Genomic DNA, 69,654 nt, shown 5'->3' on the forward strand with positions numbered 1-69,654 from the left:
TCCTGGATCTGAGTGACTGAGACTCGACCCTGGGACCAGGCCACGGACACCGGCTCGTGGGAGGGACCTGCGCTCCAGGACCCCGGTCACACGCGTCTGAGTTGCCGGGTTGTCCCTGAAAGGGGCCACCCGGGGGTGTTGCCAGAGCTGTGTGTGTGAGAAGTAACCTGCTGCCAGGGACAGGGAAGGCTTGATGTCTGTGCACAGAGAGTGGATATAAACCAGTGTCACTCTCAGTGCATCCACCCAGGGCGGCGGGAAGGCCTGGGTCCCCCTGGGCGAGGGAGAGGCCGTCCGTGGCCAGTGCCCGCCTGGGCCTCCGAGCAGGACAGAGTAGAGCCGAGGCCGCTGGCGTGTGGTGCCCAGGAGGCTGGATGTGAGGGCAGCGGAGAGGACGGTGGAGCCGTGACCCGGTGGGGGGATCCAGAGAGCCCTGCCCCCGACGCCTCCCAGCCACCCTCCCTCCTGGGCGCCAGGGTTTCTGGTCCACCTCCGATGCCAGGCCAGCGCCTTTGGATCTGCTGTCCAGTGCCCCTGGAGGACTGCCCCTTGGGTGGCAAGTCTGTGCTCAGGGCGCCGGCTCCGTGGCTCATGGGAGGCCCAGGCAGGTGGCCGGTGGGCCATGGGACTTGGCCACGTGCACTCCGGCCCTAACCAACAACCCCTCCCTCCCAGCCCACCGGAGTGGGGCCCGCGGAGCCGTCCTGCCACCAGCCCCACGCCTGCAGGCTGAGCCGCCTGCCGTGAGGAGGATGCCCACCTCCCAGAAGTGGCCGCACAGGGCCCTGAGTCACGTCTGGGGGAGCCCTGCTCACTCATGCCAAGGGGTCTCCCGTGCGACCCTCCCTGCCACGCCTTCCCTCCTGAATGGCCGACTTGGTCCTCGAGACCTTCCGACGTGGCCTTTTTGCTCCCCTCCCCCACCGGCCTCCCCAGGCGCCCACCAGGGCCGCGCCCATCAGGGCCACGCCCTCCACCCTGCAGCTGGCGTGGCTGCCGCAGCACTGCTCCCTGTGTCCTCACAGGGCTCTTACCCTGTCCCTCTGTCCCACCTTCTCGGGGGATGCAGAGCTGGCCTCTATCAGGACCAGAGGTGCCCCCTCCCCCCGAGGGGCATAAATCAATAATCAATATGGAGATGATCAATCATGTAGTAAGAGCTGCCGCTGAAGCCTCGGCTCAGAGACGAGCCCGGGGTGTGCAGACCAGGGCGGGGCTGGCGGCCATCCTCGGGGCAGAACACGCGCACCTGCTGCCCTGGACGCAGGCCAACCTTGGCCGGTCAGCCTGTGTGCAGCTGCTGGTGACACCAATGCCTGAGGCCCGCCAGTCCCCCCTCCCCACCTGGCAACACCGTGGGTCTCGGGGCGGGTGGCAGGACTACAGGGGCAACCTGGGTGCCCGTAGGGCAGATGCGGCCCTACTGCAGCCACCACGTCTGCGTGTGGCCGTTCGCGTGGCTGGCCGCGCCCCTGCCCAGGGCCCCAGGAGCTGAGAGCGAGCCGCTCCTGCCAACGTCCCCAGCCTGGCAGAGGACAGGCCTCCCAAAGCGGCGAACACTGCTGCCGCCACCCCAGCCCCCCAGGAGGCCCAGCACGACGCGCCAGCCCCTGGACAGCTGCCTTTGCAGCCGCGATTCATGCCCTGTGACCCCACCCACCAGAGGCCGCTCCTGGGCCCCAAGGCTCTCCTCGACTGTCTGCGTCTTAAAGAGCCCAGTGGGCCAGCAGGACGAGAGACAGAGTGGGTGCCCCCCCCAGTCCTGGTCCAGCCCCTTCCTGCAGACCCAGCTGAGGCAACGCCACAGACCCGGAGGGGCTCCCAGGGGTGGCTTGTTCAGAGGTGGCTCAAGGGGCTTCTTGGAGAAGTCGGGGAGGGCGTCGGTGGAGGTGCCCTTAACTGACCACCAACGCTCCCTGCAGACAGCAGTGCTGGCCGGACCCGCGGGTGAGCGCTTTCCAGGTCCCCAGCAGATGACGCCACACCAGCGCTCAGGAGGGACTGTAAGCGTCCCCGGCTGGACCACTCAGGAGAGGGCTGCCAAGTCCCCCGAGTCCTCCGGGCTGACTGAGGCTGTCACAGCGACCCTGTGAGGCCACCAGGTCTGCACCCTGGTAGTCAGACAGGAGCCCACAGCTCCAGGGGGCTCTCTGTGAAGGGCATGTACACGCACGCACACACACGTGTGCTCCTCCTGCGCTCACACGTACAACTCAGGCACCCACACGCTCACACACGCACACTCATCCCCACACTCACACCTCCACGCAGCCACGTGATCCAAACACAATGCACACACACACGTAAGCACACACACACGCATGCACTCACGCGTGCACGCTTTCACACACACACACCAGCACATGCTCACTATCATGTGCTCTCACACTCATCTTTATACACGTGCTCTCACACTACACACACGCATGCACACTCACTCACACAGGCACCCACCCACCCAACTCAACATAGCACAGTCCCACCCTTGCATGTGCACTCACAATGCACACACACGTGACAGGCTGTGTGACATGCACACACTCACACATGTGCACAAACCAACTTGAACACAGAACGCACTCAGCACACGGGCACACTCACGCACACTCCCACACACACACGCAGGAAGCACACTCGCACATACACACGCACCGCGCGTGCACGCACTTACATAGCACAAAGGAAGGGGTGACACACAGCGTTAGACCTCAGACGATGGGCTGTGGCTGCGACCTCCTGCCCTGCATCCTTTTGGAGGCATCGTCCGCGTGGGGCGCTCCCAGATGCGGTCGTGCCGTGGATTTTTATTCCTGGAAAACATTACCTGCGAACGGAAGGTGTCACAACCCTGTCTCCAAGTGGACTCAGGAGGCTGAACCAATATTGAAACACACGATGTTTAATATTTAAGGTTGAATCTCTTTGGTCTGAATGATGAGCTGCTCTCTCTGGTCTGTCAGGGGCACCGGGGCAGGAAGGATGGGGGACGCCCTCTGGAGGGGCCGGAAAGGGCAGCCTTGTGGCTCCCCGGCCTCTCCCAGCCCCGGGCACCATGGTGGGCCTGCCCCCCTATAGGGAGAGATATGCTTGCAGATGCTGTGAACCAGCCTCCCAAAGTGCCAACAAGGACAACACTGTACTTCGTCGACGGTTCTGCGCCTGCAGCATGTGCCCAGCACAGCCCCAGGGTGCTGGTCCTGTCAGCCGCAGGAGCGGGCAAGCAGGCTGGTCGGCGGTGGAGACAGGAGCCACCCAGCGGTCATCGGTTGCCCGTCTGGTCGACATGTGAGGATATATGGGGCTCGGGGCAGGTACCGGCCACCTTGGTCTGTTACAACATCACTGTTAGGTTTACAGGAATTCCAGGAAGTGGGGCTCCTGTGCTCAGACACTGGGCGTCTTGCCTGGGACACGGGACAGCCCCCCAACCCAGGTGGGTGTGAGGAAGGATCTGCTCCTGCTGGAGTCCCCGCCCAAGACACAGACGCTGACAAGTCCTGGTGACGAGGCTGCACAGGGCAAGGAGAGCTCGGCGCTCGGACGGCTGGAAAACACTCTATCCTGTGTGTGCGTAACGTGTTGTGTGCATGTCTGTGCGCAGTAGACGCGTGTGCACGGGTGGCATGTGTGACGTATGCTGTGTGCAGTGCACATGCGTGCACTCTTGTGCATGTGTGGTGTACTGTGCACGTGTGGGGAGTGTGCACATGTGCATGCACGTGGCACGTTCACTCATGTGGTACATGCACCGACACATGTGCACGTGTGTGTGGGTGCACATGTGTTACAGACCCCAGGGGATGGAGGGAGGGAGCAAAGACTGCAGAGGCCCACATACACATCCCTTTGGGTGTTTCAGCTTCTCCACGGGGACCCGTGGACCCCTTCCCATGGGACACGCCACTTGCTGTCACAGAAGGATATTTGTCACCGGAATCTGTCCTCTGAGTCATGGCTTTGTGCCCAGATGTTCATGGAAATGCCAGACCCTCTCTTTTTGTGGCAGGGGACTTTATTGTTCCCAAACGTTCACGGTGTGGGCGGGACCCAGCCCTGACAGCGCCTGGCTTTGGAAGTCGAGTCTACGTTAAAGGGTGTGTGGGCATTTCCAAAGGCACAGGCCCCTCAGAGACCCCACTGGCCCGTGGAAAGCCTAGGGTCACCGACAGTCCCGCTGCCCTTGTGCTCCCAGAGTACGGCTGCTGCCCCAGCGTCTGTGATGCTCTGAGGCCTGTGGGGCGGGGGTGAAGGTGGAGCCGGCACTGGGCAGAGGTGCTGACTCGAGTCCCCCTGAGACTGGAGGGGCCTGGGGCAGCTGCTCAGAGCGCTCTGGACTGACAGGCAGGCTGCCTGCTGGTCCCGAGGAACAAACCTAAACAGAAAACACACATTAAACACTAGGAAATATCGGGGGCGCCACCCGCCGCGGCCAGGCCTAGCAAGGCAGGTGGCGGGGCAGATGGGATACACGCCGGGCGCTGAGGGTGGGCTTCTGCCCTGGGCTGCCGGGGACTGGGCACTACGGGATGAAAGCAGGTGACTGTGGACGTGGACCTCCCGGCTGCCCTTGGGGCTCGTGGAGGCCGACGTAGCCCAAAGCGTCTTCCCGCTCAGGTCCTCCAACGAAGGGGTCAGTGGCGGTGCCGCCAAGGCTGGGTCAGGCGGTGACCCCCTGCCCGCCTCACGTGGCCGAGGGCCTGGCTCTGCTCTGAAGCACGTCCGGGCCGTGTGGGCGAAGGTGACAGAGCCCCGCCTGCTACACGGTTGTCTCGTTCCTCCAGGGCCCCGTGCGGATGTTACCCGTGCTGTCAGAGCCAAAGGGCGCAGCGTCCCGTGCATCACCCTTAACCAGCCCGTTCTGGCTGGGGCCGCCAAAGGGCAGGGACTGTGTCCTCCGGAGCATCTCCAAGTGGGCCGGGCCGTGGGCTGCCTCCCCGCCGGGCCGTGGGGGACAGCCACAGAGCACGGGGCTGGCGTCGCCGCCCTCGGGCTGGCTGACCAAGGGGAAGGGGTCACCCTGGGCACAGCAGGCCAGCGAGTGTGGCCCCACTGGGCCCTCGAGCGAGCTGGCGGGGCTGTCCGTGCGCGAGCTGTGGGGGCTGCCGTCCAGGCTGGACGGGATGTGGTAGGCGTACTCCCGCTCGGCCGCGGCTGCCCGGTGCCGGCTGAAGTAGTGAGGCTTAGTTCTGCCCTGGAGGCACCTGTGCCGGTGCGGGTCATGCCCGAAGGCGTCCTCCTCGTGCACGTGGACGTGGGCTGCGTCCTCCATCAACTGCTCGCACTGCATCTTGGCACAGCAGGGTGTGGCTGGTGACAGGCAGCTGACGTGGCTTTGGGTGGCCTGCAGGTCGGTCATCTTGCAGTGGCCGGCTGGCGGGTGGCCGAAGCCCAGCGTCTTGCCGGGACGCGGTGAGTCCTGCAGGCAGGCTGCGTGGCTCAGCACATCCCCGTTGGCGTCGAGCGCGGGGCGGGCGCCGAGCTTCGCGGCGTGGGGGTCCCCACGGGAGGGGCAGCAGGACCACCAGCAGTGCCACACATCTTCCCGCTTGGCGCAGTGGTGGATGAGCACGAAGAGCCCCAGGGTCACGCAGAAGGCGCCGTACAGGCAACTGAAGATCGTGTGCAGAAAGTGGCCCTGGGACACGGCCAGCGCCCCGAAGGTCCACGTGGCCACGAACAGGAACAGCGTGAAGGCAGCGGCCCGCAGCTGGGCCTTGAACGAGTGCTCGTTCTGCAGCAGCGAGGTGAGCAGGGCATCGCGGGCGGGCGGCGTGGCCCGCGGGGCCCCGGGGCTCTGGCCGGCCTCTGACCCTGCCAGCCGCTGCCACTCCTCTGCACGCTCCCTGAGCTCGTACCTGCGCTCTGGGTGGCGCCGCAGCTGGACGTAGGTGCCGAGGAAGTACACGCAGGTGACCAGGGAGATGAAGGTCGCGGGCCCGTAGAAGGCGCCCAGGCTGGGCTCCCAGGCCATCCAGCAGCTGTGGGAGGAAAGCAAGTCAGCGAGGGGGTCGCACCAGGCAGGGCAGTGGGTGGGACCAGGGGTCACCGCTTCCCTGAGCTCGCGGGAGGGCCATCGTGAGAGGAGACACACGAAATCGGGACGGGGCCGCCCCTCCTGCCGCCACCAGACAGCGTGGTGAGAGTTTGGGGGCGCCGGCGGTGGTGGTGGTGTGCAGGCGGCCGCCAGGCCTGGGCTCCGAGCCTCGGGCCGCCTCTCTGGCACTGCTGCTTTTCTCGGGCAGCTGCCTTTCCTCCCAGCTTCATCCGGGCCTGGTGGGGCCGCAGTGCCGGGCCCAGGAAGGGGTGAGCCCCGGGGGAACAGGGCCTGCGTGTCCTGCGGGGCTTTGCCCTGGGGGGGCAGCTGGGGGAGGAGTGTGAGGGTGGGGGCATGGCTCCAGCGCCGAGGGTCGGCTGGGGGCTGTGCTGCGACCTGGGGCTGGCGCTGGCTCCTGTGAGCGACGGGGCCAGACCGGCCTCCCCAGGAGGGCAGGGGGGGCGGCTTCGGGGAGAGCCCAGTGGGGACCCTGCAGCCCCGGAGCCTGAGAAGCCCACAGTAGCCACTGCCGGGTGCAGCCGACCGGTGGCCTCACGGCGGGAGTGGCCTGGCCAGGGCCAGCGAGGCCGAGGGCCCCAGCCCACCTGCCGGCCGCGGGGGACGCTGGAGGCGGCAGAGCTAGGGCGGGGGCGCCGAGAGCGAGGGGGGCCGGTGGGCGGGGCGCCGACGGGGCGGGGTCTGTCTCAGCTCCTACGCTCGGCCGGGTCCACGCTCTGCCGTCCTGGGCGTGGCGGCCCTGTTGCCGCGGGCGCCCCCCTCCACCCCTCCTTCCAACCCACGGTGCCGGGGGGACGGGAGTGGGGGACGGGGGGTGGGGGATGGGAGGCGGGGAAGCCCGCGTGTGGGGAGGACGGCGCTCCTGGGCAGGGCCGCGGCGCCGGGTACTCACTACGCGGCGTCCTCGTCCTCCATCCCGTAGTTCCCGATGTTCGTGGCGGCCGTGATGCCGCAGATGATGAAAGGGGCCCCTCCGCTGATGAGGTAGAACCTGCGAGAAGGGGCCGCTCACTGCGCTCCCAGTCCCCCTGCAGCCCCAGGGCAGCCCCCCTTCGCCTTCCTCGGGCGTCCTGGCCGAGCAACTGTCCACCCTGGTGGCGGAGCCGCTTCCAGCGCCCTACCCGACCTGGCCTCCCCTGCGCCCCCTCCCCCACGAACCCTGCACCCCACATTCCCCACCCCCTGCATTGCTCCCCACGTTCCCCCACCCCCTGGGTCGCCCCACGTCTCCTCCATGTGTCCCTCCCCCCCCCGCTGCTACACCTGTGCAGAGGTGACCCTGGCTGGGCCCAGCACGTGCGTCTGGGGACATGTGGTGCCCTGGTTCACGCGGCAGAAATAACGGGGAGAACGTGAAGCCCCTGAGTGGAGGGGGGACCACAGTGGACAGGGTGGAGGGGGCTGCATGCTCCATGGGGGACAGTACGGGGCTGTGGTGGACACTACAGTCAGCCGCCTGGCCCCCTTCAGGCGGAGCTGCTCATCCCGCCGGCGCTGGGGCCTCTCGGCCCGAGCCCAGGTAATGCCTGTTCCAGCAGGTGGCTGGCGTCAGCGACTAGCCGACTAGGCGTGCGCGCTCAGGCCAGTTGGCCTGATAACCTCGGGGTGAGAAACTCACAGGGGCCGTTCCTCGTGCCTTTGTGTACTGCCTGGCAGCCCAGTTTCTCAGCTGCTTGGGGCCAAGTTCTGGCGTTTGACCCCTCCCTGGGAGGACAGGGGTTCGTCTGGAAGGGAGTTGCCTGCCCCCCCCCCCGCCCCCCGTGAGCTGACTATCCAGAGGGCACGTCCTCCAGAACGGAGGAGAAAGAAAGACACATTCTAACAAAAATAAAACATTCGTTGTCCGCTGACCTGCAGTTAAAGAAACGCCAAATAAACTCCTTCAGGATGATAGGGTGCTGTACCAGACAGAAGCTTGGAGGAGTGAAGGTCATCAGAAATACTGAACATCTGGGTAAATATAAGAGGTTTTGTTTCCTCCTAATTTCTTTAAAATATATATTGGTGTTTAAAGAAAGAACTTTAACACTGCCTTGAGGAGTTTACAGTATAGGTAGGGGCACTATCTATAGTGTCTGTAGCATGAAGAGGGTGGGAGGAGAGATGGTCCCATGCAGTTGCCAAGTTTTTAATGTATTTTACATGAAATAGTGTAAGTGTCAAACTACAAAGACTGTGGAAAGGCTGTGGATTTTAATCCCTAAAGCAACCATGAACAGCTAATAGGCAAAAAGTTAACAGATGCATTAAAATGAAATGTTACAAAATATTAAAATACTCAAAGAAGAAAATAAAAAAGGAAAAGGGAGGACAGAAAAAAAAAGAGAAAAAAGAAGCAAAACCAGAAAACAAATAATGAAATGGAGACCAAATCAAAACTCCCATTAAAGTTTAATGGAATAAACATTCTAAGTCAAAGCCAGAGGTAATCAGAATAGATTAACAACAGCAAAAAAGCAAGACCTGGTTGTGTACTGTCTACAATAGGAGGAAACATTTTAAGTAAAAAGACACAGAGAGGTTGAAAATGAATGGATGGAAATAGCTATCCACACTAACTGAGTCCAAGAAGGCCGGCGTGACTGCATTAATACCAGACAAAATAAACTTTTAAGAGAAGAGAGAAAGGGAGGCATTTCATAATGATGTCAACGTGAGTTCACAGGAAGACGTTCAACTGTAAATGTGTGGGAGCCAAAGGGAAGATTCAAAACATGTGAGGCAAACATGGGCAAAGTTAAAGGGAGAAACAGACAATTCCAAAGTCATAGCTGATGTTCTGAACTCCCCTCTCTTAGCAATCGATAGAACAAGTAGGCAACAAATTAGTAAAGAAATAGAAGACCTGAACAAGAACATTAATCTTTTCCCTAATTGCTCTTTCTAGAACATCACACCCAGTAATTGCATAGCACTCATTCTTTTCAAGTGCACGCCATTTACCATCGCAGATGATGTGATGCTCCCTCCATGAAACAAGTGCTGATAAGTGTAAAAGTATCGAAATCATACAGAGCTTATTCTCTGATCCAAGTGAGATTAAATTAGAAACTAATAGCAATAAACTAACTAGGAAAACCACAAATATCTGAAAAATGAAGTGACATACTTCTAAATAATTCGTGGATCAAAGAAGAAATCATAAGGGAATTTAGAAAATATTTTAATCAAAATGAGAAAAAATGCAGTATAATATTTCTGGGATGCAGGGCTTAAAGGGACTCTCAGCCGTGAGTATTTCTATGAGGAAAAAAAGAAAGGTCTAAAGTTCAGTGACTGAAGATTCCACCTCAACAGGGCAGAAAAACAAAAGAGCAAAGTAGACTCAAAGTAACCAGGAGGAAGAAGATGACAAAAACAGGGACAGAAATAAATGAAAAAAAAAAACAAAAAATAGTGAAAATTATCATGCCAAAATTGATTTCCGGAAAAAAAAAAAGTCAACAGAACGATACACTCATAGCTGGATTGATCGGGATAAGGAGAGAGAGCACAAATTGGCAGCATCAGGAAAGAGGGGCCAGCATCGTCCACCCACAGGCACTGAGAAGATGCGCATATGCTGTAAACAACTGCACGCCAGCTATTAGCAACTGAGATGAAATGGATAAATTCCTGGAGAAAAATACAAGCTACCAAAACTGAAAGGAGAAGCATTGGAAAATCTGGATACTCTCTTTCCAGTGAAAACACTGACTTCAGTATCCACAAACATGTCGCAGAGAAACGCCAGGCTCTGCGAGTGTCCCCAGTGAATCAGAACACACATCTGAGGAAGAGAGGACACCAATCTGATATGGGCTCTTCCAGAAAATAAAGGAGCACGGAACACCTCCTGACTCAGTTTATGAGGCCAGCATGAGCTGATACCCAGCTCAGATGGAGACATTTAAAAAAGAGTTGATTACACACAGCAACCCTCACGAGCACAGACACAAACATCTCCAACAGTGTGTCAGCAAATGAAATCTAGGACTTTATGAAAAGGACAAAGCATCGTGATCAAGTAAGAATGATCACAGAAATGCGAATTAGCCTGTTATTCATAAACATCGATCAATGCAGTTCATCATATAAACTCAAGGAGAAGCCATGTGATTGCTTAATAGGTGTAGCAAAAACATTTTAGACAATTTAAGATGCATTCATCGTCAAAAAATCTCAGCAAACTAGGAATCGATGAATCTCCTCAACCTGCTGGGAGGCGTCTATGAAAACTGGTAGCCGGGGTTATCCTTGACGGTGAGATGGTGGAGGTTCCCAAGATCGGGAACAGACAAGGTGCCCCTCCCCCAGCCCCTGTGAACCCTGTCCTGGGCACCCCGGCACCCTGATGAGGCAGCAAAGAAGTAAAGGCACCAGTGAGAATGAAGGAAGTACAGTTCTGTTTGCAGGTGACCTGACTTGTTACCTGAAAGATGCTGTGGCGTCTCCAAGACAACTGCTGGGACTAACGAGAGCATTTAGACGGTTACGAGCTTATCACACAAAAAATCAGTTATACTCTGTACACGAGCAGGAAACCATTGGAAGATAAAAATGCTGTTTACAATGACATCAAACCGGAATCCCAGCAGATTCTTTCTTTTAAGTGGATAATTTATTCTAAAATTTATATGGAAATGTAAAGGGTCTGGACTATCGCAGGCCATCCTGAAAATAACACGGACTGCAGGATAGACTACGAAGCCCCAGCATCAGGACCGTGTGGTCCTGGAGGGAAGCCTGACAGTGGACGGGGACACTTGGCTCTGTCCCATCCAGGCTGGCTAGGGGTCTCCCCATGGAGAGAACAGCTGAGCACGGCCCCTCCACCAGGGCCTCCCTTCCTGGGGTGAGGCTGGGGGCTCCCCACTTGAAGAGAATCCGCCAGAGCTCTTTCTGGGAGGCGGGGCCTGCGCAGCAGCACTTGCAGCCTGATGACGGCCAGTGACAGGTGACTGGGCCCCTCCAAGCACCTCCGTGGGCCAGACCCCCATCGCTGCCTGCAGTCCCTCCAGGCTCACTCCTGCCTGGGCCTCCCCTGTCTGTCTCTGCCGGGCCCCCGGGCCCCCCCGCCGCTCCATCCGTCCTGCGGCTCCAGGCTCACCTCCCCTGTGCCTGCCACGCCGTCTGCTTTGTTCCCTGCACGCCCGGGTCACCTGCATGTTCCCCATGAAGGCGTGGGCCTCACCACCCCATTCCCCTCAAGCTGCTGCCAGCACAGCACGTTGCTCTGAAGAGTGGTGCCGAGTCTCTGTTCTCGTAGGATGTCCACTATTTGCAGGTGAGAGCGGGCACGGTGGGGCAGGCCCCTGCACTCGTCCAAGCGCCTCCGGGCATGAGCTCTGAGTGCCTTCCCTGGGGCTCCGGGAGTGAGCACGCGGCCCGCGCGGCCAGCCCAGAGCGGAAGGGAAAGGGAAGCGACGTGCCCAGAAACTGGCCAGATTCGCAGGATGCTGTCACAGGCCAGTGCGGCCCGAGGCCTGAGTGAGGGCAGCCTGAGGGCCAGAGCCTGGGGGTGCTGCCGCCTCCGTGGGGGGCCGAGGGAAAGGAGCTGCGCCCGCACACCCTGCAGGCGCAGTGAGCCGGCCTCCGGGATTCCAGCTCCGCGTGAGGCGGGGCAGCGGCCGGGCCAGATAAAACTGCAGGGACGATGGCGCGACTGCCTCAGTGGGCTGGGGAAACCTTCCCAGGGGAGCGAGTGCTTGGGGACCCAGCCCGAGGGTCCTGCTCCAGCCACGCAGCAAAGGGGTGTGGCCTGCGGGCCTCCACGCCCCCGTGTTGCAGCCGCTCTGCTCCCACCGCTGGCGGGGCTGCTCGGAGAGAAACCCGGGGTTGGCTCAGGAGACACCTTGAGCACACGGTGAGGTGCATCGGCAGGCGGGCCCACGGGATGTGACACGCATGGAAGGGACCCCTGCTCAAGCCTGCACTGCTGCCCGCGGCCCCATGGCTCAGGGAGCCCCCGAGAAGCCCTGCAGCGGGGGGCCCAGGGTGGTCTCTTCTCTGGTGTCTGGGTGGATGGAGAAACCGGCGACATGGCTAAGCCACAGCCAGCTGGGGGACCGCTTGCCCAGAGACCCCGCTGCGGGTCTCAGCCCGGGGCGATTCAGTGCTGCCGCCGCCTCTCTCTTCCCTGGAGGCCGAGAGGCAGCCGGGGCCCTGGAGCCAGTAGGTTGGCTCTGCCCCGCCCGCGGTGGACAGTCGGGGCCCACGCAGCTGACACCACCCTCCCCCCCACGGCGAGGCTGCAGCGGGAGCCAGCCTGTGGCCTGGCCCTGGAGTCCTGCGGGGTGAGCGGTCCCGGCCTCTCTGCTGCCTCCGGCCAGGCTCCCTCCAGCCCCCGGGCGCCTCTTCCTCTGCAGGGAGCTTCGCCCAGCCTTTGCCTGGGCTGTTCAGGCTCCAAGTCTACACATGCCCGGGGGGGGGGGGGGGGGGGGCGGGGGGGGGGCATGCCGAGCACAGGTCGCGGGGCGCCATGCAGGCTCGGTCAGCAGAGGGCGCTGGAGGCCGCCTCCGGCCCCTTGGCCAGGGCGGCTGTTCTCGCTGCGGCCGGTGGGCGCTCCGCGGTGGGGATGCTCCGCGGTGGGGATGCTCCGCCCCCACCTGCCCCGGCTCCCCCGCCCCCGCATGGACCTTCCTGCAGCCTCCACTCCCCACCCCAACCAGCCAACTCCAGTACAGCCGCAGCCTCTCCGTGAGGTCGTGACCCCAGCGCTGGAGGGGCCTAGAGCCGAGGGTGCAGCCACCACCAGAAGCCGGCAAAAGCACGTGAAACGGGTTCGACCTTGGAGCGTCCGGAAGGGCCAGCCCTGTCCACACGTGGATTTAGCCCAGGGGGGCTGGTTTAGACGTCTGACCCCAGGACTGTGTGATGATAAATCTGGGTAGTTTTAAGCCCCTGAATTTGCGGTGATGTTTTCCAACAGGAGCAGGAAACGAACCTGGTCCCCCAGCTTACACCACCCAGAAATTCCCGTCCCGGGCGGAAGTCAGGAGTGTAAGTGGCAGTGGAATCACAGAGCTGAGTGTACGAGGCATCTGTAGAGAAGGACGGGTTTGTTAACCGGACGCAGCGTTCATGCCCCAGACTCCTGCTTCAGAAGGTGCTTTCCAGCTGGTAGGAGTCGGGACAGCCGTTTGTAACGCCAGCAGCCCCAGGTGATACAGGGGGTGTGCGCTGTCCTACGGCAAAGGACAGACGGATGGACAGGCGCACGGCCCAGAGGAAGGATGGGAGGAGGCTGGGTGCTCAGCAGGAGACGGCGGATGGGACCCCCAAGAGGTCTCCCCCAGGGAAAGGGGCAAGGGCTGAGGGGTTTGGTGGGGTCACACCCCCCCTCCGGCGCCACCAGGAGCAGCGTGACTACAGGAGAGCTGGTCATTTGTCCACGTCACACGGCCACATGGTGACACAGTTACAGAGACGGGTCTGAAAAACACGCTGTGCGGTGAAAAACCAGATAAAAATATGAAATGAGCGATTCCATGTGGATACGGCTCAAAGTCAGTGCAGACAAAACTGGTGTTTAGGGGTGGTAAGACTATTAAAAAAGGCAATAAAAGTCATGAATGAGGACAGAGGGGGGCTGGGTGTGGGCACGGCTGAGGTCTCTGCAGGGGAGGCTCCTGTTTCTTCCCCTGAAGGGCACACGGAAATTCCATAAACCTGTGCTGATACTTTAGACTTATTTGGGGTGTAAATGTTCTATTTCTCAAAAAAAAAAAAAAGTTAAAAAAAAAGAAAAGAAAGAGAAAGGACCAGCCCTCTCTCTGAGCCTGGGGTGCCACAGAGCCTGGAGAGTGTGGGGTCCGGCAGCTCTGACCCCACCACCCGCCTGCCTGGGCACCTGACTGTTCCCCGTCCTGTCCTCTGAGCTGGGCCTGGGCCCTGCCCTGCACACTCGCCTGGCTGGAGCCCGCGTCCCGTCAGAATAAACCAGCTCCCGGGACAGAGACGCTGGACAGCTGGCGCAGGGCCCAGATGGAGGGCGCTGTCCCTGCCGAAGCCGCTCGGGTCCTGGGCGGGCAGCTCTGGGGCTGGGTGAGGAGCCCCTGCGTGTGCCTGTCCCCAGCTCCGGGCAGGCCCAGCTGCCCTCGAGGGTGCGGTGTCAGTGACGGGCACACAGTGAGCTGAGGCCACTGGGGTTTCTGGCTCCCGCAGCGCAGGCCCCATCCACTTGAGCTTCAGTATTTTAAATGGGCTTTTGTTTACGAGTCCCCTCTTTCCGCTTTTCGGCTAGTAATCCGCAAGCCTCCAGGGCTGCAGGGAAACCTGACTTTGAAATCCCCGCGGCCTCCCCAGTGCCCTTCCTGTGTCAGCTGAGCTGAGCGGAGGACCCTCTTTCCAGGTCAAGGGGGAGCAACGCTTCCCCGAGAGTCCAAAGGGCCACAAGAGAGGATGGAGGCTAGCAGAGGCCAGTTTCTCCCTCTGCGGCTCGGCCACCAGAAGAGACCAGTGGGTGAAGGAGCCCCCAGAAAGGACCTGGGAGAAGCCGCGTCAGGCTGTGATGAGGGTCCTGACCGCGCGGTGAGGGCCATGAGTCCCCCTCGCCCCGCTGGACAGTCGGTCCACTGTCCGGGGCCAGACGTGCTGAAGGCACCCTCCCCCAGGACAGCCTGAGGAACCACCGTCAGCCGACAGACCCTGGCTGGTCCGCGCCCTCGTGGAGCCTGGGTCTTTATGGACGAGACGCGCTGACATGAAGAGCGGATGTGAACGACTCTCATGGGGGTCACTGCTGCCAGGCCTCCCTGTGTCCTTGAGCCAGGGAGATGCAGTCGGCGGGGGGGTGGAAGCTGGAGTGAGGATGACCTGTGAACCTGCCCAGGCACCGCCCTTCAGACCCGGTGTCCATCATCTCCTGGTGCAGTTAGCGTTCCTTGTGTTGCTCAGGACTTCTGAAACGCGAGAGATCAGGTTGATGATTTCAGCTCAGGGGAGAGAGACGTCCACATCCATTGCCCAGGTGTGTGGCTTTTAGAGCCAGCGATGTGCCTCTGAGATGCAGACCCTCACGTCCAGCTTGCACTGACCGCGGTGGAGGAAGATGATAACCCTTGAGGATTTGAGGCCTGGAGCAAAGCTGGTGGCTGAAGGCCTCAGGGCCACACGGTGAGGGACGCCGGTCCGAGCCCTGACTATGCCATGCAGACGCTCCAAGACCATCTCCTGTTCAGCGTGTGCCCTGCGTTTAACATGTAGCCAGGGCACTTTACGATGACCAGCATGAAACCACACCCCAGCTGCCATGCTTCTCTCAGTGATGCGCCGGCACGTGGGGCCGCGTGGTTGCTTTCACCTAGAAGGAGCCCTGTGTTCCTGGGCCAGGTCTGTGAGCCAGGACGTGATCCCAGGTGTGGCCTCACGGGGCCCCGGGGGTCAGGCTTGGAGGGTCCTGCTCGGTTCACCGACGGCCCCGGAGCCCTCTGCCCCCGTGGCCGTGCCGGGGGGTTATGTGGTTCCGGCTGGCCCAGCGCTTGCCGAGCATGTCCCAAGCCCCTGGCCGTCTTTAATCACTGCTGCGAGAAGGGGTTCCTGGCAGAGGGAGCCCCAGGGAACTATCCCTCCACCAGGCAGGGCCGTCCAGGGTCGGGGCCGACTGCACGTGGGCTAATGGACGACCTGCAGGCGCCTGTCATCCAGGGTGTAGGCACCTCAGCACCAGCGCCAGCTGCAGTTTCCAGATGAGAAAACCACCAACTGACCTTAAGTAAGAGGAAACCACCTAGGCGCACTTTAGCAGAAAGGGCAGAACAGATTGCAAAGTTAGCGTGAATTACATGCAGCTGAATTGGGAACGAGCCCCTGAGCTTCGGTGAAACCGCAGCAAGAAGCGCGTTTGATTGTGAGGTCGACTCGCTCTGGCCGACGGCTGTGGACTGAGTGTCCCCCGTTCCCATTGAAATCCTAAACCCAAGTGGTGGGATTAGGAGGGGCCTTGGTCGTGTGAGTGGAGCCCTCACAGATGGGATTAGAGCCGTATGAGAGACCCCAGAGAGCTCCCAGCCCCTTCTGCCGTGTCGGGTCGCAGCGAGAAGACGGACATCTAGGAACCAGGAAGCTGGTCCTCACGAGACACCGAAGCTGCTGGTGCCTTTGTGCTGGACGGCTGGCCTCCAGACCGTGGGAAACAAGTGTCTGTCGTTTAAGCTGCCGGCCTGTGGAGTTTTGTTTTCGCCACCCAAATGGACTGAGGCTAGGGGAGCGGGAGAGGTGGAGAGGTCTCTCCACCCAGAGACCCTGGCGGAGGGGCCTTGGCCGCCCAGCCCATCCACAGAGGCTGCGGACGGTGCCCTGCACAGCTGTTCCAGTGGCTCCCCCGGTGCTGGCTGAACGGCCCACGAGTGGCTGGGCTTGGAGACCCACGATCACCAGGTTACACGCGGCTCCTTCCGTGGGGATGACACAGGCAGGGAAGGTAGAGACGTGGACAGAGAAGGGCCTGAACAAGGCTAAAGAGACACACAGGCGTGAAGTTTGGGAGCCAAGCCCTCCTCGTGGTGGTGGCCTCTCAGCAGTGGCCGAGCCATGGCCCCCTGGCCCTCAGTGTGGACACCTGCCTCATTTTCTCTGTTTGTGTCTCTCAGCCAGGCTCTCCCTCCCCAGCTTTCTCCCCCTCCTCCCCGCTGACACTCGGAAGTGCTGACCAGCAGGCCGGCTCTGCTCCCTGAGGCTGGCGGCTGGGGACCTGGGTCTCGGTGGTTCCCCATATCACTGACTGATGAGCGTGTTCCATGTGCCAATGGACACTTGTGCCAATGGCAGGTCTGGAGGTCACCAGCTGTGGCGCTCGGGCTGCAGGGGCGCCTGTGCAGCCGGTCCCCAGGGCAGATCTGAAGGTGCCCGCAGCCGGCTTCCCTGGGCAGCGCCCTGCGTGCCTTCTGCTCCTGGAGGACGCTCCCGTGCGAAGAGTCCTCCACTGGCTGCTTGCTTGGAGCTTCAGCACCTGCTCAGCCGCACGCTGCAACTCACACCCCGACCAGCTGAGCCCGCGTGGCAGACCCAGCCCTGGACTCGCTCTTCTGCCTGTTCCTGCCGCTTGGTTTTGCTTTCAGCCCACCCAGTGGAATTCCCCGGTGCCAGTGCCCCAGCGCGCCCCGGGCCCCAGCAAGGTCCACACCTCTGGGTCGAGCACCTCGGCTGTGCCTCGCGTGCCTGGCGTGGCTCCGTGGCCCCTCTGTGAGTACAGCAAGCCCCCTTCGAGGCCTCGTCTGCGTTTCTTCCCGGAGCTGGGCTTTATCGCCCCTCACCCAGCGCCTACATTCCTAGAAACCCCTCCCCAGCGTGCTAGCCTGTGCAGGCTCTCCCAGACTCAGCGTGAAGGGCCTCCTCCCACTGCGGCCCCGTGTGGGCTCCTCTGTGGAGCCACAGCAAGCAGCCGCCGCCTCCATGCCGAGCAGTGGAGGGGGGGACCCCGGGAGTGCCGCGATGATAGCTGAGCCTCTGGTCCTCACGTCAGAACAGCGTTTTGATCAGACTGCTTTCCTCCAGCGCCCAGCTCAGATTAGCCCTGAGGTTATGCATTCAAGGCCAAATTAAAAAATATTTACTGAGTCACTATCATTTACCTGCATGTGGTTTCGACATTTAATGAGGAGGAGCTGTGAGCCTGGTTCAGAGGAGACAAAGGGGCAGAGGCAGTCCTTTCCCTCAGTCCAGGGGGAGGACGCAGCAAAGCCCCTGTTAGATGTACTGGGATGGCTGCCAACAGCATTCTGTGGGATCCAGGGATACGGTCCTGCAGGAGCAAAGGGAGTGGCAGGCGTGGGGAGGGGCCGTCACCACATGGTGGAAGCAGGCGTCCTAGCAGGGGCTGCTGGGGGAAGGCGGGGGCTCAGGCTGGGGACCGGCATTAGTGGCGTCGGGGCCCTGCGTGCTTCCACGTTAGGAGGGGACTCTGGAGGGATGGGGGTTGGACGGAAGGGCACTGAGGGTGGGAGGCCTGGGGGACGGAGAGCAGTCTGAAGGGAGTACAGTGGCTGAGGGGGGCCAGGGTGACAGAGGAGAGGAGCCTGGGAACACAGGGGCTCCTCCTGACGTGGGGAGGGGACGAGAACAACGTGGAGCAGCGCCCAGCTTCCTGACACTGGCGTGGGGGTGATGGTGCCAGTGCCTTACTGAGCTGCCTGCTGTGTGTGGTGGTGCTGGGCATGCGCTCAGGTCCACGTGGACACACCAGGGTGCTGGGCATGGGCTCGGGTCCACGTGGACACCCCAGGGCGCTGGGTGTGGGCTTGGGTCCACGTGGACACCCCAGGGCGCTGGGCATGGGCTCGGGTCCACGTGGACACCCCAGGGCGCTGGGCGTGGGCTCGGGTCCACGTGGACACCCCAGGGCGCTGGGCATAGGCTCGGGTCCACGTGGACACACCAGGGCGCTGGGCGTGGGCTCGGGTCCACGTGGACACCCCAGGGCACTGGGTGTGGGCTCAGGTCCATGTGGACATACCAGGGCGCTGGACGTGGGCTCGGGTCCACGTGTACACACCAGGGTGCTCGGCGTGCGCTTGGGTCCACGTGGACACACCAGGGCGCTGGGTGTGTGCTCGGGTCCATGTGGACACACAGGAGTGTGGGTGTGGTTTTGTGTCCCTCGTGGACACACTATTAGTTGTGTTGGGACCTCTGAGAAACAGCATTGGCACCTTGGGGACCGAAGGCTGCACCAGGGCTGCATGGACACTGGGCGGTGGTGGCTGCAGTGGGGAGCTCTGCCTTGAGTCCCTCCAGGCATCTTGGTGTGAGGGGACCCTGTCATGGGTGCGCAGAGCTGTGTCCTGGATCAGGGGGCCTGGTGGTGGAGGCTGGGCTGGGTGGGCCCTTGGGAGCTGGACCGGGCTCCTGGCCGGGTCCATGCTCCAGTCCTGCCCCCTCACTGGGCAGCTCCCCTGTGGGGCGTATGGTCCTCTCTCACCTCCTGCTGTTCTTTCCCACCTCCGCTCTCCCCCTAGCCCTTCACAATGCTTCCTGCGCTGCCCATGTGCTGGTTCCGCAAGGCCTACCCCCCACCCCCACCCCAAGAAAACCAGAAGGTCCTGGTGCTGACATCCTGGGCCCAGCTGAGGCTCTGAGTCTGGCCCATCCCCAGACTCCCAACCCCAAAGCTGAGGGGTAGCACCTCCTTGTCTAAATGTACACCCTTTTGTTCCAAGTGGTGACACCCCAGCAAGAAGCCCTGAGGCAGGACTGACGGGCCAGGGACCCAATTCACTCTCAGCTCGCAGCCATGAGAGACCCGTAAAGGCCTTGACTCTGCTCGGTGGCCCTTGGGCCTGGCCCGGGGCCTGAATCGAGGTGCTCCCCTAGAGCCCACACTCCACACCCATTCCATTCCTCACATAGAGAAAGCAGACAGCTAACCTGGCCGTGCAGCCCCCCAGCAGAACCTGCAAAGTAACCTGCCTCCACCCCAGGCCCTCCCCAGCTCCTGACCCTGACCTCAGAGCTTTCCAAACACCGGAAGGAATGAAATAGTATGTTTCCCATCATTGGAGTCAAGTTCTCTCCCCTCAGCCACGTGGCCCTTCAGTCAATCTGGAATTCCCTCACTCAGCTGTCTCTAAGACTTTCAGCACAATTCTAGAGAGATTCACCCCACCCCCTGAAAACCGAATGATCTGTGGAAAATAAACAACACATTCATAAATAACCAGTGGGTAGAAGAGAAAATCACAAGGACAATCAGAGAAGACCTTGAGACGCATGAATAAACCCCACAACACACCACAACCTCTGGGATCAGCAAAAGCTGACGAGCTTTTGCCCAGAGGGAAATTCATAGCCATAAGTTCTAGAGTCAAAACAGAAAGATCTCAGATCGGGAATCTGACTTTATACTGTAAGGAAGTGGGACAAAGAAGAGCAAACTGAATTCAAATCAGCAGAAGGAAGGGAATAATAGACACTAGAGCAGAGATAAATACAATAGAGGCGATCACTAATGAGCTGCTGATGCATGAACCGGGACAACCCTCGAATCTCTTTATGCCTCAGTTTCCTTATTTTGTAAAATAGAAACAGTCATGTTCCCTCCAATGTGTGTGAAAGTACTGCATAAACTATGAGGTATTATTAAACTTCCTTTACGCCGACACATTTTCTGTTCTAAACAAACTGTGAATAATCGTAAAACACGTGCCTGCCCTTTGGCGTAGAGCGCGACAGAGTATGTGCTCAATAAACGTTGCCTATTTCAAAAAAGAAAAATTACAAAATAGAGAAAATGGATGAGATCAAAGTTGGTTCTTCAAAAAGATTGACAAAATTGGCTAACTATTAGCTAGACTAAGAGAAAAAGAGAGAGGACTAACACAGTCCTGGAAGTCCTAGCCAGAGCGATTAGGCAAGAAAAGAAAGAAAAGCACTCACATTGGAAACCTTTAAGAAGTAATACTCCCTCCATGCAGATGACATGAGGTAGATAAGACCCCAAAGGGTCCACGGAAAGTTGCTGGAGCTAGTAAGCAATTTCAGCCAAGTTGCAGGACACAAGATCAACACAAGGAATCAGTTGTATTTCTGTACGTACGCAGTGAACAGCCTGAATATAAAGCTAAGGAAACAATCCCATTTACAATAGCATAAAAAAATACTTAGGGAAAAATTCAACCACGGAGCACACGATATGTGCACTGAAAACTGTAAAACATTCCCGGGAGGAATTAAAGAAGAATGGAAAGACGTCCTGCGTGCAGATTGGATGCTGCGACTAACGTTAAAATGGCAACACATCTTAACGTGCTCTCCAGATTCAAGGCAATCTCTATCCGAAGTCCAGTGGCCGTTTTTGCAGAAATGGAGAAAACTGTTTTAATATTTGTGTGGGATTTCACAACTGTTTTCTTTTTATTTCTCAGTGGAAAACTGCAGAGCTGGGCTGGGAGGACACAGGGTCTCTGGCCACTGCCCGTGCCGCCCAGCCCTCCCCAAGGGTCCAGCAAGACATGGTGCGCTCTGTTCTGACAGCTTACGCAGCACGCCCTGGCGGCACGTGGCCTTTTGGGGCGCTTCCCTCTCAGGGAGTCCCAGGAGCTAGCTTCCTGTTGCTGTTGGTAAAGCCCAGGCGACTTTCCAGTCTTGGGAGTGGGGTCAAGGATGCAGGAAAAGGACGCCTGTTGCGGGGCCGGTTGGAAGATCCCCACTGATGAGGGTGCTTCCGGTTGAGGAGGCTGAGGGCAGAGGCTGCAGGGCCTGGAGCGTGGAGGGCAGAATGTGAGCCCTGGGGGCCTGGGACGAAAGTCTCTGGTCCCTGACGGCTCCCCCCAGCCTTTGGGGTCCCCACGATCAGCCTCTGGTCTCTCTGGAGAAGGCCCAGGCCCATCACATTCGCCGCCAGCCCCCGGCCAGGCCGGGCCGAGAGAGCAGACTGTGCTGGTGATGGGGGGAGCCGGAAGCAGACGCCCCCGCCCTCCGACATCTGCACCCGTGGCGGGTGTGCGTGCCGGGACGGGGTGGCGACGGGCAGGCCGGTAACCGAGGGAGCTACTGGGGTCACAGCGCTACGTGGACGCCCCAGTGTCAAGGCCCTTCGTACTAAAGGAAATGGACGCTGGGGCGGGGGTGTGGCAGTGGCGTCCGGCCAGCACCAGGAGCGGCCAAATGCCCCCAGCGACCTGCGGGTGTGACAGCGCGGCTGGGGCAGTCCCCACCCCAGGCCCCAGGTCACGGAGCCCCGCGGTGCTGGGCGCCCAGCCGGGTCACGTGCATTTTGAAGCTGTCAGAGAAAAACAGAGCGAGCTCCACAGCTCCACCCCAGTCTTCAAGCAACCAGGCAGCGCTTCAATCAATTTCAGACCCGCAAATACATTTTGAGAGTGATTTTTAAACCCAGGGGACCTGGGGCCTCCCTGGCAGGAGACGAGATGACGAAATCCTGCTTCCCTGGCCCAAGTCACTGTGAAAGCGCCACTGCCCCTGGTTGCCACATGGCAACGCGTCTGCTCCACCTGAAAATCAAATAGTGTCGGAAGCCTGGGGGCGGGGACGGGGTGGTGTTGCGGGGGGTCGCTATCCGCTTAAATAACACAGGGCGCTTTTTAATCTGCCTCAGAATGGCCGCTCTGCCGGGCTGTGGGCTTACTGAGCGCTGGTCCACGTCCCTCCAAGTGCAAAGCCAGACAGAGCTCGGTCCGAGGGGCCGGGTGTCCCTGGTGCCCCCCGCATGGGCCGCAACCTCACAGCGGCAGCAGCTGCCTTTCCCAGGGACCACCTGGTTGGGATCGTCTCAGGAATCCCAGGCAAAAGGCTCCCAAACGCCAAGGGTCCCCCTACCCGCCCCCAGCCCCAGTGTCCAGGGCGACCTCTGGCCGAGCTGCACATCACCACCAGCGGGCACCCTGGGGAAGCTCGGTGGGCAGCCAAGGCTTATGCTCTCCGAGCTCAGGTGACGTCCTGGAGACGGTGGCAGCCGGATGGCTTTGGGCAGCTGGTGCCCAGGCTCAGGGCCACGTAGGCCGATCTGAGCCTGGCTCTTGCCGACGGCTGATTTGGGTTCAGTCTTGGCTCAGAAAATTGAAGGTCAGAGCCCAGCAAAACCCTGATTGCCACAGATGGCTGCCCAGTGCTGGGGCAGGTGCGTCCTTGCCTAAAGGAGCCGAGATCGCTCCTTGGCGTGAAGTGAGATGCACTCCTGCTGTGGCCCCGGCAGGCTGGTGCCACAGCGTCTCCCTGGCTCAGATGCTGGCAGGGGGTCTGGGGCTCCCATCGGCCCCAGGCCTGCTCCGACCACGTCCACCTCGAGCCTGCGCGGCCCAAGGAGGCATCGGGGACAAGTGGCTGGCGGGGGCCTCCGAACCTGTGGCCGAGCCTCGCGGTCACCTTGAGACCAGGCCCCCCCTTAGCTCTCTGAGACCCGTGAATAGACCAAAGCCCAGACCAGGCTACGGACCCGCCACGGAGCCATCCCTCCCCACGCCCACCCAGCATGGTGCCGGGGTTCTCCCCGCGGGAACTCAGCGGTACCAGAGGGCAGTCACCCCGCACCAGAGCCCCACCCTGCCCCTGGCCACCTGAGCCACTGGCTCATCCTCAGGCCCCAAGAGCCCCAGAGGGAGGTCCAGGGCCGGGGTCTCCTGGGCCTGGTGGGGGGGCGGCCAGGTGCACTCAGTACCTGAGCAGGGGCTGCCTGGGGTGCGGCGGCTGGTCTGCCCCCGGGCACAGCGGGGCCTTCTTGGTCACCTGCTTGTAGATGTTCCTGGCGGCCACTCCGATCCACAGCATGGTGGAGAGTGTGGAGTAGTGCAGCACGATGCCCACCTGGGGGGAGAGAGCTAGTGAGCCAACCACCCCCGGCCCTGCCTCCGCCAGCGCACGTTCCCCCGAGTCCGAGCCCCTCCCCCTTGCATCCTCAGGAGGTGGTGACAGGAAGTGGGACTGGCAGGGGGCACTGGGGTCCTCGGGGCAGATGCCACACTTCACAGGGGCTGGAGCTCAAGGGAGTCGCGTGGGCTGCCAGGACCCTTGAACGGTCAGCGTGGCCGTCCTGCAGAGAGGTGTGTGAACGACACCCTGGGCACGGTCCTAGTGGCGAGCACAGCCTCCCGCACGTGGGCCGGGTGCACACGTCTGTGTGGTTGGCATGGCTCAGCCCCACCGGCGCCCACCAAAGGAAGGGGGGCGACGGCGCAGCGGGGTCTCCCGGGATTCCGGTGTTTGCGGCTCGCGGGTGAGATACAGCGCTTGGGGTCAGAGGCTGAAGTTCACCCCCTGCCAGTCGGAGTCGCTCATTACTGTGGCAATAATCTGCCTCAGCTGATTACGTATTCCACACCCCGTCATCTCCATCCGATTCTGTAAAATGAGTTGCCTTTGAAGTAATAACCTGACATTTCGCAATGACAAGTAAAACATGGCTGTAATTGTAAGGATGCCAACGTTTAAGGAACACAGCGATTCTGGGAATAAAGGTAACGTCGCACCATCATAATGATTTATCAACTCCAGGGTTCAGCCTTTACTTATGAGAAGGCTCCGTAATAATGGGTGAGAACGCCGTGGGGTGGTGGGAAACTCCCCGGGCTGTGTTTACGGTTTCAGGTGGCTCCCTGCAGGGGGGAGAGCCCAGCCTTTCCCTCCGCCTGGCTTGGGCCTCGTAGTGGGGCCGTGTGCGCCTGGGGCCTTGAGCTCACGGCCTCACCCCAGCCTGGCCGAGAGGAGGAGGCATGAGGACCTGAGGGGCTAGAACTCCCCGCACCAGAAACAGGAGGAAAGGGGACCACGTGGGCCTGGCCCTCGACTGCAGGACAGCAGAGTGGCTCTCATCACGTGTGAGTAGAAACAGTCAGAGACACGTCCTTAGAAGGAACGCCACCCTCGGCCTCTGGAGCTGGTCCCAGGCCGGGAAGAGGACCCGAAACCCAGAGTGGGGGCAGGGAGGCAGCAGAGCCAGGTCTGCCCTTCACCCGTCTGCCCCGAGCATCGCCCGGACTGTGAAAGTTTGTGGGTGATGAGAAGGTGTAAACGGCAGGACTCCGTCTGCCAGACACCAGCTTCAGGCTGGACGCGTGGAGCGGTCGCAGGGTCGTTACCCTGGCGTCCAGACGGCCCCTCTGCCATGCGGGCCGCCGCCCATGCTTCCGGACCCAGGGCTGGTGCGGATGCACAGGGATTAGCGGGGCCCGCGGCGGCCGCCCGTGCCCATGATGTCAGGGAGCCCTTCAGTGAGGCTCGCAGCCATGGTTTCGTCGCCATAACAACCGTCTGTTCCCTCCAGCCATCCTGAGCCACTCTCGTTCCTCATGTCTCTCTAACACATTTCCCTGTGACACCTGGATGAGGAGGGCTGGCTGCAGGGTCTGTGTCAGGCCTCGGGTGGTGGTGAGCTGTTGCTGTTGCGGTGCGGGCAGGCTGGCCGCCGGCCGGAGCAAATCCACATTTATGCTAATGACTCGGCTTGTGTGATCACGGAGGCTGAGACCCAGAATTTGCAGCTGGCGGGACAGCCGACTGTGCGGTTTCGGTCTGAGCCCGGATCCAAAGGAGAGAGACTGAGGTCCCAGCCCCAGGACACGCAGGGGTCTCTCTCACTCAGACTTCTCTTCTGTCCAGGCCCGCGTGGAGTGGATGAGGCCAGTGTTGGGGAGGACGGTCTGCTTTCCTCGGGCCACGGCGCGACTGTTCACCTCATGCAGAAACACGCTCACAGTTGCGCGCAGAAAGAGGTTTGCACCATGGCCGGTCGGCTCGACACAGGATGTCAGCCTTCACACCTTCCAACCGTCCTGGTCCTGGGCCATGTCCTCTGGGCTCTCTCTCCTCCAGCGAGCAGCGGCCCCATGGCTGTGGCCACCCAGCCCCGCACCTGCTGTCTCCCCTCTGGGCGCTCGGTGGGTGACGTCCAGCCTGCGTGTAGCCGGCCGTCCTGCTGGAATCTTGTTCTCACTGCCCCAGACCTGGCCTACGGCTCGTCTGTGAGAGAAAGCGAGTTCCTGATTCCTTCTGGAAACGTGGTCGGGAAGCCAGGCCAGCACGGACTCCAGAACCGAGGTTGCTCCCCGACAGGGCCATGAGGTTGTCACTACGAGGGGACCGAGCATGTCTCACGCCAGCAGGACCTCTGCAGATCCTGCCTCTCCAGACCCCCCAGGCCTGTCCGCCCCCATCCACCACACACTTCGGGGTCCACCCGGCTGCACCGGCCAGGCCTCGGCTGCCACAAGGACTCCTGGCCCCCAGAGCCTCTGTCTGGGCTGGCAGTCTTGGGGTGGGCTCCCGGTTGGGGGAGGCGGGGCTCCCAGGCCTGTAAGGGCCGTGATGACCTGAGGGGCTGGCTGCACCGCCAGGTCCCAGGGCTCCCGCTGCAGGGTCCTGGCGTGCGGAGCGTTGGTGGCAAAGTGTGGAATAAAGATAGCAATGCATATCACTGCTTCCAGACGGCGCCACGTCTCAGCAGGTGTTCGCAGCGGACGGTAAACTGGATTTCCCGGGGCTCTCCCAGGGGGTGTTTCCACACTATCGAGAGGCTTCCAGAAGCGTGTCTGCCCCTCTGCGTGGTTTTCAGGGACGTGCTGGTGACTTTTCTGCTGGGGTCCAGGAACAGGTGGCAGAATTGGCTTCCCAATGGGATGGTTGGCCCTAACATGGATTTGCAGAAAAGTGACCTCTCTTCTGTGTAGAGGAGCGTGGGGAGACTGGGCCACAGGGCCCCCGGGTCCTGTCTCATGGGTCTGGCACCCTGTTTGCAGGGGGGAGGGCATCGGGGGGGAGCTCACAGCCTGACTCCTCCCCAAGGATCGGCGGGGGGGAGCTCACAGCCTGACTCCTCCCCCAGGGGCCCCTGTGGGAGCAGCCTCTTGCCCCTGACACCCAGGAGCCGCCCAGCTGCCACCGTCTGTGCAGGAGGACGAGTCATTTTTCGTGTGGACAGGGGGCGTGGAGGCCAGGTAACTGGGCTGCAGCAGCCCTCACGGCTGTCAATAAACTGTTGTTGAATTCACACAACCAAGGCTGCGAGGGGTGCATGTGACGTCCCGGTGGGTGCCGGCAGAGACGCTCCCTCCACGTGGTCCAAGCAGATGGACACACACCAAATGAGTCCTTGGTGAGATGCCCTGTGGTCCATGGGGAAGCCCCACCTGGCCCCCGCCTGGGTGCTGGAGGGGTCTGCCCGCCTGGAGGGCACTGTCCACTGGGCTGAGCTGGGGCCAGGAGTAGGCGGGCTGGTGAGAGGCTGGAGGGGGAGAGCACGAGGGGCCTCGATGTCCAGTTGCAAAGGCACCTGGGCCTTCTGTCCTTGACTCACAGTTGATGGAAGGGCCTCTTTCTGGGCTCTGTCAGGACCGGAGGGTAGTTCGTACTACCCGCCCCGCCTTCCTCTGCATGGCAGGTGGGATCTTAGTTCCCCGACCAGGGATCAAACCTGGGCCCCCTGCAGTGGAAGTGCGGAGTCTTAACCACTGGACCGCCAGGGAAGTCCCTTCCCCCCTTTTAAGGAAGGTCAGGCGGGGCTGTGGGGTGGGAAGAAGACCCCTCTGTGTCTTCTCTGTGCTCCCCTTTCACCTGAGAGGGCCAGACCTCCCCAGCACAAGACCGCCGAGTCCCACTTGGAGGGTGGGGCCCGCGTGTCTCTTCCACGGCCTCGAATCCCTGGCGACCCACCAGCGATGGCGCTCTCTCGCCTACATCCATGGACTCTTACCTGGGCCGAGGGAGCAGGGGGTCCCACCCCTGTGCTCCTACCCCACCTGTCTCTGCAGGAGAGGCAGTTCGCGTCCCTGTTTCTGTGATGAGCCCCGGACTATGAATGTCTCATTAACATGTCACCATAGGCCTTGGAGAAAACTGGTCCGATTGGAAAATAAACTAAATGACATGATCAAATGCTGAGCAAATCGGTCAGACTCACGCGGGAGAGGTGTAGACACACTGGATGCTTAACTGTCCCCTTCACGAGAAGCCTGAGCGAGCACTTGAATGTGGTTTCATACACAAGACGGTTATCACGAATTTCCCCTTTGAGAGGAGAGTCGACAAACACTTCAGAGTCTGTAGCAAAATGAAGACCCAACAGCACTCACCGCCTGGCACAGGATAGGGTACGTGGTGCGGTTGATGCCACCAGCAAACACGGAGAAGGTCAGGGCCGCGTGGAAGCAGAAGTTCAGGAGCGTGTGCCGGCCTTTCCGGCTGATCCGGATGGTGCTGCGGGAACGGAGATTTCAGGTCAGGAACTGGCCTCTCAGGGCAGAGCGTAGAAGTGAACCCTTTTCTCCAAATGCCACGTCCCGTCCACGCGGGGAATGGGCTGAAGACCTCGGAGCGGGACGAAGACGGGCAGGGAAAAGCACACCAGAGAGACCAGGTCGGGGAAAGATGGATGGACACGCTGAATCCACCTTAGCATGTGGCCTTGGGTGGTTTGTTGGAAAATTGCCCTGGAATACTGTGACTGGGAGATCTCTGGTCATTGGACAGACGAGGACCTTGAGGCCCTGGGACGCTATGATTTGTCCAATGTCCCAGAGGGAGGATGGGGAAGAAACCCAGTCCCACCTCCTGGTTCCCCAGACAGAGTTCTTCCCTCTCTGAGCAGAGGCTGTACCTTAGGAGGAGGCTGTGATTGACTGTCTCTGACATGATCCCCTGTAGCCAGACCTGTACCTGGATAGGACGCTGCCTGTGGCTGTGAACATACCCATGACCAGTCCCCAGCCCTGGCGATGGACAAAATGAAATTTCTTAGCCTATGCCTGCAGCTGTGATTATGACCACAGCTTCTCTGTGGCCTTGAACACACCCAGGCCTCTACCTATGACCATGGCCTTGGACACGCTCAAGCCTCTACCTGTGACCCTGGCCTTGGACACACCCAAGCCTCTTCCCCTGACCCTGGCCTTGGACACGCCCAAGCCTCTACCTATGACCCTGGCCTTGGACACACCCAAGCCTCTTGCCCTGACCCTGGCCTTGGACACGCCCAAGCCTCTTCCCATGACCGTGGTTATGACTGTGGCCTGGGCTTTGCCCATGACTTTGATTGTGGACTTGACCCTGATGGTGGCCGGGACCCCTCCTCACATTACCCAGCACATCTTCAAGTGATGCCCCAGCCCCTCCAGGCAGACGTGGCCAGGAAACCAGCTCTGTAGGAAACCAGCTGGACTCCCCTGTAGATGAAAAGCAGAGGGCAAGGCTGCTCGAAGTTTCTGCAGCTACTCTAACTTCCTCAGGCCATGGGCTGTAGGGGCCCCTGAACGGACACGGTGCCATTGGAGAAAGAGCGCGTGTCACCTGAATTGATGAGCACGGGGGGGCCCGGGGTGGAAGGCAAGGGTGTCGCCCAGCACTTGGCCACCCTCGGCTGCCAGCGCCGTCTGGGCACTGGGCAGCCTCAAGCTGGCCGGCTGCCTGTGAAGCACCTTCCTGGACTCCTTGCTACGTGAGGGCAGGAGAGAGCTTGCCCTCGAAGGCGAGGGGCAGAGCGGGCCTTACCTCTGGTGCACGACGTAGGTGATGGCGGAGGCCAGCAGACACAGCAGCATGACAGCAGTGCAGGCGTACACCACGGGGTGCAGGAACTCCCCTGGGGACTGGGGCAGGGACAGGACAGTCCTCAAATCCTGGAAAGGACACAGAGCACACCCGTGTGACCAAGGTGGCCGGGCTGTCTCCAGGCTCAGCCTCCGCCCGGCGAGGGGCTGGAAGCATTTCCTGGATCGGGTGGAGGTTCGCAGGTCTCAGCAGAAATGGTCGGCCTGGGGCAGGGGAAGGTCCCCAACCTGTGGAGTGCTCAGGGCAGGCGGCGTGTGGCCTCGTGGGCCCCCACCAGCTGCGGGCGCCTCTGGGGGCTCTGACGGCCAGCTCCCCGAGGGCAGCCTCCTGCTGTGCTGCCTGTTGGCCTCCAGACTCCTCGCCCTCCCGGGGGGCTGGTGGACCACCCGGCTCCTGCTTCTGTCAAATGCCCTTGTATGACGGCACAACTTGCCCCCATGAGGCTCGTGTCAGATTACCCCCAAGTCCACTCCGGGTCTCACACCCACTGCAATGCTGCTTTGAGTGGTCTCCCAGGAGAATTTGTATCATTTCAGTAAGTCTGCCCAGAGGTGACTCAGGTCAGTGGGGGAAGAGCAGCAGGTGTGAACAGGCTCGAGAACCCCAGGTGTACAACCTTCACTGTTTGTCACAGCCCAGGTAAAGGGCTGAAGGTCAGGGTTCAAAGGATATCCATTTTCCCTGGAGGATGTAACACTGAGGGCAGAATGCCCCGGCTGGACATTCAGAGCTGAGGGAGGTTCTGTCTTTTTATTCACCAGGTAAGCGAGGCTTGCTGCGTCAGGCGCTGGGGCTCTGAGGCCAACCCCCGACGCAGCGCCGCAAGTGCCCTGCATCGGAGCTGCGTTCCCAGGGCGAGGCCGGGCACACCCGCCAGGGGCACCCCCAGGGCCGGTGGAGGAGCCGGAGGGGCTTGGGGCACACCAGGCTGGGAGGTAGGGGCTAGAGCCTGCGGCACCCCCCTCTGACCTCCGACCCTCTGCCCGCACCGAGCCCTGCTCTGGACGCTTCGTGTGGCACAAGTCGTCGAGTCACACGAGAAACCCGCTGTGGACTGAGCTGTCCCCACCATCCGGAGGGGATGGCTTTTAGGGATGTGGCTCAGGTAGGGTAGGGTTCTCGGGTGGTCCTGACCAAAGGGACCAGAGTCCCTGTAAGAAGGGGCCGGCACCAGCGCACGGCGGGAGGGGCCATCTACACTGCAAGGAGAGGCCTCAGGAGAAGCCCACCTGCAGGCGCCTGGACCTTGGACGTCCAGCCTCCTGCTCTGTGGGACTTTGTCACGGCCGCCCCAGGGGACAAGCTGAGCCGTGCTCTGGTTCCCACTGCTCAGGTCAGAGGGTGGAGCCCTTGCTCGATGCCCCAGCCTGAATGCCCTACTCTGCTCCCACGGCCCTGGGGGCACGCTGGGCTCTGGGGAGCAGGCCGGGGTCAGTGCCCACAGGCTGAGCTGGGCCTGTGGAGGGCTGCCTGGTGTCCCCTGTGGGACCACCTGAGCTGCACCGGCTGTGACCACGGGGCTGGGGGTCAGAGCTAGGGGTCTGCCGTTGTGCTGGTCCCATTCCCGCAGACCACAGGGGCGTCCATGGCAGACGCCCCCGCCCCAGGCCCAGAGCAGCTCCAACTGGTGCCTCCCTGGGCTGTGAGGACAGCAGAGGTGGCTGGCGGCTCCTCCAGGATGGAGTCGTGGGGAGCAGAGAGACACCCCGAGAAGGCCTTGGCCTGTCACGGCGGGAGTCAGGAAGCCAGCGCGTCCAGGCTCAGGTGGCTTCTCTCCTCGTGGACATTCCTGGAGGCCCGGCCAGCCAGAGGACGTGCTCAGAGGAGCCACCCTGGGCCCAGCTGGGGCCTCTGCACCCCGACTTTGCTCCGACGCAGGGACTTTGGTGAGGAGGTCGCTGTTGTCATGGCAACAGCTGATTGAATTTGGTCACCCGGGAAGAGGCACCGAGTGACCTGGATGCCAAGGGGGCCTCAGCGTCTGGTTGCCCAGGGGCCCCGCTGCCCAGGGAAGCCAGAAATAGCGCCCTGCCCAGAAGAAGCAGGCGGTCAGGGAAGGGCGCCGTGCCACTTGGCAGACCGCAGACCGGACACCGCGGCTGCCCTCGTGCTGCAGTCCTGACCGTCCACGGGCCAGGAAGCCCGAAGCGCGGGTGTAGACGTGCACGGAACACCAACAGCTCCCGTCTGGACACCCAGGCTGTCAGCAGGAGGCACGTTGCACTCACAGCCCAAATCCACGGAATCACGAGCTCAGGAGGAAAGGCAGCCAACGGACGCCAGCCTCGAGGTGACTGGGACGCAGAGGCTGCACGTCCCCAGGGGAGACCTGGAGGCCCCGCCCACTCAAGATGCCTGGGAAGGCTCGGCACAGGGGAGGGTCTGTGGCCAGATCCTGGCAGGGCCCCCACCACACCCAGGGGAGCACGAAGGCTGCTGGGCCCTCTGTCCTGCAGCCAGGAGCCTCCGTCTGGGCGAGGATGGGCCTCTGTGACGAGGGGCAGGATGGTATCCTGGTGGAGAATAGACGTTTCACGAGAGAGAGAGCAGCCTGCCGTTCTTGCTTCCCGGGGGCGTTCAGCTCCCACAGCGTCCCGCCTGCCAGGGGCCCTAGCGTCCTGCCTCCCACAGCGTCCCGCCTGCCAGGGGCCCTAGCGTCCCACCTCCCACTAGCATCCCGCCTGCCAGGGGCCCTAGTGTCCCGCCTCCCACTAGCGTCCCGCCTGCCAGGGGTCCTAGCGTCCCGCCTCCCACTAGCGTCCCGCCTGCCAGGGGTCCTAGCGTCCCGCCTCCCACTAGAGTCCTGCCTCCCACTAGCGTCCTGCCTGCCAGGGGCCCTAGCGTCCTGCCTCCCACAGCGTCCCACCTGCCAGGGGCCCTAGCGTCCCGCGTCCGACAGCGTCCTGCCTGCCAGGGGCCCTCACGCATCCCGACTTCTGGAGCATTTGGCGTCAGGCGATGGCGGGAAGGGGGCTCACGAGGCCCCGTAGTCCCAGGGTGTTTCTGCATTTGTCAGGCTCCGCGGGCACCGGCCTCCTGCCAGATGCAACTCACTGCAAACGTCGAGGAAAGGCAGGTTTTCCTGGGCAAGTCCTGATATTGGATGATCTTTTCATTGAGAATCATCAGCCGGGAGTGTTGGATTCAGGTCTGACCGGGCACTGGCGGCGTCCCTGGGCCTGTGTGTGTCGTCCTTTTCATGGGAGACGATGATGTGTCCCTCCTGTGACATCAGCCGGGGCTGAGACCCCCTGACCCTTCACAAAAGTGCACCTGGGCCTCTGTTACTGGTTTCATGTCCACAGGCAAGAGCCGCTCCAGGTCTGGCCCGTCCGGTTCTCTCACTGACTTAATCGGGACCCGTGTGTCCTGGCGTCTCTCCTGGAGCTGAGGGACCCGGGGTGGGTCCACCCCCTCTGGGGGGCTTACAAGCCCCTTCCCCACCTTTTCCGGGTGCTGTCACCTGCACTGCTGCCCCTAAGGACTGAGGTCAGACCCCTGACTCTTTCTGGGGTTGGGGGAGGGATGGCGGAGGAGGGGGGTGAACAAAGCTAGCACTTGCTTCCTGACGCAGCGGCCACAGCAACGGCCTGATGCCCTGGGGCCGAGGGCCACAGGTGCGTCTGACCCACGACAGGGGAGCCCATGCAGCTCCCGGGCCTGCGGTGGAGAGCTTACCTCCAGAAGCATCTTATCTGCCAGTTTCTATTCACACACGCAAAACCCCTTTATGTTAAGCCTAGTAAGAGCCAGAATTGGTTTTCCTGCAGCAGGAAAACATCTCAGAGCATCCGTTCAAGACCCAGAGGCGTTTCCTGAGGATGACGCCCAGCCTGTCATGGGACCAGCCCGGAGGTCACACTGCCCGGAGGTCACCCGCCTTTGGACACCTTCCCTCTCGTCCGAGGGCCCAGATTTGAGGCTTCTCACAGTGGTGGGGGGGGTCTCCGACCCCGCAGCAGCTGCATCCACAATATATGATTTAGGAGAAACAGATTTAATTCCACTTGGCCTCCTATTTTTTTTCCTTTCTCCAAATCAGAGTTATCAACAGTGCTTTCTACATTTTTAGAGGTGACATTTAAAATTCAAAGTAAGTAATGCAAAATGGCGCTGGAGTTTATATTTTAAAGTTCACACATGTACACGTTCCTCTTGGAAGAAGCTACTCTGGGAGTGTTCCACGGGCAAAACCCTTACGATGGTCCAGTATGTGGTTCGACAGCACTGGATGGGCAAGTCCCTCAGAGGCCGTGGACCCAGAGTGCTCTGGGGACCAGCGACAATGGATGCAGCGTTGACCTCAGAGCAGAGAGGCTGGAGAGAGGTCCAGAGAACCCACGGAGGAAGAGGGGAGGCGAAGGCAACGCCCAGAGGACGAGGCCACACACCGCGTGCCGGGAGCCGCCCAGCTGCGGGGCTGAAGCCCGCAATTCCCGCTCACGTCTGTGCTGCAGGGCGACCGGCGGGGCTGCGGTGGAAGCTACAGCCAAGGTGTGTCTCCTCCGGGGACCCCGGGCTCCTGCTTCCCCGTGGAGCCTTCAGGCTCCGGGCAACGGTCCCAGGGCGGCAGTCCCCGTGCTGCCTGGTTTTATTTCCCCTTTTCCGTTACGCCTCATCATGATTTTAGTTGGATGTGTCCTTTTTGGTATGTTTTGCAATCAAACAAATTGGGATGTTAAGAAAGACAAGAAGAAAGGAGGGAAGAGGTCAGGTCAGGGGTCGCTTGTCTGATCAAAAGCGGCAAATGGGCCTCTCCGGGCCGCGGTGCAGACCGTGTACGGGTGTCCCTCCCGCATGGCCAGGCATCAAGCCTGGGCCTTTGGGGGTCTAGGGTGGGCAGGTCCTTCCACCCGGACTTGTCCCGACCAAGACTGAGCTCTGTGGAGCCTGCGGCCCCTCGTCTGCTTTTTAGTGGCGACCCTGCTGGTCTGTCAGCCTTCCCTGAGGGAGTCCCGGGGGAGAGGCAGGTGCAGATGAGCCATCTCTGCATTCGGAGCACAGGTTGGCCCGACTGGGCATTTGTGTGGTTTGTAGCATCTTCCTTTGAGGGTGCGTGGGCTGGTCTAATTATGAAGAACTTTGGAGAAAAGACCTTGAGAAATACGACGGGCTTTCCTTCAGGACTGGGGTTACTTGCTTAAAACTGTCAACAGTAAGGGGAGGCCTGAGGTGGGCGACAAACTCTGTGAGCCTAAGGCAGGTTTTCTGAGTTGTTAGAAATTTAAATATTGGACTGAATTGAAAGCAGCGAACTGGAGGAACTCACTGAAGCTCTGAGGCTGGAGCATCGCAGGCGGGCAGGGGGCGGGTCGGAGTGGGAACCCACCCACAGGTGTGGCCCAGGTTCCACGGGCTCAGAGGGAGCCCATGGGCGCCCTGCGGGCTCCCGCCTCCTGCTGATACACCGGCTTCCCGGGCCCCGCCCTGCATCCACCCTGGTCTCTCTGGGGCTTTACTTCCACCCTTCTTGTTGGAACGTGGGTGCTTCTGTGTGGACCGGGGCGTCCTGCGTGGCGTCTGCCCTTGGGATGGCCTGGCCTCTCACCCTGTCCCGGCTCCAGGCCCTGCAGGACCTGGTGAAGGCCACCCCGACTCGAAGCCAGCGGGGCTGCCACTGCGGCCGCCTCCTGGGCCCGGGCCATGCTGAGGCGCCATTGCCGAGCAGGTCTCCGTGGCACTCAGGCCGCCACATCGGTGAGCGGCTGGACTCACCCTCTGGGCCCCACTTGAGGCCACAGGGGCTGCGGGGAGGCCATGTACACCAGTCCTGCCTCCCAGCTAATCCCCCGCGACAGGTATGGCTGGAGAGCAGCGGCGGGGCCAGCACCGCCCGCGGGACCGCCGGATGCCACACTCAGGAAGGAAAGAGTGCCCGGGCTTGGACGGTTTCCACTCCAGTTCCAGACCCATCACTTTGCTCCCTTGGAGGGCGCTGCTCTCTGCGCTAGCGGTGAGGCTCAGAGAGGAGCACGAGGGCAGAGCCACACGCGCTTGGGGACCTTCTTGAATTCGAGTATCAACAGCACCATCGCAGAGGCAGCCGTGCAGTCAGGTCCTGCTTTACACTCTGATGAGGGTCAGCGCCGGGCAGGTGTGGGGCCTGGGCTTTACCGGCTGGAGACCAGGCGGCAGGGTGCAGGTCGCCCAGCCCCTCAGCCCCCAGGGGAGCACCTGGGTGTTCACCAACCTGTTGGTGCCGAGGGCACACAGGCAACTCGCTCAGAAGGAGGCACAGGTGCCCGAAGATGCTCAGGGCTCAGCACGGTTCAAACCGGGGTCGTGGGCACCTCGACACCTCCAGGTGCCTCCAGGACACCTCGGTGGCGCTACACTCAGGAGCTGGTCGGGCAGCTGACTGCCAGGGCCAGGCCCGAGCAGGTGGCCGGAGCGTGGCATCCTGGGGCACGGGGCCGGAGCTGCCCCGACTGGCTTTCCTCCCCGCGGCCCCCAGGGGCCGCAGGCGTCTCACCCACAGGCTCCCAGACACAGGCAGGAAAGCGCTTGCCGCAGAACTGCTGCACCCCACGTTAGGTTGGCATCTCTGTTCCTCTCAGAAGCTCTCTCCGGTGTAAACGTTATTTGTTAGCAATAAACCCCCAACAAACTGCTGAGATTCCAAGCTCTCCAGGCAAGGGAAATGCAGCTGGTTCCCAGAGTCCTGGACTGGCCGGCGTGGAGCTGTGGGGCCGGGTGGAGGGTGTGGATGGACTTGGAGGAAGGGAGGAGGTGCTGGGCGGCCTGGGCGGCCCTGCAGATGTGCACAGAAGGGCTGGAGGGTCAGAGGCAGAGGCGAAGATGGGGCCTGACGCTGGGGCGCCTGGATCACGTGGGGTGGCGCCCTGGGGCGGTGCTGCCCCCCCTCCCCCGTTCACCCTTCATCTGCCAGTGACAGGACCCATTTTGCAAATGAGGATATAAATTCGAGGATGCAAAGCTTCAAACACGGCCAACCCGGAGGCCCTGGCTTGTTGGGGGCTGGTGCCGGCAGGCAACAGGTGACGGCTCAGAGCTGGGGTGCGGGCCTGGCTGCGCCTGGAGCACACACCCTCAGACGCCTGAGAGGCAGGTGGCATGGCAGCTCTGCGAGCTGATGCCGACCTTTGGCAAAAAGCATCTCTCTTGTTTGGACATTTCGAATCCAACAGGAAGAAAACGAGCAAGTGACTCAGACACAGCCCTGCTTGTGAAGAGTCGGGTCTGCACTGACGCCCCATGACAGTGTCCGAGCCTCGGCCCCTGTGCCACGCTGTCCTCGGCCAGCGGTGTTCTGTGCGTGCGCTCGGCTGCTGTCCCTCCCAAGCAGGCACAATGCATTATTCACTCAGCATCACCCTTTCCGGAATCCAAACAGCAGGAACCACAGGGAAGCGCCCCGAGCCTGCAGGCCGAGCCCCACACAGCCGGCCGCACCCCCTTTTCTGGTGAGAGAGGCGTTCTCTGTGCTTGCCGAACGCGCCGCTGAAGCCCACCCGCATCCCCTGCCATTCGGCCAACTTTCTGATGGGAAGGAGGCCGGCAGGGCTGCAGCGGGAGGGCCGTGTGCAGGGCCAGGGCCGGGAGAGGGCGGGCCCCAGCCCCCAGCCCCCAGCCCGGGGTCAGAGAGGTTTTCACAGGTCACGGGCCGAGCCTGGGTGGTGGTGGGACACGGTCTCTTCCACCGATTCAGTGATTCAACACTGCAGCACGTCTGCCACTAATTAGTATGATCTACGCGGAGCAGCCGCTGACGAGCAGCGAGCAGGCAGCCCGAGGCCCCCCTCCCGCCCGGCCCCGCCCCCAGGGCCCCTGGCCGCAGGGCCAGCATGCGCCCACCGCCCCGGCTGACCACGAGGCAGTTTACTCTCCCTGCCTGGGGATCCGTGAGTGGCGGTGGCAGCCTCAGCCCGCCCGCCCCCCCCACGGCCCCCGCGTGTACTCACCATGAGCACAGCGAAGTTACTGAAGTGTGAGCAGGGGACGGAGGTGGTGCCAACGGCACAGCCGATTACGTCGCACCGTTCTCCCCGCCGGCCTCCATGGCCGTCCAGAAGGTCAAGGTCCCAGGCAGCGGCCACGGGGTAGAGCCCTGGGCGACCGTGATGGGGCGGGTGAGGGTGGAGAGGCCGCCCCCATCTGCGAAGACAGGGCAGGTCAGGGCGGGTGGGGGTCCTCCCTGCCACCTGCATCTAGCACCCCACCCACGGGGCAGCCCCCCGGCTGCAGCCGGCAGCAGCTGTTTCCGAAGTCTGCCCCCATCTCATCTCCCTCCGACCCAGCCAGCCTGTTGGAGTGTCTGGCTTGGGGTACCCGAGTCAGGCAGAGGCTCCGGGGACGACCTGGGGCCTCAGAGCCTTAGAGCGACGGTGCCCCCGGGGAGCACTTCCTTATCCATATTTAAAAACCAACCTCTGCTCGCCATCCCAGCGTGAGACACTCAGCCCAACCTCAGGCTGCAGAAGACACGTACAGCATGTCTGTCAGTTTAAGTCAAGAGACTCCAATAACCCCCAACGGACAGCCAGACCTGGGAGGGCGAAGCTTCCGCTGCCCGGACGTGGCCAGACCTCACGGGCTGGCGTCTCCCACACAGATCAGTTTATCTGGTGGCTCCGTGCCGTCTGTGTAACCCAAAGTTGTTGAGAAGCTGCATTTGGAAGAGCAGGAACTGCTCACTCCTGGTCGGCGCTGATGCCCAGGAAGCGGCCGGGGCAGTGTATGCTGCGGCCACCGGGCTCCGACCTCGCCTCCCCCCCCCGCCCCCCGAGTCCCACTGCCTCCTCGCCCGGGGGGGCCCACCTGCCGCGCGGACCCTGGAGAAACGCAGCCCAACTTCTCACCTATTTTGGCAAAAACAGCAGGAGTGGCAGCGGTCCTGCGCTTCCTGTTGGCGAGAGGCGGTGAGTTCCCGGGTCCGGGAGCAGTTTTCCACCCCAGGGGCAGCGCTGGAGCTCGCGAGTGGAGTTATCAACAGATTGCAAGCCTGCAGCCCAGCGACGGCCAGGGCTCTGCACCGGGGAGGGTGTCAGAGCCGGAGGGGCAGGCAGTCACTGCCGTTCTCAGCAGGCGGCTTCCCGGACTCCGGTGGGGAGTGCCTGCTCCCTCGGGCGGGCGACGGCCAGGGACCAGGGACGGTCGGGAAGCAGGAGCCGTAACCATGGGGATGGGGGAGGCGCTGATGGCGGCGGCCAGCTCCCTGCGGCAGGGTGGGAATGGTTCTTCCCAGCCAGACCGCGGGCCCCATCACACCGCAGAGCCGATTTAAAGAGACAACCGGCGGTTTTGCCTTCGCTTCCAAGAGAATCGGACAACTCACAGCAAAACGTCTCCCTGAAGAGGCAGAAGGAGGACAGCGCGATGTTATTTTTTTATTACGGGAACCCCTGTCCACCGGGGCTCTGAGAACAGAAATACAGACAAGGAAATTGATTTTGGAGGAATTTTCACAGTCCTCATATTAAAATATTCTCAAATCCAAATATGGCCACACCGTGGTGAACCCACGAGTCCACGCCAGCATGAGTCAGCAGTGTGATCCTGCCAGTGTAGACAGGCCTCAGCTGTGCAGAAAGAGGCCCCCACACCCCTGCCCAGCCCAGGGTCCCAGCCCCCAGCCCGGGCGTTAGAGCTGGAGATGACAGGGCACAGGAAGGAAGGCACATGTGTGGAGAGGAGGGAGGACAGGAGGATGGCGCATGGCGGGACCCTGCCTGCGGGGCGTGTGGGCCGCTGCCTGGCCAGCAGGCCTCTGGGTGGGGCCTTCCCATGCCCCCGGCCCTCGTCCCACCAATATTCCCAGCATCCTGTCTGCATCGCTCCCAGCATCCCCGTTGCACCGCTGTGGGACGCTGTGATGGGTCCTGAACCTCAGCTGAGGGACAGGAAACCCCAAGGGGTGAAGGGGTTTTCCAGTCGCCCAGTGACTGGTGTCAGAGCTGAGTGGAGGCCCTCACGCCCAGGCCCGGCCCACCTGGCGTCCTGGGGTGGCTCCCTCAGGGCTGGAGGGCGCTGTGGAGCTCCCTGGGGGCCCAGGTTGATGGTCCTGGACAAGTGGGGCAGTGGAGGAGGTGGGAAGGCCCGCCCTGGATCGGGGGGCCTTTTGCTCAGACTTCCCCAGGCTGCGGTGGTCCCCACGGGGCTTGTGCCCAGTGCAGCCGCCTCCACAGACTGTCCGGGGACGGGGCTCAGGTGAGCACGGGTCAGGGGCTCCCAGACCAGAGGCGACAGAAAGGCAGGTGTGAGCAACCCATCACGGGGCCCAGGCGCCCAGGTGGCAGGAGGGCACAAGGAAGAGGCCCTGTGGGGGGCTGTCCCTCTGTCCTGTGCCCTGCCTCCTGCGCTGTCCCTGTGCCCTGGCCGGAGAATAGGGACCCGCCCTGGCCTCAGAGCTGGTGGGGGCCGGGACCAGAGGTGGCTTCTGGGAGAACTTACAGGAGATGCTGTAGGAATGCAGAGGGGTGGCAGGGTTGGGGGGCACTGGCCTGGCTTGGGGTGGCCTGGAGGAGCCCCTCCTAGCCCAGGCCTTAGTCCCACCCTGTATGCCCAGGGCCGGGGCCCACGGGCTCTAAAGGCAAAGGCTAATCAAGCTTCAGACTCACCAGGGGTCCAGGTGGGGCACATGGAGGGTCCCTGGGTGCTTTGGGGGGCACTGGGGGCTGGGTGGGGTGCACGGAAGGTTCTTGGGTGCTTTGGGAGGTCCTCCGAGGGGGCACGTCAGGCAGAGAGGCCTGTCTGGCTGCTACATCCTGACCCCCTGGGTGCTGGCCCCCGAATCCCAGTGTTAGCCTGGGCGAGGGTTGGAGGTGGGGCGTCCCTCAGGAAGAGGCCGTCCTGGGAGCCACGGCTGTGGGCCTCGGGCTTTGTGACCATCAGCGGGGAGCTGGGCCACCCTCAGTGCTGCTGCACCAGCCCTTCCTCGGACTTGGCTACCCAGTGCCCAGGAGCTGCGCAGGGCTGCCCACAGAGGGGACGCGGGCCCGGCGATGCCCCCACACAGCCCTGCACGGTGACCGGGCTCTGTACGCGTCGCAGAGCAGCACACCTGCGAGATGGGGAAACCGAGGCTGTTGGCTGCCTTGCTGGCCGCCGGGTCAGAGGGGCAAAGCCAGGGCGGGGAGAGCAGGGCGCTGTCGGCCGGCCCTGTGCCCGCGGCCACTGACACTGCAGGAGCCTCAGGCCCGTTCCTTATCACGACGGCCTCCACGCAGAGGGCCCAGAGGGACCCGCGTGGACGGGTCCGTGTCCTGGAAGTCATGGGTGCCATGCTTTGTGTGCGGGACGCGCCCTCGTTTGCTCCTAGGGCCTCAGGCCACCTTCTGCCCCGTGCCCTGAGCTTCTCTGCCGTCCAGGAGCGGAGCCCCTGCTTTCTAGAATTTTCAGCGACCGCGGAGCCAGGTTCAGTGGATCCCCGCCCTTTATGGTCTCTAATGCCCCAAACATGTGTCTTCTAGGCACAGGCCTCTCACCGTCACCGAGAGCTCACTCCTGAAACCTGTGTGGCTTCTTTGTGGTAAAACAGGTGTCTCCTTCAGTGGGTAGGCTCTCAGCCCTCGCTGCACTGAGCCTCTTCCTCGCCCCAGGAAAGGCCCCTTTCTGGAACACTCTGTGAGTTCAGGACTCCCCGCCACCGAGGGTCTGTACGCTGCGTGCCCCCCACCCGACTCCCCTTGGCAGCCTCTCAGCCCTTTATCCAGCCCCTTGGAGGGAGAGTCGCTCCTGAAGCAGGGGTGACCCACGGCTCTGCGGGGCCGGGGTGGCGTGGGTGTGTGGCCAGGACGTGCTCAGGGGCAGCCGGGGCTGGGGGCGTGGGTCCCGCCTCGTTGGGGAGGGGGACCCCGGGGTGAGGATCGGGCCGGGCAGGAGGGCCGGGGTCCTGGTCCCCATGCCCGGGGGACGGGGGGGGCTTTGGGAACCTGCAGGCCACTTGTGCGAGGCCAGGAAACAGCCTGGTGACGCTGCTGAGCTCCTTCGGATGGCCTCACGGTGGACGGGGTCACAGGTCACATGATGCGCTGGGGGTCAGCTTAGGGGGACGGGGTGCCGTCTTCCCTCCTGTGAGTCTGGCCGCAGCTTCATGCACGAGTGCTCACTGAGGACGGCCCCGGGGCTGCAGAGTCTCAGACCAGCGGACCTGCCTCTTCCGTGGAAACTGCCAGGATCCTCGGGCTGCTCGCTTTCTGGCCGTTTCGTGGGGGCTGTGTGCGCTGGACGGAGGTGGTGTCCGTGGCATTTCCGGCCTGCGTGCCGCCCGACCCCGGAGGCTGGACGCCCGACCCGTCCCAGCCGCGCACTCACATCCGCGGCTCACAGAGAGGAATGAAAACCACTCTCTGGTTGCCATGGCAACCAGCCATCTCCCCTAACAGTGTCAGTTTGAATTTGTGCAGAACATTTCTAACCAAGATTTACGCCAACAAGTTCACTCTGCCCTGAGGTCAAGCCGAATCTGAGAACCAAATAGTAACATTAGCAAACGCACCTTAGTCTCATGGCCGCCCCTCCTCTACTGAAGCCTCTCGGAGCCTCCAGAGGACCAGGCCACCCCCAGTGCAACTTCTCGCTGACCACTGGTGACCAATGGGCAGCCTCGGGGGCTCGTGGTCCCCTCACAGAAGAGGTGTCTCGGGGGTTTCATTTTGAGAAGCATTGTGGGGGTCCATGCCCACGCACATCCCTGCAAGGCTCCCGGGCGCATCCAGGGGTGCAGGGCCCTTGTAGCCAAGCCCAAGCGGGCCCACTTTGGACTCCACAGGCCACGGGTCAGACTGGGTGTGGGGTGACCGCACGGTGAGCAGAGTTCAGGCAAGCGAAGGTGGGCCTCCGTCCTTTGTCTCTGAGCGGCCTGGGCTGGTAGCAGGCCCCAGACCTCCCCTCCCTCCTGGGGGCTCTCAGCCCTAGCCCACCTGGCTGCATCCTTCAGGCCCATTAGAAGCATCCCTGAGAAGACACTTGAACGGAGAGGAAGGGCGGGGGACACTTGGAGAAAACAACGCTTAAATGTCACGAACATACTGCCTGTTTCTCTTTTTTCCTTTTTGGCAATTCCCGATTTGCCCCATTTTTTATCTCCTTCCTTCCCTCACATCATATCTTCTTTTCTCCTTCGCAGCCTTCAGACCCTCCCGGAGCCAAAGCCTCCCTGCAAGCCCTTCCCTCCTTCAAGAGAGTGTCCTGGAGCCATACCTATGGGTGCGGGGTCTGCTGGGCCCAGGCCTGCAGGGGGGCTGGCCTGCGACAGGGGCGGGCCTCAGGCTGAGAGGATGCGGGGGAGACCCTGCCTTGCTGGGTGCAGCCAGGGCGCCAGTTTGCCTGGAGGATGTTCCTGTAGGAAGAGCAGCCCGGGGTGTCACTTGGGACCATGTGGGGAGGGCCAGGGCCTGAGGAGTCCTTGCTGGCTCTGTAGCACTGGGGAGTCATGGTTGGTGTTGGGGGGAGTCGGGAGGGAGGGAAGTCTTGCCCTTAGCTGCATGGTAAAGCTTGATGGGCTGGGACTTTGCTTGGACTCCTGGGGTCAGCCGGTCTCCCTTAGCTCTGCTCCCACCCTACCCCCAGTCTCCCCCGAGGCCACACGGGGGCTGCAACCCTCTCAACCAGGACACGGCCTTCCTCCTGATGTCCTGGGTTAGCCCATCAGTGGGACAGCCATGGTGACCAAGGCTCTCTGCAACATGTGAGGGGTGTGGGGCCTGGGAGCAAACCCTGCGTGGGGCCAGGCAAGAAAGTGTGTCCACAGCAATCCCCTGAAAGGTCTGTGGTACATCCCAAAGGCAGCACCCAGAACTGGCATCGTGCAGCGGAAACCCACAGCTCCATCCCTAGCCTGTTTGAGCTTCCCTTGCAGACTGTAAAAACAGAACACTTGTTAGGGACAGTCTCGAGGCAGGAACAAACATGCCATTGGCCCTCCACATGTGCTCTGGGACCCATGACCCTGAGCTGTAAACCAGCCTCTGTCCATCATCACCTCCAAGGGCCTGCGCTGCACACCCACACGGGCAGTTCTGGACATGCACGACAGCCTCGGAGGTGTCTGATTCCTCTACATGGAGTTGGGGTTCAACAGACCAAGGGACACACCTGCAAGTGCCTGGTGGAGAGCACACACCAGCATGGGCTTGGGCAAGAAGGCATCCGGTACGCTCTGCCGTGGAGGACTGGCTGACCATAGGCAGGGCAGCAAAGGGTCCACTAAGAGGCACAGCTGAGCCCCAGCCCTGACGCTGGCTCTGCACATGTGACAAGCCCGGGGAGATGCCTCACTTTCAGAAGTTAATGTGGGTCCCAAGGCCATCTGTGAACATGAGGCTTTACAACCAGGGTCCTCTGCTTAAACTGTCCTCCTTCGAATCCCCTGCCCAGCTGGCATCAAGGTCATCCATGCTGATCTCAAACCCAAGGTCAGGACAGAAACAGGAACATCCAATGGTCAGACTGTTTTATGTTGAGGAACTCGTCCAGTTTCCAGACCTGAATCATTAACCAAACTTAATCGATGTTTTTAGAGCATTCCATCCAAAAGCAGCAGAATACACATTTTTCTCAAGTGCACATGGAACATTCTCCAGGATTGACTACATGCTGGGCCACAAAGAGAGCCTTGGTAAATTCAAGAAAATTAAAATCGTATCAAGCATCTTTTCTGACCACCACGCTATGAAATTAGAAATCAATTGCAAGAAAATCTGTAAAAAACACAAACACATGGAGGCTTAGCAATATGCTACTAAACAATGAATGGGTCACGGAAGAAATCAAAGAGGAAATAAAAAATACCTGGAGACAAATGAAAATGAAAGCACAGCGATTCAAAACCTACGGCACATGGTAAAAGCAGTTCTAAGAGGGAATTTTAGAGCAACACCATCTTACCTCAGGAAACAAGAAAAATCTCAAGTAAACAACCTAACCTTCCACCTAAAACAACTAGAGAAAGAATACACAAAACCCAAAGTTAGTAGAAGGAAAGAAATCATAAAGATCAGAACAGAAACAAATGAAATATAAACAAAGAAAACAATAGAAAAGATCAATGAAACTAAAACCTGGTTCTTTGAAAAAATAAATGAAATTGATAAACCTTTAGCCAGATTCATCGAGAAGAAAAGGGAGGGCTTCCCTGGTGGCGCAGTGGTTGAGAGTCCGCCTGCTGATGCAGGGGACGTGGGGACGTGGGTTCGTGCCCCGGTCCGGGAAGATCCCACATGCCACGGAGCGGCTGGGCCCGTGAGCCATGGCCACTGAGCCTGCGCGTCCAGAGCCTGTGCTCTGCAACGGGAGAGGCCACAACAGTGAGAGGCCCGCGTAACGCAAAAAAAAAAAAAAAAAAGAAGAAGAAAAGGGAGAGGGCTCAGACCAATAAAATTAGAAATGAAAAAGGAGAAGTTACAACGGGCACCACAGAAATACAAAGGATCATAAGCGATTACTATGAGCAACTATACACCAATAAAATGGACAACCTGGGAGAAATAGACAAATTCTTAGGAAGGTACAGTCTTCCAAGACTGAACCTGGAAGCAATAGAAAATATAAACATACTAATCACAAGTACTGAAATTGAAACTGTGATTAAAAACTCCCAACAAACAAAAGTCCGGGACCAGATGGCTTCACAGGCGAATTCTATCAAACATTTAGAGAAGAGTTAACACCTGTCCTTCTGAAACTAATCCAAAAAATTGCAGAGGAAGGAACACTTCTGAACTCATTCTATGAGGCCAACTTTACCCTGATACCCAAACCAGACAAAGATACCACAAGAAGAGAAAATTACAGGACAATATCACTGATGAACATAGACACAAAAATCCTCAATAAAATACTAGCAATCCAAATCCAACAATACATTAAAAGGATCATACACCATGATCAAGTGGGGTTTATCCCAGGGATGCAAGGATTTCAATATCTGCAAATCAATTAGTGTAGTACACCACATTAACAAGTTGAAGACTAAAAACCGTATGATCATTTCAATAGATGCAGAAAAAGCTTTTGACAAAATATAACACCCATTTATAATAAAAACTCTCCAGAAAGTGGGCATAGAGGGAACATACCTCATCGTAATAAAGGCCATATATGACACTACAGCTAACATCATACTCAATGGTGAAAAGGTGAAAGCATTTCTGTTAAGATCAGGAATAAGACAAGGATGCCCACTCTCACCACTGTTATTCAACATAGTTTTGGAAGTCCTAGCCACAGCAATCAGAGAAGAAAAAGAAATAAAAGGAATCCAAATTGGGAAAGAAGAAGTAAAACTGTCACTGTTTTCAGAGAACATGCTACTATACATAGATAATCCTAAAGATGCTACCAGAAAACTACTAGAGCTCATCAATGAATTCAGTAAAGTTGCAAGATACAAAATTAATACACAGAAATCTGTTGCACTTCTGTACACTAATAATGAAAGATCAGAAGGAGAAATTAAGGGAAAAAATCCCATTCACCATTGCAACAAAAAGAATAAAGTACCTAGGAATAAACCTACCTAAGGAGGTAAAAGACCTGTACTCAGAAAACTATAAGACACTGATGAAAGAAATCAAAGATGACACAAACAGAGGGAGAGATATACCATGTTCTTGGACTGAAAGAATCAACATTGTGAAAATGACTATACTACCCAAAGCAATCTACAGATTCAATGCAATTTCTATCAAATCACCAATGGCATTTTTCACTGAACTAGAACACAAAATCTTAAAATTTGTGTGGAGACACAAAAGACCCCGAATAGCCAAAGCAATCTTGAGAAAGAAAAATGGAGCTGGAGGAATCAGGCTCCTGGACTTCAGACTATATTACAAAGCTACAGCCATCAAAACACCATGGTACTGGCACAAAAACAGAAATATAGATCAATGGAACAGGATGGAAAGCCCAGAGATAAACCCACGCACATATGGTCTATGACAAAGGAGGCAAGGATATACAATGGAGAAAAGACAGTCTCTTCAATAAGTGGTGCTGGGAAAACTGGAGAGCTACATGTAAAAGAATGAAATTAGAACACTACCTAATCCCATACACAAAAACTCAAAATGGATTAAAGACCTAAATGTAAGACCAGATCTATACCACTCTTAGAGGAAAACATAGGCAGAACACTCTGATATAAACTGCAGCAAAATCTTTTTTGACCCACCTCCTAGAGTAATGGAAATAAAAACAAATGGAACCTAATTAAACTCAAAAGCTTTTGCACAGCAAAGGAAACCATAGGCAAAACAGAAAGACAACCCACAGAATGGGAGAAAACATTTGCAAACGATGTGACGGACAAGGGGTTAGTTTCCAAAATTTACAAACAGCAGCTCAATATCAAAAAATCAAAAAACGGGCAGAAGACCTAAATAGACATTTCTCCAGAGAAGACATACAGATGGCCAAAAATCATATGAAAAGATGTTCAATATCGCTAATTATTAGAGAAATGCAAATCAAAACTACAATGAGGTATCATCTCACACTAGTCAGAGTGGCCATCATCAAAAAATCTACAAACAATAAATGCGGGAGAGGGTGTGGAGAGAAGGGAACCCTCTTACACTGCTGGTGGGAATGTAAATCGGTACAACCGCTATGGAGAACAGTATGGAGGATCCTTAAAGAACTACAAATAGAACTACCATACGACCCAGCAATCCCACCACTGTGCATATACCCTGAGAAAACCGAAATTCAAAAAGACACATGCACCCCGATGTTCATTGCAGCACTGCTTACGATAGCCAGGTCAGGGAAGCAACCTAAATGTCCATTAGCAGATGAGGTATATATTCTCTCTATATCTATATCTATATCTATCTATCTATCTATCATCTATTCTCTATCTAGAATAACAGAAGCAGACTCACGGACTTAGAGAATGAATTTATGGTTACTGGGGGGAAAGGGTGGGGAGAGGGATAGATTGGGAGTGGGGATTGACACGTACACACTGCTATACTGAAAATAGATAACCAACCAGGACCTACTGTATAGTACAGGGAACTCTGCTCAATATTCTGTAACAACGTAAATGGGAAAAGAATTTTAAAAAGAATAGTTACATATATATATATAACTAAATCACTTTGCTGTACACCTGAAACTAACACAACATTGTTAATCAACTATGTTCCAGTATAAAATTAAAAATTAAAAAAAAAAAACCACTTCAGGGACTAGTCCAGTTTCCAGACCTGAGTCATTAACCACACTTACTGTTTCATGGAAACATTCAGCCTCCTGGGACTGGAGCTGATGTCTGGGGGGCCTGGTACTCTCTGAGGGGCTGAGTTCACCTGTGGGGTTCCCGCAGGAGTGGAGGATCTTGAGGGAAACTCCTGCCGGGAGGGTCTCTCTCTGCTGTCCCTGCCGAGTCACCACCTGCTGCAGCCCCCCCATCCTGGGGCAGTGGACACAGGAAGAGGAGACAGCAGGATGGCCGCCGCTGAGCCGTCTGTCCTTGGTGCCGGCCTGGGCCTGACCCTGCCACCCTCGTGCTCCCGCAGGATGTGCCCTCCTTCCCGCTCAGGCCTCCTGCTCTGGCATCTGACCTGCCCTGCCTGTCTGGGCCCCGCCTGGGCTGGCCCATCCCAAGCAGCCCAGCTCCCACCGGTCTCCTCGGCCTCCACTCTCCTCCGCCGGCTGCCCGGTCCCTCTGGCACTTGGGCCAAAGGAATTTTACCAAATTAGATGTGGTCAGAGACAAGTTGCTCCACGTGGCAATTTTGTTAAAATAGTGGATTTGTTGGAAAATTAATGTTCCCAAGTCTCTGGCCTTCTAGCACTAGCCGTCTGGGCGCACCACAGGACAGACTTCCAGTGCTTTGTATCTTGAAACAGTCCCCCCTCTCCTTTCAAAACACCCCTAAGCCTGAAAGTAATCTTTACATTTTAATATCTAATCATCTCCAGCCAGTTATTCTCGCTTTGAGCCTTTGGAATAGCAGAGGTTTGGAACGCTCTGACTGTCTAACGGGGTGGCTTGGAGTCGCTGATGCCCGCTGGCTGGTGATGGGCGAGCAGCCCTTGGAGAGGAGGCCAGCAGACGCGCGTGCAGCCGCTCTTCACAGACGTGTGACGGGATGTGCGCAGTGGGGCGAGTGTGTGCGCCTGTGTGTGTGTTGGGACCCTCTGAGGGGCCCGGGGGTGGTGCTGGTGCCCACGGCCGAGCAGGATGGTGACCGTTGGTCAGTTTATTCTTCCGCATCCGTATTTTAGATACTACTTTCTTGACCATGCGTTGTTTCATTGGTAAAGAAAAAACCCAATAAAATCAGTTTAAACAATAAAAAAAATATAAAATTTTAATAGCTGTGACTTTGAGGATTTTGATTAACTCCTTAGTTGCAGCTATTTGGCTCACTCCATGGTTTGCCTACGTTACAAAGCAGGGCTGGCAAAGTAACTAAATTAGTTACAAGCCAAAAAATCAAGAAATGAGGGAAAAGCAAACATTCTGATAAACAGAAACAAAAGTAGAAAAGCTCTTGAGTTTTGAAAAGGATCACAACTTATGAATATAAAGAAAGTGTTTTCAAAATCCCCCTTTACCCAGACTGGGATCCTGTGACAGCAGTGGGCATACGGTCCTGGGTTGCTCGCGAGCCTGTTGCCCACCCCCTTCTCGTGTGTGAGAAGCACCTGGCGGAGGCGTCTGCGGGGGAGGCTGGCGGGCAGGGCGCCCAGACCCCAGGGCGCACGGACGGCCACCCTCCAGTCAGACCCGTGTGCCCCGGCCGGCCCTGCTGATCCTGCAGGACAGCAGTCATGTCCAGGAGGAGCTGGCCTCATGCTGAACTTGCCCAAGTTGGCAGGTTTATACATTTTGGAAGTCTATAAAAGCTAAGATCCTCATTAATTTTAAAATATGGTTCACAAACTCCAACATTGACCAGTACGTCCACACACTCCACAGACTCTTTGAGCGGCAGCAGCAGGTGGGGGGAAAGTGGAGGAAAAGTGGGCGTGAGGGAGGAGGACAGAGGGTCGGGCCCCCGGGGGAGGACCTGCCAAGGCCTCCAGCACCACCGTCCTGTTCACCAGCTTGGCCCCCAAAGGAGGCTCGCACGGGCCAGGGGAGGAGACCCTCACACCTCCCGCCCGGCCCCTGCCTGGAAGCCGAGCTTTTTCCCCTGACGGGAGCTCACACTGCCCTCTGAGGAACTGAGGTCCCATCGGCCGGGGTCCTCCCACCCCAGGCGGGGCTCACAAGCCCCCTGCACCTCTTCTCTCCTCACCCCTCCCTGGGCTCGGGGGCTTCCCCGTGGCCACTGCCATCTGTGTAAACCTGCCCCGGCCCCCAGGCACCCCGAGGGCCTCAAACCTCCCCCCCACCCAGCCTCCTTGGAGCTGCCCTGAGACCACAGGTGTCGGCAGAGGCTCCTGGCCCCGCGGGCGCCCCGTGCATCTCCGTCCAGGCGGGCAGAAGTCTCCACACGGCGGGCTTCAGCCCTGCTCCATGCCCTGCACAAGCCCCTCTGCAGGAAGCCCGGCGCCCTGGGCTAGCACACCGGTCTGGGGAGGAGCGGGGTCCTGGCGGGAGGAAAGGGTGTGTGGTCCTCCCAGGGCCCAGTCCCCGACCCACCCTGTAGTGCAGCCCCACTCGGCCCAGCCTCAGGCTCCCTGAGGTTGTGGGGTGCCAGCTGTGGAGACCAAATGGGGGGCTCAGGGGGCAGCGATAGAACCCAGACCCCAGGAGGGAGGGTCAGGCCCCGGGTCCCGGCAGTCGGGGCGGTGTCTCCCTGGGCCTGACCACGCCTGCCCATTGCCTCCAGTTAGATATGGGGACAGAGATCAGGTGGTCAAGGACAGACTTGGGCTGAGCATGGACTTGGGCCCCACGGGCCCCACAAGGCCCCACACGGGCCCCAAGGCCGGACTGGACCCTCTCTCTGTGCTCATCACCCCACAGGGAGTCCTGCGAGGCCCTTGGGCCCCAGAACCCGGGCCCCCACCGGATGTGAGGGGTGCAGCACTGCAGGAAGGTTCTGTTTCCTGCCTCGAATCCCTCTGCTGTGTGTCTTAATCCTTCATCGCTCCTAAACCGCTGATAAGAAAAGCCCTCCTCATCCCTGGTTTAATAGAAGATTCCCAGTTAAGCACTTTTCTCCAAATGCAATTTGGACACAGTCAGATCCGCCAAGTCAGGTTTCAAGTTGACTTTCAAATCCTCCTGCCTTTCCCTTTTCATTCCTGGAAGAGTCGGCAGGTCCTGATGCTGAAGTGAGCTCACAGGAGGTCCCTGCACCCGGAGGGCCCAGGATCCAGTGTCGGGGTGTGTGGAGAGATGGGAGGACAACGGGCCCCAGGCCAGTCACTGGGGGCCCTGCAGACCGTGCGGGGTTATGGGCACCGCTGCTGCTCCCGGACAGACCCTGCGGCAGCTCGAGGTCCAGGCCCAGAGGAAGGGGCTTCGCTCCTGGGAAATGCTCGCCTGGCAGGGACCACCTCTCTTGAGCCCCCTGGCTCCCCGCTCAGCCTGCTTGTCGGGAAAGCATGCGAGGTCCCTGTGTTGATGGCGGGCGGCCAAGGGGCTGTAACTTGGGGCGGCCCGGCTTGGTTTCTTCGCTGTGCTGGGGGCAGTGGGCCCAGGCCCCTCAGAGTGAACCTGTTACGTTATGCCTGGAGCAGGGGCTGCCATCTGGAGAGCACAGACCATGACAGTCCTTCCGGCTGGGGCCTCGGCCGAGCGGGCCCCGGTGCTGTGGGCGAGGCCTCGGGAACAGAGGCACGGTGGGCCCGCAGGTCTGGTCCCAGGGCCCCGGCAGCACCCCCCACAGCTGATCTCCAGCACACACCCTTGAAGGTCCGCACCCCTCTCGGGGGAGTGGGACCAAAGCGTCCTGCTCTGGACGGAGGCCAGCCCCTGCGGGATGAGCTGTCATCTATAGGCTGACACCCATTTTCACTCTGAGCTTTGGTAGAGCCTGTAGGATACAGGACAGGCCATTTGAAACATCTGTTGCTGGGAGGACTCAGTGTGGGCTGGTAGCCTCCTAGCGCCCTGGGCCCCAGCGACCGGGCAGGGCGCCCGCCCACCCAGAGCTTTCCGAGGAGATGAGGCTGGGTCTCTGGGGCCCGTCCTGCCAGCCCCGCACCGCCAGGAGGAGGTGGGCAGTGCCCCCGCCCTGCCCCCCACGAGGGCCAGCCCCGCCTGCCGGCTGCTGCCCCACCTCCTCAGTCCTTGCGCCCCTCCTCGGCCTCCTCGGGGGAAGGGGAGACCGGGCGGGGGACAGGCTGCCGGCATCCACAGTCCCTGCTCGGTCCGGAGCTGGCCCGAGGGCCCCGGCGTGGGCACGACTACTTCGGCAGGTTGAGTGGGGCTTCTGCTGGGGTCACACGTTCAGGGCGCGTCTGGCAGATTCCGAAGGACAAACTCGTTATTTTGAAAACGGGTCACTACAGGGAAAAGCCCTGTTCTGTGCCAGACGGTGCCTGTTCTGCCCATCCTGTGAGTGTGCACCTCGGGGTGGCCAGGGGACGGTGAGAGGGCGTCTCTCTTACGGAGCGTCCAGGCAAAAGGAAGACGCAGGATGGAGCTCGTGCCGCGGCCCCAGTGAGTCAACAGGTGATGTAGGCGTGACCTTCAGGGGAGGGCGGCACAGGTGCTTCCCTGTCGCACTGACGTGGGACCCAGTAACCTGGGACAGAAGTGCAACCTTACAGGACACACAGCACCCAAGGGGCCACTGGAAACTGGACGTGGGGACAAATGACTGTGTTTCTTCAAAAAATGCATGAGGAGAGAGAGAGGCACCAACAGTCACAGCTCAGGGACCTTTAGACCCCGATTTAAAAATAAACTGTAAAAGCTACAAGACAATCTGGAAACTGTGAACATGGGCTAAATATTTGATTAAACCCGGGACTTTAATTGCTCTTTTTCAGGGGTTGGTAGTGGTCCTGTGGCCGCACTTACGGGGCATTCGGCGGGGGGATGACCAAAGTCACGTCTGGGCTTTGCTTCCCAGTCACCTGTGCGGGGGGGGGGGGGGGGAGGGGCGGAGGTGCAGTGACCACACTGCCGTCCTGGGGGCTGGGTGACCGCGCTTCACTCTGACCCTCACGGTAGAGTGTGTGTGGGTGTGCCACGTGTTTGTAAAGGCCCAATGTCTGGACACCTGCTCTGTAAGGGGGCTCCCCAGTGAGACCTGGGCTCTGCCCCCACGTCTCCTTGAAGTTCCGTGGCCCTTTGCCACCTGCTGACACGCCCCAACAGCTGGGCAAAGCCTCTGGTGATGTCTGCCCCACGGTCTGTGGTGGGACCAGCCGCTGGCCACTGGCCTCTGCTGCTGCAGCCATGGCCCCAGATGTGCCCTGAGTCCCTGCTGCCTTGGACCCTGTCCGCCGGGCAGCCCCAGCTCAGCCCCAGGCCCAGCACGCACAGCACCTCCTGACTTCGTGACGTACGCACGGATGCAGGGGGCGGGGAGGTGGCGAGATGGATACAAGACAGAGGTAAAAATAACACTGTTCCCAGAATTAGTTTCCCCAAGCAAGTCGGCAGCCCCTGGTTATTTGTCGCCTAGGAAATTTGGGAAAATAAAGATGCCTGTTTCTGAACAGCTGCATTTCCGTGCTCAGGGTCGCTGGCCGCGATCCCAGCAACGGCCCATGTCCTGGGACCCGCTTGTGCTCAGGGTCGGTGCCAAGATGGCGCTGCCCTGAGACTGCGTTAGAGGAGAAGCACTTTAGACTTTAGAAGGACGACGTGAAATTGGAGGGAGGTTGAAAATCTTGACGTGCGAATTCTGTAAATGAGGTACTTGCGGTTCTTAAATTCTCAACAAAGTACAATAAACATGTAAATTTGACACTTTCCGTGGAAGCGAGACTGACAGCAGCTGGGGGTTCCGGGGCCTTGAGCGTCTTCCCCGAGGCCACTGCCTCGGCCTCCTGGGCACGTCAGCTCCACCGGCTGCTGGTCACAGCCCCTCCGCCCGCTGGGCACGGCCCCTCCGCCCGCTGCCCTGTGCGGCTGCTGCCGCCAGACGCCTTCATCATCCCAGGGGCGAGGGCCCAGCTCGCCCCTCAGGATACAGAGAGAGACAGAGACAGAGAGGGAGGGGCGCGAACAGGAGGGCCGCCTGCTGGGCCCTGGGGGACTCACGGGAGGAACCTCTGGGCTGGGCGGCTGAAGGGAGCTGGGAGGGGGCCCGCGAAGCCCACGTCGGCACTGACCCCTCCCCGCCAGCTCAGCCGCTACCCGTGTCCACGTACTGCTAACGTTGGAAGGCCTGGATGCTCAGGCCCCTGGGCTTGGGCCTCCCAGGAACATCTGCTCTGGGAAAGCTGAGGTCGCCGCCCCTGGCTTGGAGGCTTTCGGGTGGGCAGGCCGCCTGTCTGTCCCTGGCATCCCCACCGTCCTGGCGACCGTTAAGTCACGCACCCTCAGTGACACGAACTCCTGTGCGATCTGTTTGCTTGGTGGTGATGGATGCCACCGTAAGTGGTTTCCTTGCGGTGCGTTCATCCCGGCAGTCCGTCCTGCCTTTCCGAAAGGGCTGGGCACCCCGGAGACTGGGGTGGGGTCTCCACGTGGATCCGGAGAGCGAATGGAGGAAACGATGTCCTCCGAAGTTGCTCGAGGGCCGGCACCGTCCCCACGCTGGGCTCCGAGTCTCACTCAGCGCCTGCGACGGGCAGAGTCCCGCTGGAGGACGCAGGGCCGGTCGGGAAGGCCCTGCTTGTGGGGAAGAGACAGGGCGGACAGGAGCGAGCCTGGGGCACAGGGCCACCCATTCTGACGGGGAACAGCAAGCAGGCAGGGCTTCCGGGAGGACGCAGCCTTTGAGCTGTGCCCTGAAGGGTGCCCAGGAGCCCACCGAGTGGAGAGGGACTGTGGCGCCAGTGAGCTGGCAGCGGGGCCTGGTTCCTCGGGGCCGTGAGCACTGACACGGCAGAGCGTGTGGTCGGCTCAGCAGATGCCTCGAAGGCCAGCGGGAAGGGCATCTCCTCAGGGCAAAGGCAGCTGCCAGCACCCCAGGCAGAAGAACAGCAGTCAGAGCCAGCCAGCTGGGGGGCCCGAGGCCGGGGGCAGCTGGACAAAGGGCCACAGGGACACTACACGGGGCTGGCGTGAGGGCGATGCGGGCTCAGGCGGGGAGCAGGCCTGGCCTGGGCCCTGCCGGGGTCGTGGCCCCAGAGGGAGCCTCTGAGCTTCAGCCTGGGCCCCTGCCCCTCCCCCTCCCACACCCCCTCTGGAATAACTCAGGCCCCAGGCCTCCTTTCCTCCGGTGCCAGGGTTCACCCCGCCTCAGCCCCCACTGCCTCCGCAGCCCAGGCCTGGGGCCCGATGCTGTCCGACCCCTGCCCAGGTGCCCCCCACCGGCAGCAAGAGCCCCAAGAGGCAGGTCCTCCGCTGCCGCTGGGACGGTCGCTTGCACAGCCAGGCCGGCCCGTCTGCCCACAGGGTCTCCTGGAGCACGGCCAGCCGCTCAACAGAGACCACGTGCCCTCAGAGTAGGAAATACGTCCTGGCGGCCTTCCTGGAAGGTGCTCTAGGAGGTCCTGTGCACAGGCCTCCTCCCTCTGTGCCCGCTGGGCCCCCGGGCAGGGCTCTGCTAAACCCCAGGGATGGGGCACCAGGACTCGATGGTCAGCCCGCGGGTGCGGGAGGGTCCAGAACCCGGTTCTCTGCCTCTGCTCCAAGACCACACCCACAGCTGATTGTCCCAAACTGACAACTGACGGGGCATGGTTTCCTTCGTGGCTCCAGGGACACTTAAACGTCCTTTGGCAAATGCAATTAAAATCGTCAAGTACTATACGTTTCTCACCGTTCTAAGAAAACCTCAGACCTGTTTCCATTCCTTCTTTCGTGGCTCAGCGAACGTCTGTTGACGGGTGCACGTGGCGGGCGATGGGCTGGACACTCCAGAGCCTGGCCTCAGACCTCCCAGGACGGCCCACTGGCGACCCCACCGCCCCGCTTCCTGGCTGCGTGTGCAGCCCGCAGGGTCTGGAGCGGGGCCTGATGGAGGCCACACCTTCTCTGCACAGGGAGGGTGACCCTGCCCAGCTCAGGGGCTGAAGGACATGGTCGGAACTTCCGAGATCTCCTGGCCCCAGGACTGCACCAAGGCCTTGGGGCTTGAGTCAATCAGACGTAAATGAACGTGTTTATTGGTTTCTGTCTGAAGCAGATGAGAAAGCACCCGAGGGCTTTGCAGTAATTAAAAACCAGTGGGGCTGTCAGAGAGACGAGAAAATTTCTCCTGTCTCCCGATGGGCCCCAAACCTGGTTTTAGAGAAGAAACGGGAAGGTCGTCACTGGTGCGGTAATTAAAAGTATAAAGTGCCCAGAGCTCCAGCACCTCCGAGAACCCAGGGGAACTGGCTGGGCTTGGGGCCTGGGGCACAGCAACCAGCCTTGCGGGGGGCTGCGTGTCAGGGGTGGCCTGGAGCCAGGAGGTCACCTTGGGCAGGACGGTGGGGCCCCAGGTGGTCCCAGCCCCCAGACAGTGTCCCTCTGGCCAAGGCTGCCTGCGTTTCCAGGGAGCACACCCCGACCTCCGACCTCTGTGGTTAGTTCTCCTTCACCCCCTGAGCTGGAGCTCAGAGGGGCCAAGCATGCAGAGTGGACCTGAAGACGGTGAGGTGACCCCATGTTGTCCGCGAGGCGCAGGGGCCAAGCACTGAGATGATGGCCGGCCCTTCCGTGACCCTGGGAAGGGCCCCACTCAGCCCTCCAGGGGGACATTGGGGCCCAGGCCGCTCCCAGGTCAGAGGCACAGGCTAGAGCCAGGATGAGCCTGCGTCCAAGCCCCCATCCCCACACCTGTCTTCTAGCTCCTTCGCCAAGACCCCCAGCCCACTGCGGGAGGGAGTGATGCCCCCGTGGGCCTGGGGCCTGGGGGTCAGGCAGGTCCCTCCGTTCTTCCTGTGGGTGCCGGCCCAGGGCCGGGTGGTGTGCAGGGGGTGCTCAGGGTCAGAGGGGTGACGGCAGTGTCCCGGCAGCGCTCTCCTCCTGGCCTTTTGGACCCGCGGGCTGCCGCAGCCCCTCGCAGGAGCCGCTGCCCGGGAGAGCCCGACCCACGTGGGGTGCCCACCCCATGGCTCAGCGTCTGTCATGACCTCGCCCCCGGGCATCGCTGCTGGGCCAGGGGACGTGCACTGGGGACACGGTTGGGTTCTCGGCTGGGACTGCTGTGGCCTGGCCACTGGGTGCTGTCACGGCCGCAGACAGCAGTGCAGCGACCAGAGCCCCGAGGCAGCTGTCCTGCAGCCAGGAGCCCCTGGAGCCCCTGAGGCAGGGGGACACTCAGTCCTAGACGGTGGGCGGCTTGGGCCATCCCCAAAGCAAGGAGGGGTCGGCGGGGTGGTTAGGGAGGAGGGTCTGCGGGGCAGGGGCGGCTCGAGAGAACGTGGGGAGACAGGGGGCCGCAGGCGGGAGCCAGGCCGGGCAGCTCTCTGGCCACTTCAGGGCGTGGGCGTGGTTGGGTCCTCAGGGCGTGGGCGCGGTTGGGTCCTCAGGGGCGTGGGCGCGGTTGGGTCCTCAGGGCGTGGGCGCGGTTGGGTCCTCAGGGGCGTGGGCGCGGTTGGGTCCGCAGCCCTGCGAGGTCTGTGCTGGGGAAGCTGGAACTGGCTGCTCACCCAGATTGAGGCGTGAATGCAGCCCAGCCCCTCAGTGCAGAACATCCTGGAGCCTCCTCTAGCTCCAGCCAGTGGGCCGAGGTGCTGGACGCCCCTGCCTCGCAAGGAGCTCACTCCCACAAGGCCAGCAGGGCAAGGCCACGCCCACCTGTGCTCTCGCCTCCCCCCGACGGTCACTCCCAGGGCCAGGCCCGGAGAACAGAGACCAACAGATACACAGGGGCCAGAAGCTCTGAGGCCAGACGTGCTGACATGCATCCCGGCGGGGGTGTAAGTGGGAAGGTGGCCCACGTCATGGTCCAGGAGGCCCGGCCTCCACACTCCTGGGCCCCTGCCGGCCGGCACCTGCTCTCTGACTGCCGAGCACTGGGTCCCACCGCAGGACTTTGTGCCCGTGTGTCCACGGAGGTCTGTCCGTCACGCACACCTGCCCACGAACAGCTCCAGCCCCGTGAACCCCAGCGCTTCACTACCTGCTCGGTCCCACCTCTGCACACAGAGTCCAGAGCGACCATTTTTAGAACCAGCGCTAAACCTACGATTTCTCTGCATAAAAGCAGAAAATTTTCACGAGGTAGCTGAGGAACCCCCAAACACGTGTGCTTTTGTAAAATTTAATTTGTATGTTTGGACACAACCTCGTTTAAGAAGAATTCACTGATGAAACACTGTTTGTCGTGCACTTGTTGGGAGCTGGGCCTCACGCCCGCCTTTCCTCAGTCGCTTCCACGGAGGGACGTGTGTTGCCACGCCTGCAGGCTGCACGGCGCTGCCCCCGGGGCTGCCGCCGCTCCTTGGAAAGTTTCCTCCTCCAGAGGCAGATCTGCTCTCTGATCTAAGGGGAGGTGTAAACGATGTTCGCTTAGCGTCCTGTAACTTACCGCTGCCTGTGCGCCGCTCTCTCTCCATCGGGGTTTGAAACATGATCTTGCTCCGTCATATTTCACCCAATATTGGAACTTTTACAGGACGATTTACCTGTCAAGTGGATCAATAAACGCCCTCCCCGTGTGTTGTCCGTGTTCACAAAGCTGTAGGAAGTTCCAGGGGGAAATCACTGGCTCATGCTAGAATGCTGTTCTTTGGAGAAAACCTTCCTCTCTTTGAAAGGTGAAATCATCCTTGATTCCTGGCCGTCTGCCACTTCGTGCACTGTCCAGCCGTCTTGTTCTTTTGTCCTCTCTCTTGTCCATTCCTGCCATTCATCCACCCACCCGCCCATCCACCTACCTATCCATGTATCTACTCACTCACCACCCGTCCATCCATCCACCTGTTCACTCAGCCACCTGTCCACCTATCCAACCACGCATCCACCCACCCACTCACTCACCCGTCCACCCATCCATCTTCCACCCACTCATCCACCCAGCCGCCCGTCCATTCTTTTTTAAGGACCCCCGCGGCCACCATGCCTCGGGTCCTGGCTGCGGCCTCCCTGCCTTTGGTCCCCGGTGCCCTGCGTGCTGAGAGCCCTGGGGCCTGGGGCTGGGAGGGGAGACGCCTGCTCTGGTCCCTTGAGATGCCCCCTCCCCGAGAGGCTGAAGCAGCGCCACCGGCGCGTGGGAGCTGCCTTGTAGCATCGTCTCGGACCCTTGCTCTCCTGACGGGCCCACTTGACCTGGGCACCTTGTGACCTGCTGCCTAAAGTCAGGAGATCGAAAGCAAACAGGTGTAAATGTGAGTGTCTCCTGGAAACATTACCTGTCGGAGAGCTGACTTCAAAGGTGGGCTGCTTCTCCTTCCATGTGGGAGTGGCCGGCGAGGAGGGCACACCACCTCTGCTCGACTCTGGCCCCGGCGCGAACGCAGAGCTGGCACCATCTCAGGGCAGGCAGAGCGGAAGCCCTCTTGTGCTGGGCTCTGGGCGCTGAATCAGACCCGCTGCCACATCCCTGCTCCCGGCGCTGAGACACCCTCGCAGAGGCCACAGGTGTGCACGCGGGGCACAGAAGCCGTGGGTGGTGCCCACGAAGGCTGTGCCTTTCGTCAGCCAGGGGGTGCAGTGTGGCAGCTTTGTGGACTGTGCTTCTCTCCGAGTCAGGAGAGCGCCGTCTCTGAAGCATCAGGAAGTCACAGGACGCTGACCTGATCAGCCACAGATTCTAGTGACAACAGAGCAAGTGGGACCTGCTGTGGAGTCTTCCTGCCTTGGAGTCCTCTATGCTGTGTCACCTGTTATGCCCTGTGCCATGTCCTTGTGATGGCCTTGGGGACCAGGCCAGGCCTCCTCCAGGGAAATGCATGACCTGCACAAGCAGAGGACTCCTGCCTAGGCCCTTTCTCCTTGTCTGTGGCCGTGCAGGTGACGAGGACCAAGTTAGGCTCTGCCCTCCTGCCCGTGAGGGTCACACCTGCCCGGCCTCCTGCCCGTGAGGGTCACACCTGCCCGGCCTCCTGCCCGTGAGGGTCACACCTGCCCGGCCTCCTGCCCGTGAGGGTCACACCTGCCCGGCCTCCTGCCCGTGAGGAGCATCAGACAGCTGGAACCCTGACGAGGGACCCAGGATACCTTTTGTCGGGAGTGAAAGCACCTTCTCCCCCTGCCTGGCGCTTGGTGGGAAGGGCGGGGCCCGGCTCTGGCCACGTCATGCGGGACCCCTGCTCCGTGAGAGGCGAGCCGACTGCAGTGCTGTCCTGGGACACGGGCCGACCGCTGCCTGTCCTTCGCGGCCAGCTCCTCAGCTCCCAGGGGCCTGTCGGATCCTCTTGGGGTCCCTGCCCCACCCCCATCATCGCCCACAGCGTGTCTGATGTCCATGCGGGCCTGGGCCTGCGTGCTCACCCCTGCAAACGGCTCCCCGTGGGGCCTGGGCAGCTGCAGCCGCTGCTGACAGACTCCAGGCTGGCCGGGCTGCGTGGCTGAGCGAGGGGAAGGCCGCCCCTGAAGGATTTCAGCCTGAAGTGCGGCCCCCGCTGTCCGCATCCTGGGTCAGAGTCTCCACATGACGTCTGCAGGGAGAGAAATTATTTCAGACAAGGTTTTCGCCAAGGTCAATGTCATTTATTAGATTCTGTCTAAATTAGCTCTCTCGGCCGGAAGGCTCTGCGAGGACGTCCTGGGACTCAGACGGGACTGCCGTGCCTGCGTTACCCGCCGCCCCTCCGCACTCCCGCGCTGTGCTCGCTGCCTCTTCTCCACTGCAGACCCTCATGGCGGGGACCTTGGGCCCCTGGGCCTGCTCTTAGGGGGTCTCCGGGTCTTAGAGGCCGTCCGATGGCCTGGGCTTGGCGCGACTGGCTTCTGCTCTCAGACCCAGAGGTGGCTGCATGGGGACAGTACCTGCCCCTGGAGGTGAGCCCGAGCCCGAGGACTGTGCCTGCTCAGCCCCTGGACTCTCGCAGGGCCCCTCACGTACGCAGAGACCCCGTGCCTGACCCCGGCGTGCACCCTCCCCTGATGCCCTGCAGGTCGGGAAGGCCCAGGGGGCCCTCTGGTGACTGGCCACGGAAACCCGTCCCTCTCGCCCTGCTGGTGGAATGGCCCTGCCACACGCTGGGCAGCCAGGTCACCATCCACGCCGACTGCGTGGTGAGGAGACACCTGCCCGTCTTCCTCTGGCTGCTGCCCGGCGGCTGTGCCACAACCTGTGCTGGCCCTCTGCTCCCTGCTCCCCGCACACAGGCCTGGGTGGTGGCCACCTTGACGGCTCTCCTGGCACCGATGGGCACACACCTCAGGCACGGTCCTGCTGTGTGACCTCGCAGCCGAGGCTGACATGGCGGCCCGCGAGCTGCTCCGGAGGGGGTCGCTGTGTTTCCACCGCGGCTTGGGAGCGTCAAGGCAGATGCCCCGGGAAGCCTTGCTCCGTTTCACCACGTGTCTGACCACGCGCAGCATGCTGCCGGGTGGGCGTGGATGGCAGTGGTTTCCTGGTAACTGGGCGCAATCTCGCTGTAATCTAGCGCGCACAGCATGCTGGCAGTGCCGTACAAGGGAAAGGAGTTGTTCCAAAATCTGCATTTAAGTGAAGATGTAACTCTGTCCTCAGGGCTGGAGCCAGCACTTCAGGCAGAGCCAAGGTCATGACGGATGAGCTCCACTTTGCCCTTGACCTCCTTGTAGGAGACACGTCTGAGTCTGGTCCTGCCTCTGCTCCCCCCCGGGCTTGTGTGAAGACAGAATGCAGGGCGTGATCTGCTGGTGACACGTGAGGGAACGCCTCGTAAAAGGGACTGGCTTTCGTGCACCTGGAATGAAGAGGCGTGCTCTAGAATGGAGCCCTGCCGCTCTCCACCACTGCCACGGAGCGACAGAGCCCAGGCCAGGGCAGCTCGGGAACCCACGGACATGGAGTGGTGTGAGGCTGACCGGGTCACCCGAGCCCTCCCTGCATCGGGACACAGCGCTGCCCCACCCCCCGAGTCCCCCGCCAGCAGCGGTCAGGGCTTCCAGACCACCACGTGAGGGACCCAGCTGAGTCCGGGGATCCTGACCCCCTGGGCTGTCCGTATGGGGCTGGGGCTGGGCAGTGGGCTGACAGCACTTCCCGGCGGGCCCCACCTGTGCCCTCACCTGCCTTCCCAAAGCGAGCCCCCGGGTCTTCCTGAGCCCCTTGTCCTGGGGGTCCCCAGCCTGTAGGCAGGGGTTGGCTTTGCACCAAGGCCTTGTTGATGCCCCACGTCCACAGCCCTCGCCCCCCCCAACTCCTTCTGCTTTTCAGCAGACTTGGGGGCTGGGGGTGGGACTGGGGCAGCCCCACCTGCGATGCTCTGCGTCATGGGGCTGGGGGTTCTCCCAGTCTCCCAGGCAGCAAGTTCCTCAGGGGCGAGAGGGCACGACCCTGAGCTGAGGGGGCCTGTGTGGGCCTCAGCCTGCCTGGAACTCGGCCTCCTGCACTGCTGGCCCCGCCCTGCCAGGCCCGGGTGATGGGGGCAGGTAGGAAGGTATAGGCTCCCCACACATGACCAGCAGCACCTGGACACCAGGCGCAGGCGCCTGCTCTGAGCCGGCCCCGAGCCCGACATCAGGGCGACCAGACAGAGGCTGGAGGAGCCAGTGCCGCCCCGCCCGGCCCCGAGGCAGGCGGGCGCTGAGGCCCAGCAGTCGGAGAGCAGCAGCGGGCGGACTTGCCAGCTCCTTTTGCAAATCACAAGGAGAGGGTTTGCTCCAGCAAACCCGTTGCTGGAGCTTCAGACACAGCCAAGCTGCTGTCCGCCGTCAAGAGCATCTGCGAAGTGACCTCCGAGAGCACCAGACGGCTGCAGGCGGTGGACACCTCTGGCTCCACGGTCCAGTCCCACAGTGGGACCAGCTCTGCGCTGTCTTTCAGCGGGGCCACGGTCTCCCAGGGCATGTCCACCCGTCCTCCCAGGGCTCCAGCCTCCGGCGGGTGCTGGCCCCCGGGGAGCCCACACCCCACCCCAGCCCCAGGGGGCCACCCCTACAAATCTTTGTTCTCCGGAGACTCAGACCAAATTTAGGTGGGATGCGGGTCACTCTCCTCCAAATCCTTAAGTCACAGCCGCCAGCTGGCGGGAGTTTAGGCCACTAGTCAAGGGGGTGCTATCCTATCTCACATGTGGAGCCGCGGGCCCGGCCCTGGGCACCGTGATGAGGTCAGCGAGCCGAGGACCGCTCAGACACAGCGGCCTCGGGCCTGGAGAAGCCACCGTGCCCCGTGGCCGGAGGTCATGGTGCCTGCAGTCTCGCCTGTCCGCCCACTGGTCCATCCGCGTGAGGGCTGCACCCTCCGAGCCCCACCCCTCGGGGACCCGGCACCTGTCCTCCAGCTGCTCCCTCTGGGGAGAAGTGGGAACATTTCCTCTCTGTTGTGGGGTCCTGTGTGTGGGGAGCCCCTGTGGGCAGGGTTTTCGGAAGGACGTCTGGGGGCACACCTGGGGAGAGACTTCTGAGTGGTGACCTGCTGCTCCCCAAGAACGGCCCAATTCAGACCCTTCTGGATCGACCTCCAGAGGGGAAAACCACCTCTGCTTCTGCCCGTAAGACGGTCGGACCTCAGCTGAACTGACTCTTCGGTGCAGCCAGACGCCCCTCTGCTGCCCGAGACGGCCCAGCCCCCCTCCCTGCCTGCAGCGCAGACCAGAGTCCTGACCGCATCACTGCAGATCCCGCCCGTTAGGCTGTGTATCGAGCGATAACACATAGAAGAATCTTGGAAAATTAATCTCAAGGTTTCTTCCTTGATTTGGACTCAATTTGCTAAAATCGTTTTCATTAGAAGAGGCTCTCTTCTCATCAAAAAAGCAAAACCAAGAGAAAAAGGCTAAATTTGTCTGTGTGACGCGCATACATCTGTGAGGCAGGCAGTGCGCCCAGCTGGCGGGATGGGGGGCACCGGCACCGCGTGTGCGGCCAGGGCGGGGGTCGGGGAGCTGCAGCCCCTACGCTGAAGCAGGGTCTGCATGTCGTGTCTTTGCAGCCATGCACCCCCCATGGAAATATGGGGACACTGGCTCGTGTCCACCCAGGGGACACATCCCAGGACCACGGGCAAGCCGGGCGGGGCAGTGGAGCTGACGGCTGCCCCTCTGGGCGGAGGTGCTTGCAACAGGAAGCTCCAACCAGGCCTGAGGGGTCCGTGCCAGTGGGTGAGGGTCTCGAAACGCCGCTCGGAGCCCCTTGCACCCTCCCTGGCACTCGCTCTGCCCGCGGTCAGCGCTGTCCAGGGCTGCCTCACCGCACTGGCTGGCCGGGTGCCTGACTCCTTCCCATCCCCAGGGGTCAGCCTCAGTCCCGTGTCCTCGGGGACAGCTGTCCAGCATCAGCCGCTTGAGGCCGCCTCTGGCCAGGGAGGGCTGATTGCCAAGTCCAGCTGCCGTCTGGCTGGAGTCTTCACAGGCGGGCCTCAGTCTCTGGGAGCCGAGTCCTTCTCGGGAGATGCCCGGCGGCAGCTGGAGTCTGGAGGCCAAGCCAGCCTGGGGGCGGGTAGAGCAGCCGGCTCCCCAAACCTGGTTCTCTGTGCCCGGGCGCAAGGCTGGCCGTGGGCCGCTGTGGTCATCATGGTGGCTTGCTTCCGGGAGGCGCGGGTGTGCTGGGGCTGGAGGGACGGCGGCCGAGGGTCATGTTTCTTCTGCTGGAAGCGCTCACTGGACTCGGCCTGAGGCCTGGGCAGGGGACGTCCGGTGACTCACCATGGACGCCAGGGTGACTTGGACCTCCTCAGCCCCTCCCCACAGCAGGGACATCCAAAGGAATCGTGGACTTCTGGGAGTCTCTGCCACGGGGCCCTGCCTTCCACGTCTGTCCACTCTGTCCCTAAAGTCTCGGCCCAGTGGCCGCCCTGGCGGGGGTGCCGCATGGGGGGTGGGTTTGCCTCCTGAGAGCCCTGGGGTGGGAGAGGACACAGCCCCACATCCTGACCCCCCTTCAGCTCCAGCCCCGAGGAGCAGCTGATTAATCACAATATGCAAATGGCCCATTTAAAAAATCAGTCACCAGGACATTTGATTCATTATTCAAGACCTGAGCTGTGTGTGCAGAATTCCTAACGACCCACGAAATCAAGGATCAGGAGGTTGTTTCAGAGAAAAACCCCTGTTTGGGGGGACAAAGTGACCCCCAGGCCCCGGGCCCTCCGCCCCACACCCGGATCTCACTTCCCTTGGTCTCCTCTCAGGGACACAGGCTTTGCTGGGCCCCAGGGCCGAGTGGCCTGACAGGAGCCCAGATCCTGATTCAGGCGGCTGGTCGTCTGGACAAGCAGAGTTGCCTCTCCACACGGCAGACGGGCGTCAGCAGCCACCTGGCCGGCAGGGGCGCCACCCGCGAGCCCGACCCAGCGCCCAGTCCCAGGCGGGGCTGCCTGCCCGCTGCCCCGCCCGCACCCAGCCCAGCCTGGAACCCAGGATGTCTCACGGTGACCTGTGTGCCTGGCGGTGGCACGTCTGCCCGACGGTCCCGCTCTGCCCCTCACGGGCGTCATGCAGCCCAGGGCCCGTGGTCTCTGCAGATTTCGCCCGAGGGGGGACACGGCTTTGTGAGGCGAACGGTGAGAGCAGGTGAACAGGTGAGCCGGGCCCCCCGAAGGAGCCGCCTCCAGGCCCAGCCCTGTCCGGGCCCCAGGGCTCAGTCCGGGCCTGTAGGTGAGGGGCAGCTGCCCCAGGGTCAGAGGGGCGCTGCGGGCGAGGCGGGCAGACGGCACCGGGCTCTCTTCTCTCCCCTTTTCCTCAGACCCTGAAGTAGGGGTCCCTGGGGGGAGCAAGCAACTCCCTTCCCAAATTCCTCCTCTGCCCAGAGCCCCTCCAGGGCTGCACACCTGGGCTCAGGGGCCGGGCCCCAGTTTCATTTACAGGGCCACAGAAGCGTGGGGATGTGTCACATCTCGCCCAGGGCCCCCACCCCACCTTCCTCCCAAGTCCCGAGCTTGGAAGGCACGGCAGAACCCCTCTGTCTCCTCCTGACACCCCAGGCCGCCAGGCCAGACAGGGCGCAGCGGCCGGCACTCAGGCCCCCTCTCCACAGTGCTCGATGAGCTGCCAACAGCCTCCAACAGGACGCGCTTGTCCGCGGCATCACGGTGCTGGTGGTGTCCGCCCAGCCGCTCCGAGCTGCAGGACACACAGCCAACAGGAAATGGTGTTGCGAGGCACCACACGTGTGCACTGCGGTGGCCCCACCTTGAGGCGTCACCGGGAGAGGCTGGGAGCAGATGTGAGGGCGTGACTGGAGGGACGCGGGGCATTGGAGGCTCGCGATGCCCTTGGTCTGCCCAGCCCCCCGGGGTTGCATACAAACATTGCTGAAGGTCCAGGAGTGGTTGCCCAGGAGGATGGCTTGAGGGCCAGTCCACCAGACCCCTGCCCCAGGGCCCGCCTTCCCGATCACGCCGGGGCCGTGGTGGAGGTTCATTGGTCTCAGTCAAGGCTGTCCAGCTCCAGCCTCAGTCCGCGAGGGCCCCCAGTAGGGATGCGCGTGAAGCCCCCGCAGGAGTCCCGGCTCCCGGCGGCAGACAGGAGGGGTGGTCAGTTCACACGTGGGTAGGGGCGTGGCTTCGGTCCGAGCTGGAGCTGCTGGGAGCCCGGGCGGGGTGGGGGCCGCTCCAGCCCCAGGGCTCGGGGGAGAAGTTTTCAGAGGGGAGGCACCTCGCACTTGCGGGGCTGGCCCGAGGCCTCTCCTCACCTCGATTTAAGGAACCGTTTTCACTTAATGCGACTGTGCTTGAAAACCGAGCAGAGCACGCCGACTGCATAGGGACGCAGCTGGGACCCAGCCGGGAAGAGGCCTTTTCTCTTAATTTCCCAGGGCTGCCCTAGCCAATCACCAGTCCGGGGCTTAAGACAACAGAAATCACTGTCTCACCGCAGCAGAGGCCGAGGCCCGAGTCACGTGCTCTGCCGTCAGAGGCGGTGCAGGCCCAGGCCTCTGGGGCACCGCGTCGGGGCTGACCTCCAGGGTTTTCTGAGAGGAGCGGTCAGGGGCAGCTCACGGCGGCCGAGGTGCGAGAGGACGTGCCACTCTTACGTGGGTTCCGTTCCTCTCCTGTCTGCCTCCAGATAAGATTCTTTTAAGGTTAATACCACATTGTAATTAACGTGAATGCTGAAAATTCTATTAGAACTTATGTTCATACCCATCAAAGGGCTTTATCACGCTCTTCCTGGGGTCCAGCCCCAGGAGGCTTGGAGGAGGCCTGAGGCACCGTCCGCCGGGCCGGCAGAGTCCGCTGAACTTAAAGCCTGAGACCCAGACATGCAGTGACCTGCTTTTCTCACCTTCTGGGCCTTGGCAGGATCCCTGGTTGGGCAGATACGCGTAGCGGGGCCTGACTCCATCCCCATCGTCCGGCATGATCATCCCTGAATAAGCGGGAAGGATCTCTTCCAGACGAGGCCGTGCCTGGGGAGCCGGGGCTCTGCTGCCCCATTAGCTGTCACCTCCCCAGAGCTCCACAGGGCCTGGCAAGCCAGGGGCTCAAACCCAGTGGGTGGATAAATGAAAAGGCCTCTGGGACACCCCTGGGAGAGACTTAGTTAGAGAGCAGCGCTCCTGACACCTCGTAATTGCCAACCAGAGTCAGGGGGCAATCACTTGTCTTTACCCTAAAGAGAGGAAAGACTGCTGACAAGATATTTAGAGCCACCTTCTAATTTCCCCCCAAACGGCTTTTGTAGACCCAGTCATTCCATGGAAGACACTTAATCTAAATGTTAATGTGACAACTGGGGGTTAAATTTACACGGAAACAATTGATTCCTGATTCCCGCGGAGGGTGGGACTCCAGGCACCGCAGCCTCGCCAAGTACCACAGTGTCCTGAAGCGCGTCCTCGCATCTACCGCCAGGCTTCCTCAGGCGCTCTCGGCACCCTCTGGACCAGGCTGAGCCTGTGTGGAGACCTGGGGCAGACTCCACACTCCTAGGTCGTTGGGACAGCAGGGAGCTGGTGAAGGGCCCCCAGCTCAGGAAGCACGTGCATCTGCCTGAAATACCAGAGTGGGCCTCGCCCTCCCCGTGAATGGCTGCGCTCGGCGTTTCTGGCGTGAGACGCTCATCATATCTTCACTGTTTATTTGGGGCTTATTTTGGCTCTGAGCACTTGAGATATTTCCTGGGCAAAGAAAATGCTCCTCTTAGTTCAAGTTACTCTAATTATTTTCTGCTTACTCTCCCCACTTGGGAACGGGGTGTGCAGATGAAATGCTACAGCGTAGCAGCATCGTTTTATACTAAATATAAATTTAAAATGTTATACATTGGCAGAAACGGAAAGTTTATCATAAAAGGCATTCCTAAAATACTTTGAAACTGCATTTACTTGAGACTAAGTCGATTAAAAATTCATTAGCTTTATTTGCAACTCTTAAATTTTAAAGCTCCCCTAGACGGGGCACAAGAGTTTCCTTTCCTCATTGCCGTACTTTTTAAACATTAATGAGTTTCTTTTTTTTTTTTTTCAAGATTTTTTTGATGTGGACCATTTTTAAAGTCTTTATTGATTTTGTTACAATATTGCTTCTGTTCCATGTTTTGGTTTTTGGCCACAAGGCATGTGGGATCTTAGCTCCTTAACCAGGGATCGAACCCACAACCCCTGCATTGGAAGGCAAAACCCTAACCACTGGACCACCAAGGAAGTCCCTAATGTGTTTCTTAAAACAATAAGTTCTCTCTACAAAACAAAAATGTGTTTAGTCTGTTAAAAATTGACATCCTAAGTAATTTGTAAAGCCTCCTCTTGGACGTTGGTGGGCCGTCCTTCCTCGCAGACTTCTAAGTGTGTTGAATTAACGTGTTCACCACCAATTGACTGGCTGCCACGGAGCTGCCAGGAATATCTGAAAGCTGCTTACGGTCTGTGCATCTCTTTTATAAACATCAGCATCTCATTTGAGCTAAAAAAACAACCCCTGGGCAGGGGAAAGCAGGCGTTAGGCATCGCCTCCCCTGTGGAGGAGGAAGGAGGCTGGGCTGTCCAGGGCACAGGGTGGTGAGTGGACGACCCCCATCCCGCCTGCCCCGCCCCTGCAACCCCGGGGGACACAGCCCCAGACCCAGGCCCTACCCCCCCCCCATGCGCGCCTGCCCCGGGGTTTTACCCACAGGCCATTTGCTCTGTTTTTACTTGACTGTCTCGTTCCACTGGATTTTCCTCTGTAATGATTTAATTGTTTTTGTAAAGTATGATATGTTCCTTATTAAGAAAAATTCAAGCTACACAGAAAACCACGAAGAAAGTAAAAAACCTACCCCCCAATCCAACCACGAAGAAAGTAAAAAACCTACCCCCGAATCCAACCACGAACAAAGTAAAAAACCTCCCCCCGAATCCAACCACGAAGAAAGTAAAAAACCTCCCCCCAAATCCAACCACGAAGAAAGTAAAAAACCTACCCCCAAATCCAACCACGAAGAAAGTAAAAAACCTACCCCCAAATCCAACCACGAAGAAAGTAAAAAACCTACCCCCAAATCCAACCACGAAGAAAGTAAAAAACCTACCCCCAAATCCAACCACGAAGAAAGTAAAAATCCTACCCCCAAATCCAACCACGAAGAAAGTAAAAAACCTACCCCCAAATCCAACCACGAAGAAAGTAAAAAACCTACCCCCAAATCCAACCACGAAGAAAGTAAAAAACCTACCCCCAAATCCAACCACGAAGAAAGTAAAAATCCTACCCCCAAATCCAACCACGAAGAAAGTAAAAAACCTACCCCCAAATCCAACCACGAAGAAAGTAAAAATCCTCCCCCCAAATCCAACCACTCGGCGCAGATCCCCCTTTGCTCATATTTATAGCTAGAAAGACAGAAATCATTTTTGAAAATCGGGATAATATACATGTGGTATTTTAATCAAACATACCCAATTAATTGTACTTGAAATTAACCAAAGAAAGGTCGGTTGAAGTGAACCTGACGGAACAGAGCATCAGATAAAAGTTGCTCTCCTGTCAGAGACGTTTCTAAGGTCCCCAGGAACCCCGATCTCACTCCAGGCTGCGCACGGGAGCCCCTGGAGCCCCGGGGACCACTGGCCCTCTGGCTGCGGCTGCAGAGCTGACTTGGCCTGAGGGGCGCTTGGTGTCCAGATGCTTTAAAAGTTCCGTTGCGTGATTTTAACGAGAAGCCGAGGCTGAGACCAACTGCTCCGAAGAAAAAACATTGTGAGTGTTCAGTGGCTGCTACGGTTGCCCTTTAGCAAATCCCCGTGTTCGCACTTGGCGCAGTCCTGATGGCCACGCCCGGCGACGCTTCCTGTGCCTCTGGCCCTCGCCCTTGGCTTATATGTTACTATTGCTGCTTTACTTGCAAGACGCCCAGTATCAGCATCGCGTCCTGCTAATGAATCCCCTGTTGAAGGGGACACGGGGCAGGGACGCACTGCCGACCTGTCTTGGGATTTCTCCACCACCGCGCCCTTCAGCCCCGTCCGGGTCAGCAGGCAGAGTGTTCGGGTGTGACCCTTGGGCCCCTCCACTGTGAGAACCCACCAGCATCGTGGCCCCTCTGTTGGACGCTCAGCCTGGTCACACCCTCCTCCCTCGGCTCGGCCCCGAGGTCTCCTGTGGGCAGGGCGGGCGGTATGGCCAGATTTCCTCTCCCTTCAGGCCGCTGATTTTTCGGCTAAGGTGTTCAAATGACTCTGTCCCTA

At 60.2% G+C, this 69,654-nt stretch overlaps 1 protein-coding gene across 1 annotated transcript; it reads right to left on the minus strand.

Annotated features, from left to right (window-relative positions):
• Positions 1 to 2,917: 2,917 nt before the first annotated feature.
• ADGRA1 (adhesion G protein-coupled receptor A1) lies at positions 2,918 to 38,346 on the minus strand. The gene is made up of 7 exons (XM_060033505.1): positions 37,844 to 38,346; positions 36,947 to 37,139; positions 28,965 to 29,092; positions 27,551 to 27,674; positions 23,146 to 23,291; positions 6,945 to 7,043; positions 2,918 to 5,978 (listed from the first exon to the last, which is right to left on the minus strand). Exons 2-7 carry the CDS (start codon positions 36,947 to 36,949, stop codon positions 4,757 to 4,759), a joined length of 1,722 nt encoding a protein of 573 aa, XP_059889488.1. The 5' UTR covers positions 36,950 to 37,139; positions 37,844 to 38,346; the 3' UTR covers positions 2,918 to 4,756.
• Positions 38,347 to 69,654: the final 31,308 nt, after the last annotated feature.

The sequence above is a fragment of the Delphinus delphis genome, chromosome 16 (assembly GCF_949987515.2).
Source record: "Delphinus delphis chromosome 16, mDelDel1.2, whole genome shotgun sequence".
Taxonomy (NCBI): domain Eukaryota; kingdom Metazoa; phylum Chordata; class Mammalia; order Artiodactyla; family Delphinidae; genus Delphinus; species Delphinus delphis.

Coding starts and splice junctions, on each gene's coding strand:
- ADGRA1 (XM_060033505.1), bottom strand. Junction 23,292..27,550: donor ACCCTATCCTGTGCCAGGCG/GTGAGTGCTGTT, acceptor CTCTCCCCCCAG/GTGGGCATCGTGCTGCACTA. Junction 5,979..6,944: donor GAGGACGAGGACGCCGCGTA/GTGAGTACCCGG, acceptor TTCCTCCCACAG/CTGCTGGATGGCCTGGGAGC.